At 40.6% G+C, this 72,089-nt stretch overlaps 2 protein-coding genes across 2 annotated transcripts in view; both read left to right on the top strand.

The window, feature by feature from the left end:
- Positions 1-6,299, top strand: part of LOC114665139 (procathepsin L-like) — a 7,663-nt gene extending 1,364 nt beyond the window's left edge. The window contains exons 4-7 of the mRNA XM_028819547.2: positions 1,422-1,646; positions 4,158-4,323; positions 4,983-5,088; positions 5,894-6,299. Coding sequence (XP_028675380.1) covers positions 1,422-1,646; positions 4,158-4,323; positions 4,983-5,088; positions 5,894-5,993 — 597 coding nt within the window. The 3' untranslated portion in view covers positions 5,994-6,299. The remainder of the gene's footprint in view (positions 1-1,421; positions 1,647-4,157; positions 4,324-4,982; positions 5,089-5,893) is intronic.
- Positions 6,300-26,909: 20,610 nt separating this feature from the next.
- LOC114664981 (gastrula zinc finger protein XlCGF57.1-like) lies at positions 26,910-54,448 on the top strand. The gene is made up of 3 exons (XM_028819327.2): positions 26,910-27,040; positions 35,073-35,524; positions 51,685-54,448. Exons 2-3 carry the CDS (start codon positions 35,101-35,103, stop codon positions 52,848-52,850), a joined length of 1,590 nt encoding a protein of 529 aa, XP_028675160.1. The 5' UTR covers positions 26,910-27,040; positions 35,073-35,100; the 3' UTR covers positions 52,851-54,448.
- The last annotated feature ends 17,641 nt before the right edge of the window (positions 54,449-72,089 follow it).

Below are 72,089 nucleotides of genomic sequence, written 5' to 3'. Positions count from 1 at the left end.
TTTTAAGAAATATTGCAGAATTATTTATTTGATAGTGTTATTAAAAATGATCTTGGTGCTACTGATTGAAATTTTGGAAATTGGGGGGAAAAAAATAAGTTAACCGGCGGCACGGTGACACAGTGGTAGCGCTGCTGCCTCGCAGTAAGGAGACCTGGGTTCGCTTTCCGGGTCCTCCCTGCATGGAGTTTGCATGTTCTCCCTGTGTCTGCGTGGGTTTCCTCCGGGAACTCCCGTTTCCTCCCAGAGTCCAAAAACATGCAGGTTAGGTGCATTGGCAATCCCTAGTGTGTGCTTGGTATGTGTGTGTGTCCTGCAGTGGGCTGGCGCCCTGCCCGGGGTTTGTTTCCTGCCTTGTGCCCTGTGTTAGCTGGGATTAACTCCAGAAGACCCCCGTGACCCTGTAGTTAGGATATAGCAGGTTGGATAATGGATGGATGGAAAATAAGTTAACAAAATCAGTGGTAAAATGTACATGCCTCACATCTCTGCCCTCTATCGGTGGGTCAGGAAAATTGGTTGATGGCTGGATGGATAAAAAGAGGATCTCAAGTCAAAATGACATGTAATGACTGGATTATCTGAGAGGAGTTAGAAGAGATGATCTTTTTGTTTCTTAATGTCGATCCAACACCAATTAATTCTTGATATCTAATGCCGAATTTTTAATGCAATGTCTTATTTTGATGAGAAAACAATGGTTAAGTGAAGAGCAGTAATGGTAGCAGTCATCAAATGGGACAGAGGAAAGGAGTAGTAAGAACAGAATGGTGCAAGAAACATGGACAGCTAACCGGTGATGCAACAAAAAGACAAACATCTTCATTCAGTCGATAGAAAGAAATAACAAGGGCAACATTAGCACACTTTCAGCTCCATTTAGTAGTAACTCTTGTTCTATTAGACATTTAAAAAAATAAATCCAAACAATAATAAACTGAAAATAACAATGAATATCAATCAATACCTACAACTTTATGTTTACAGGAACTCTGTAAATGTTTCAAACATCACCAGTTTCTATAAATGTCAATACTACTGTAGCAGAAGCATATTTCTTTTACTCTATTCAAATATTTTCTATGACGACATTTTTGACTTTGCCTGATGAATGAATATGAAAAATAATCCTTCAGTGCTTCCACAGTCAGTGAGCTTCAGTAAATGAATCTGCCGGCAAAGAGTTGGATTCAGGTGAATTTAAGCATCAGTAGGACATAGTAATATGACTTCTGACGTGTGACTGGCTATGCATTAGCTAGTGATGAAAGACATCATTAGAAAATGAATGCAGCCTGTCCTCCCACTATTAGAACGGTGATGAATTCATAGAAGTCAGATTAATTTAGGGGAATTTAATAAAAGGTTTAATTGTTTTTCCAAGATAGACCCAGCTGAGTGATCTTCTCTTGTTTCCGCAGGGATATTGTGGCTGCTGTTGGACATTCAGTGCTGCTGGAGCAATAGAGGGGCAAACCTTCAATAAAACAGGCAAGCTGATACCACTGAGCAAGCAGAATCTGCTCGACTGTGCAGAGTCTTTGGGGAACCAGGGCTGCTCAGGCGGGAGGCCCTCTCTGGCCTTCCAGTACGTGATCAACAGTGGAGGAATTCAGGCTGAGGCAACCTATCCTTACACAATGGCAGTAAGTACTGAAGTGGAAAGTCTGATTTCCTCTCACAGAGAACTGTAATTACCTTCTACAATTATGGAAGACTGTTAGAAGTGGCACCTAGAAAGCTATTTAATCTGATTTCAGTGATTCTTGGAAATGTTAGGGTCACAGAAAATGACAAGGATGAGTGGAAGGGTTCGTTCTCATCAAATCTGTTCCAATGTATTTTTGTAGTCAGAATTACATGTCAAACTGTGACCTTTACTGTAAATAACGGTTTCTGGTAGGTCAGATTTGTGAGGGTACCTGCATACACAATGACCTTACTGGCTTCAACATGAAAACTACTGTTGATGGAAAAATGTTCAGTGTGATCCACTTGTGTAACCCTATTAATGATGTTAGGAAAGGCTGGGCACATGGACTCTGTGAGATGGTTTGAGCATGAGAAAGCTTCTTGTTCTTGTTGTTCTTCTTGTTCTTGTTGTTGTTCTTGTTCTTCTTCTTCAATCTGAGGCCTTAAAAGGGTCAAATAAAACTCCGCAGATAGCTCTGGTCCACAATGAAGGTAATTTACAAAAGGGAAGTGCATTATACCAATAATGGCATTAAAGAAAATGACAACTGTGAATAGCATTTCCAGTTGGGTTCAGTTGTACAGTAATCCCTCGCTATATCGTGCTTCGCCTTTCGCGGCTTCACTCCATCGCGGATTTTATATGTAAGCATATTTAAATATATATCGCGGATTTTTTGCTGGTTCGTGGATTTCTGCGGACAATGGGTCTTTTAATTTCTGGTACATGCTTCCTCAGTTGGTTTGCCCAGTTGATTTCATACAAGGGACGCTATTGGCAGATGGCTGAGAAGCTACCCGGCTTACTTTTCTGTCTCTCTTGCGCTGACTTTCTCTGATCCTGACGTAGGGAGATTGAGCAGGGGGGCTGTTTGCACACCTAGATGATAAGGACGCTCGTCTAAAAATGCTGAAAGATTATCTTCACGTTGCTATCTTTTGTGCAGCTGCTTCCTGAAATGACATGCTGCACAGTGCTTCGCATACTTAAAAGCTCGAAGGGCACGTATTGATTTTTGATTGAAAAACAAACTCTGTCTCTGTCTCTGTCTCTGTCTCTCTCTCTCTCTGTCTCTCTCTCTGCTCCTGACAGAGGGGGTGTGAGCTGCCGCCTTCAACAGCTTTGTGCCGCGGTGCTTCGCATACTTAAAAGCAAACAGCCCTATTGATTTGTTTGCTTTCCTCTGTCTTTCTGACAGACTCTGCTCCTGACACGCACTCCTTTGAAGAGGAAAATATGTTTGCATTCTTTTAATTGTGAGACGGAACTGTCATCTCTGTCTTGTCATGGAGCACAGTTTAAACTTATGAAAAAGAGACAACGTTCCTGTCTCTGTACAACCTCCTGTGTTTCTGCGCAAATCTGTGACCCAAGCATGACAATATAAAAATAACCATATAAACATATGGTTTCTACTTCGCGGATTTTCTTATTTCGCGGGTGGCTCTGGAACGCAACCCGCGTGATGGAGGAGGAATTACTGTATATGTACAGCTGAGTTGGAAAGCTATCATATTTGGTGTGTTTTGCCTTCACAATCAATATTATTTTTATAGCAGCAGTTGAGAAAGCTTCAGAAATGAAAGGGCAAAGGAATCACTGAGGGTGCCATAGTAAGTGAAAGATGGAGAATGAAACAGAAATGTTTTTGGTTTCAAGTCCAATAGTTGGCTACTGCTGGGTCATCTGCCTGGCATCCTGGGGAGCATTGTATGCTTCCACTCCGACTAACAGAACACATATAAGATATCCAGCCCCATTACACCTGCGTACTTGTGTTCTTCCATCTACTGGACCTCTCTGGATGAGTTTTTCTGTGTGACTTAACCTCACCCTGTGACACCCAGTCATGCATTTGGTTCATTCACATTCTTCCCATCTAGTCACAACTTCACAAGATTGTTAATAAAGGTTAGACTCTGTTAAACCATTTACTGAATTAAATTGTTTCATCATTGAAGTTAAAGTTAAGTATGTGACAAGGAAAACTAGACTTCTTGAGTCATTTTTGAGAGGTCAATCTAGATGCTAGCCAAAATATACAAGGAATGTCTGAGGAGAAACCAGCACAGGAAGTGTTACAGTGTCATATGAAAGAACGGTGATTCACAATATGACGTGACCTGAAGTTCATTTTGTATGTTGTCATGCATTGTAGTTTTAAGCTTGGAGAGACAGAAGCTATTAACATCACTGTCATGGAAACATCTCTTAACATAACTGTAAATTCCTGTGAAACAAAAGAAAAATAAAGCAGAAGAACAAGATGCACTCTAATATGCTGTAGGTAATCTTGCATCAGAAAATGTGTCTTGTTTCACAACATTAACATTTCAATCAAATGTGTTCTTCAGCCTTAAAACGTCGCACTAGATGATTGCAGCTCTTTAGCTTACTGAGTGATGGTAAAATCCTAAGTTCCTCAATTCCTCCCACTCTTCTCAGCCCATTTTTATCTCTGCAGGTTGGGTCCTGTCGTTTCAACAGCAGCAAGGTTGTCGCCACTGTGTCAAATTACAAGTACCTCCCAATTGGCAATGAGCAGGCTTTGGCAGATGCCCTGGCAACCATTGGGCCAATCTCAGTGGTCATTGATGCCACTCAGATTAGCTTCCAGTTCTACCTGTCTGGTAAGTCACACTCTTCAGTTACAGCTTTCAAAAGGTAATAACTTGATGTCAGGACAGAGCTGGACACACTCCTTAGAGTTAAGGATGACCTTAAGTGTCCCAGTTATAAATGTGCAATGGACGTCTTGTGGCCGTATTGTGATCTTTGTGCTAATACTGGTGTGCCAAGCAGGGCAAACATCTGGTCAAAAAAGGAATGTGAGAAAGGAACCTGTGAAAGTTTTTTTGGAGCTGGTGAAGATGAGGTTCCAACAAGGGGTATTTACCAAGAGTTAGGCATCAGTAAATATACCATTTTGTGTAGAACTTGAGGATGAAGGAGCCCTTTCAAGAAGAATAATGTGCTTCCAGTGGGATATATCTAGGGGTGTGTACTTTGTGTACTTGTTACTGTGTAATGACTACAGGTTAAAGTAAAGTATGGACTTTCTATACACCCTTACATTATTCTTCTGACCTGGAATTAACTCCTTCCAGCTTACAAAAGGAAAGACTTGAGTTTCTCCCAAGGAAGGACAAAATTTAGAACAACCTAACCTCCACTTGAAATTCTCTGCTCATAATATTTGTGTTGAGAGTTCTGGAAAATAAGGTGCACAGGAGACATGACACGATTTCTATCCTTCATGTGTGATTTTCTCTGTCTCTATTTCACTCAGGAATCTACAATGATCCCAAATGCTCCATATACAACCTAAGTCATGCCGTACTGGCAGTTGGCTATGGATACCAAGGAAGCAACAATTACTGGATTATCAAAAACAGGTAAAGGCTCCTGGAAAATGGAATTATCGTATAGCTGGAGACACAAATCCGGCTCTTCACAAGAGTCCCATATAGATCTTTAGTGTGTAACACAAGTGTAGGCTATGCATTAGTTGTTGATAATTTGAATATCTGACATATTCAAGTCCACAGCTTCAGAGATGTAACCTCAAAAGACATAAAGCAGCTTTGTTGAGCACTGCCTTATAGCCTTGAGCCTTGTACAGCTGAAGCGGTTCTCCACAAGCTGAGCTTCATGAAGTTGTTAGATGTTTTTGATGTCTTCGTATATACAGCATATACTGTGTAAGGGGATATTGTATGTTGGATCTTCTGATCACTTAGTGCTTCTAGCTTGATAAGGTTATTGAGATTGACACTAAATTTACATATGTGGAATTGTCTATTAAACATATTCTTAGTTGATCTCTGCCTAATTCATTGTTAAGTGATTTATGAAATCAAAGAATTTAAAGAGAAGGAGAAATACGCTTGTCGTATTCTAATAAATTGAGGTATAGAAAGTTGCCCACACTAAAACATATCAGTCAACTAGTGATCAGAATTCCAATCCTAACCACTTTATAGCACCTTGTATCTCCTCCAGTTCCACAAAACATCAAGTGCAGCATACAAATTACAAATTAAGCCTGCAAAGTACTACTTAATGTTATTATTCATATTTCCCTAAAAAACTGATGAAAATATCTTCCTCTTCCTTATAATTCCAGTAATAAGTGCTAAACCAAACACTCAGCCTGCTCCAGACTTTCTGTCTAACTTTGTCTTTTATTTTTTCTTTCAGCTGGGGCACCATGTGGGGCATCAATGGCTACCTGATGCTGGCCAAGGACAAGAACAACGCTTGTGGAATCAGCCAGTATGGTGCTGTCCCTTTTGTCTGAGATATGTGACTGGCTCCCTTTGTGTTCCTCTGATTTGAGTGCAGTTGTAAGCCGGACTCTCATCATTGGAGTTGTGTAGAATTAAGAATCTGGGGTGTGGGACGTGGTGGAATGTGACCGGCACTAATGGGAGTAAAAAATGAAAACAAGCTGATAAACACACACACTGTCATGGAGGGTTAAAGAGAAAGTCAATCATAACGATGGCTAATTAGAGTTGAGACGAAATTTGTGTAGGGGGAACCAACTACTTTGTAATACTGTGTCAGATGTGGGAGCTGGAAAAGTTTACCAGCTTTTGTAGGAATTAATTGCTAAATAAGTCATAAATCTGAGCTGATATCATTTATAACTGTACTTATTCTTCATGACAAGCCAAATGAATGAAACTGTGAATTTAAATAAAGTTTTTTTCTGGAATATCTGTCTGTTCGTATCCTAAGAGTTTTTTTTTTTTAACAAGCTCAGTGCTGCAAGCTTGAATTTCAAACTCATGTCTTATTTTGAATATTTTATTAGTGCTTTAGCAGCTATGGCTTAAGTGGCAGTTTTCTGCTTCGTTTTAGGTGAATTTTTTGTTCAGAAGTCCCATTTCTTAATCTCTTCATTAAATCTCACAAGGCTGCAGTCACTTATTGTAATACAATACAATACAGTTTATTTTTGCATAGCCCAAAATCACACAAGAAGTGCCGCAACGGGCTTTAACAGGCCCTGCCTCTTGACAGCCCCCCAGCCTTGACTCTCTAAGAAGACAAGGAAAAACTCCCAAAAAAAAACCCTTGTAGGGAAAAAGAAATGGAAGAAACCTTGGGAAAGGCATTTCAAAAAGAGACCCCTTTCCAGGTAGGCTGGGCATGCAGTGGGCGTCAAAAAGAACAATACAATACACAGAACAGAAGTAATCCTCAATACAGTATAAAAATAAAAATTTTACAAGTATGGAGCAGAATTTAACAGTAGATGATATCACTTAATATGATTTGGATTTGTTAAGAGTCCTGGAGACCTCAGCCATCAAGCTGCCTCCTCTATTTGGCCATTCCACAGCTGAGACAGCGCTGGGCCTGCCAATCTGATGAAAGTCACCATCTATCCAATGATTCCTGCGATCCTCCATCAGGGATGACTTTACCTTAGTCAGGCAAAACAACTTGGCAGGTGGGCCGTAGCACCAAGTGCCACGTTTGAGTACAGAGAAGAGAAACAGAATAGGTGAGAGTTAGTAACAAATTATAACTTTCATGTTACTTATGTTTTAGTGCTAATGACTAACAACAGAGATGCAGTCTGTATAGTTAATCAGCAGCTCTAGTCAGGATATGCTTAACTGAAGTAGTGACTCTTCAGCCGGGATTTGAAAGCTGAGACAGAAGGGGCATCTTTTATAGAAGCAGGCAGACCAGTCCACAGTTTAGGGGCCCTGTAACTAAGAGCTCAACCTCCCACTGTTATTTTAATAATTCTTGGAATTCTAAGCAGACCGGCATCTTGAGATCTTAATGTGCGCTCTGTTTGTAAGTCATGATAAGTTCAGACAAGTAAGCTGGACCTTGGCCATTTAATGCTTTATATGTTAAAAGGAGGATTTTGAAATCTGCTCTAAACTTAACCGGGAGCCAGTGTAAGGATTTAAAAACTGGAGTTATTTGTTCAAATATTCTTGTTCTTGTAATAATTCTTGGAACAGCATTTTGGATTTGATCTAAATGAAAGGTATAACTGGGTGTCATCTGCATACGAGTGAAAATTAACATGATGTTTCCTAATGACAGATCCTAGTGGAAGCATGTAAAGTGAAAATAGTAAAGGTCCCAGTACTGAGCCCTACGGGACACCATATCTCACTTCTGTGTATAATGATGGAGTACTGTCAGCACATTTCTGTACATTCTGGAATCAATTTAATAAATAAGAACTAAACCAAGCGAGCACAGTGCCTGTAAGCCCAACATCATTTTCTAGCCTCTGCAGTAAAATAGAATGGTCAATGGTGTCAAATGCTGCGCTCAAGTCTAACAACACAATTACAGTGGAGTTTCCTTCATCAGAGGATATCAGAATGTCATTTACAACACGTGTTAGTGCCACTATGACCATTGCGAAAACCAGACTGGAATTTCTTACATAAATTGTAATGCGTGAGATGTGACTGAAGCTGAAAACTGGAGCGCAGATGGAGATCAACAAAGCTGCAGGTCTCTCAAACTGCATGGACAGAGAGTGTTATAAATATAAAAAAGCTCTCTTTAAAGCTCGCTCAGACTACTATTCTAAAATAACAGATAACAATAATAATAATCCTTGTACTATTTATAACAATGGCTAACTTAACAAATGGGAATTCAAATATACAGTGCAAAATACCAACAGACATTAGCAATACAGACTTTATGAACTTCTTTAATGAGAAAATTAAAAACATAAGATCCCAGATCTCAGCATCACAGTGCAAACCGCATACTAGCTTAGCAGACCCTGTCTCACCTTACATTCAACACTTCCATCCGTCCATTATCCAACCCACTATATCCTAACACAGGATCACGGGGGTCCTTAAATCCCGGGCAGGGCGCACCGCAGCATTCAACACTTTAGAAATGTTAATCCTATAACAGAGCATGAAGTCTTGACTTTAATTTCTAAAATGAAACCCACTACTTGTTCCCTAGATCCGGTGCCAACAAAACTAGTAGAAAGTGCAATGGATGTTCTGCAACGCCTATTTTTAACATTTTTTATAGTTCATTACTGCATGGCACAGTACTGCATGCACTAAAAGTGTCACTCATCAAACCAATACTTATAAATTCAGACCTAGACCCACACATACTTAATAATTAAAGACCCTAAATTTACCCTCTCTCTCTAAAATACTTTAAAAAGTACTTTCCAAACAGCTTCAGTCACACCTCATGCATTACAATTTATGTGAGAAATTCCAGTCTGGTTTCCGCACTGGTCATGGTGGCACTAACATGTGTTGTAAATAACATTCTGATATCCTTTGATGAAGGAAACTCCACTGCAATTATGTTGTTAGACTTAAGTGCAGTATTTGACACCATCGACCATTCTATTTTACTGCACAGGCTGGAAAATGACATCGGGCTCCCAGGCTCTGTCCTTGTTTAGTTCTTATTTATCAAATCAAAATAAGAAGAATTGTGCTGACAGTACTCCATCATTATACACAGAAGTGAGATATGGTGACCTTTACTGTTTTCACTTTACATGCTTCCACTGGAATCTCTCATTAGGAAACATAATGTTAATTTTCACTCGTATGCAGATGATGCCCAGTTATACCTCTCTTTTAGACCAAATGAAGTTTCTCCGATGTTGTCTTTAATTAGTTGTGTTATTGAATTAAAGGAGTGGATGGATGAGAACTACTTGTCTTTAAACACAGATAAAACAGAGATGTTAATTATCGTAGGTAATGACGCTGATCACAACAATATTTTGTCATCATTTAACTCAGTTGGAATCACCATTAACTTTACTGAATCAGCCAACAATCTAGGAGTTATCTTTGACTCCAGCATGTCATTTAAAACACAAGTTACAAAGTTGTCCAAAATGTGTTTCTACCATCTTAAACATGTTGAGAAATTAAGGCGCTTTCTAAATAACTGGGGTACTAAGAAATTAATTCATGCGTTTATCTCTAGTAGGACTGACTACTGCAATGCGGTGCTCACTGGATGTTCAAACTGTTCTTTATACAGCCGCCACTTAATCCAAAATGCTGCTGCAAGGAATTATTGCATGAACAAGAAAATACAAACACATAATTTCATTCATTAAATCCTTACACTGGCACCCAGTCAAGTTTAGGGCAGATTTCAGAATTCTCTTTTTAACATATAAATTATATCATTACTTTCAAACTATCCATCCATCCATTTTCCAACCCGCTGAATCTGAACACAGGGTCACGGGAGTCTGCTGGAGCCAATCCCAGCTAACACAGGGCACAATGCAGGAACCAAACCTGAGCAGGGTGCCAACCCACCGCAGGACACACACAAACACACCAAGCACACACTAGGGCCAATTTAGAATCGCCAATCCACCTAACCTGCATGTCTTTGGACTGTGGGGGGAAACCAGAGCACCTGGAGGAAACCCACGCAGACACGGGGAGAACATGCAAACTCCACGCAGGGAGGACCCGGGAAACGAACCCAGGTCCCCAGATCTCCCAACTGCGAGGCAGCAGCGCTACCCACTGCGCCACCGTGCCGCCCCACTTTCGAACTAGAGCGCACATTAACATCTCAAGATGCCAGTCTGCTTATGATTCCAAGGATTAATAAAATAACAGTGGGAGGTCAAGCTTTTAGTTACTGGGCCCCTAAATTGTGGAATTGTCTGCCTGCTACTATAAGAGATGCCCCCTCAGTCTCAGCTTTCAAATCCCAGCTGAAGACTCACTACATCAGTTTAGTATACCCTGACTAGAGCTGCTGATTTACTGCACAAACTGCATCTTTGTTGTTAGTCATTAGCATTAAAACATAAGTAATAAAGATAGATATAATTTGTTACTAACCCTCACCTATTCTGTTTCTCTTCTCAGTACTCAAATGTGGCATTTGGTGCCACTGCCCTACAGCCAAATTGTCTGACTGCCTTAGGAAAAGTCATCTCTGATGGAGGATCGCAGGAATCATTGGGTAGAAGTGTCCTTTAATCAAATTGGCTGGCCCAGCACTGACTCAGCTGTGGAATGGCCAGTAGGGGGGAGGCATCTTGATGGCAGAGGTCTCCAGAACTCTGAACAAATCGGAATCCTATTATGTGATATCATCTACTCGTATTTTGCTCTGTGCTAGTGATTTTACTATTATATTATTGTATTGAGGATTACTTGTACCCTGTTCTGTGTATTGTATTGTATTTACCCCTTTTTTGACACTAACTGCATTCCAAACCTACCTAGTGTTTCCTGAATAGAGGTATTAGTTCTCTGGAAATGTGTTCTTTTCAATTGCGGTGTTTTAATAACCTGAATTTAAATAAAAAGGTATTATCCCTCCTCTGCATGCAATATGACGGTTAAAAGATTACACGAGAACAAAAAGATAATTATAGCTCTTTACTGACGGGTTCACGTGGTATTACAGACGGGGAGCTTATGACAGACATATCAAGCCATGTGGGAGACTTGATCTGTGCAGTCCGTCATCTTTCGTCGCCACACTGAAAGGATTTTAGGCGGACAGAAAAACAGAATCTTCTGCCCGGCCTCGGACGGAAGACATACTCCTCCGCCCTGAAGCTTCAAAGTGTTGGCTGTAGGTGTCCATTCTTATATAAAAGGTTCTCCATGTGCAGGCTCTTGGCTCTGGTTCCAAACAAGGGCAGGAAATTACTCAAACTCCACCTTCAAACATTCAGGAATAGCACAATGCCCACATACAGTTCCCATTCTCCCAACAAGGAAATATGCTGACAGAAGACAGAAATATACTAGTCTGTCTTTAGGCTGACTATTCAATTCTCCAGTTGTCTGTGGCTCTCTAGTCCTATGCTTGGCTCGGCAATTCTAAATGCTGCTGCTGTGCCCCTGTGTACCATATTTGGTCTGCCTGTATGAATGAGTCCATAACAGTGGGCACAGAGAACAGTGACATTAAACTTAATAAAAAAACACATAGTATAACACCTAGAAAGGGGGTCTCTCTTCAAAATGCCTTTCCTGAGATTTCTTCCATTTTTTTTTTTTGGGAGTTTTTTCGTGTCTTCTTAGAGAGTCAAGGCTGGGGGGCTGTCAAAAGACAGGGCTTGTTATAGCCCGTTGCAGCACTCCTTGTGTGATTTTGAGCTATACAATAATAAATTGTATTATATTGAAAATTAGTAATCAGGCCCAGGCCATGATCCATTTGGATATTAATATTACTGTAAAATGTTGTTTAAAATGACTTTATCAAGAACACAGGGGCACAGCTGGAAACGTAAGGGTAAATTTCACACAAACATTAAGAAGTTTTTCTTCACACACACAACCATAGATCACATGGAGTAAGGTACCAAGTAGTGTGGTAGACAGTAGGATTTTAGGGAGTTTTAAAACTCAATTTGGTGTTATTTTAGAAGAATTAGTGGATAGGACTGGCAAGGTTTGTTGGGCTGAATGGCCTGCTTGTGTCTAGACTGTTCTAAAAAATGTTCTAATATCCTTGAAAAGTGAAAATTGATGATAAAAGAATGACCTGATGAAATGGAATGAAAACTCTGAAAAGTCATTAATTTATATAGATTTCTATTATTGGCAAGAATTGTTTCCTAATGAAGCAAGTGAATTTGAATAAGAAGCTGTATGCCCTGCTTTCAGAGGTTGTTGGCCTCTCTGCACAGTTTGATGGCTCCATTACTTCAGAAGTACCACCTTCTTTCAGTTCTGCTCTTTTTTCCTCCCAATGCTTAGCTTTTTGCTTCTCTTTCCTCTTGACTCCATACTGATTTTCAGTCTCTCCTTATTTCAGCTTGAAACTCCTTACTGGGGAAAGTAGAAAGCAAGTCTGCAGCAACACTTCTGGGTTAAGGGAATAGCCAGTTCTGGTTTACTTTGTTGTTTTCTGGAATGATTCAAGTATTAAATACACTGGACACCATCTAATCTGACTGCCATCAAAGGGCATGAAAGGTCCCACTCCTCCCACTCCAGAACAAAGTTCTGCCACGGGATGGTTGGAAGGTGAGTTCTTGTCTCCTGAATTTCTACCCCAACCTTAGTCATAGAAGGACAGCATGGCCCCCAGCTTTCCTAAGCTACCATGTGCTCTGCCTCCTATGGAATAGAAAGTTTTTTTGTTTTGCTGTCTCTTTGCTGTTCTAAAACAAATGAGCCAGCACTGAGAACAGAGCTGTTCTTGTCTCATCTGTTTGTTGATGTGCACCTCCATTAACAGTGTGGATTTACAGTACATCTCACTGTTTCAGCCATTCAGAGTCTTTGGCCCAACTTATGCCTACCACACACCCTGCAGATTGGACAATCCTCCACACTTTAAAAAGTAAAGACATTTATTCTGCAGTTTGTGATGGACGGTGTTTTGTCTTGGTAGAGTAATATATTGCTCTACTTTCCCCTTTTGTATTATTAATATGTAGCTTTTGTCAGAATTCCTCAAATCTCCCAGACTTACCTCTGTTTATCAGGTATTATAGTATATAACTTTTTCCCACCTTCCCTTCTACATCTATAACCTTAGGCAATTAGGTGTAGTAAAAGACAAGCACAAATTAAGTTACAATTTAAACATTGTATTATTGGTAATATTCATAAATAATAACAATATGCAAAGTACAAGTTAATATTGGCAACCATACAACCTGATAAATGGTGATGTGTAGTTTCAGGTGGCACACAGACTTGTTTGTTACTTAATGTCTCTAAGTTAAGGCTTCATTTGTGGTCAGCGTTCTTCAGAACAGGCCGCATGGCTTTCTCTATATGGCTGCTGAGCTGTGCTCTCCATTGTGTTGTCCTTTCAGTTCATCAGTTTGGTAAGAGAGAGAGATGCTCTTTCATCAGATGTTAGAAAGAGAGACAGAGTGTGAGGAAGTGAGCAAATTTATAGATGTTCTGTCCAACCCCTAGAGCCAATAGGACGTCATGGTACTTAAAGGCTTCTGATACAAGCCAGTTCCAAACAGCCATACTTCAGACCAATGGGGGGATTGAATATTTGCACACCTGCCACCCCCCCCAAGACCATATGTTAAGGTAAAGCTTGGCAGTTAGGCAGCCTGGCTTTCCTATTGGGGTTGAAAGACTTTAGCAGAGAAACACTTGCCAAACTGGTTTAAGGCACATCCCCCAAATCCTGTCGTAAAATTCAAACAGACCCATTCCTGGTGGTAGTGGTTGGGGTTGTAAACATGAATGCTTCTCAGTAATGTAACATTGCTTTTTCTTTCTTCTTTCTTTATTCCGCCTTATACAATTTCTTGTATTAGGAATTTGTTAGTTTTCGCATACCCCGTGGGGTCAGAGCACAGGGTCAGCCATTGTACAGCGCCCCTGGAGCAATTACAGGTTAAAGGTCTTGCTCAAGGGCCCAGCAGAGTAGGATCTCTTTTGGCAGTGATGGGGATTCGAACCGGCAACCTTCTGGATACCAGCACAGATCCTTAGCCTCAGAGCCACCACTCATGCTTTGCCTAAATTACAAATAAAGACATACAAAATATTTATCAACTTATATGCAAAGTCTCACATCACAACAGACAGCCAGAAGCTCAAACCGGCAGGGGTGCCCCGAAAAAAGAAAAGATGGGGGAAGGGACTTTTGAACACTGCCTCCCCCAAGATGCTAGATGGCAGCTCCCCTGGAGTATAGTGGTGCCCCCCAGGATTCCCACAGGGCATCCTGGGACTTGTAGTGTGGTTTCACAGCCCTGTTGAGTGCCGTGGGTGCTGCCAGGGGGTGCTGTCGAAGGACCGGGGGAGTCATACTTTCTCTATAGCCTGGATGTACTAATGGATCATGCAAACAAGAGCCCCAAAGTATGTCCGGGCTGACTAAAGAATTGGAGTTCTCCATCTGACCTGGAAGTGCAGGCAAGTCATGTGGAAGGATGAAGAGAAGCACTTCTGGGTTGGTACTAAATAAAGGACTGCTGAAAACCCAGCAGGCGAGCCGGAGTCGGGAGGTAGTAGGAGAGAGCTTGTTGGGAGGAGTGGAGGAGAGATTTGTGTGGATGTGTTGTTTATTTACTTGTTTATGGTGGCTGTAGTGCTTAAAAGGCACCTTGAAGAAGGAAAAACAATTAAAGGAGCTTCTTTGTGCTTTTATCCTGTGTCTGCTTATCTGTCTGTTGGGTTTAACGGGGCGACAGACATAGAAGTAAAGTTCTACAAGCTGGAACCATATTGAAAAATGGCACAAAGCATACTTTTTCAAATGTTGGGGTATTATCTGTGCAGCACAAATATGGGAGCCCTAAAGTGTGTTATAATCTCTTTTTAGAGCATTTTGATTATTAAGAGCAAAAGAAAAAAGGAAAGAAAGTTCGAGTTTTGAAATCCACTTTATCAATCATTAAAAAATAATTTTCAGCAATATAACAAAAGTAACAAAAGAACAATAAACCAAAGTGACTTATGAGTACTGTGCTTGACCCTGTCCTGGACGGGGTGCCAAAATGGAAGGACAGTATGGAAGGAGTCATAACCCAGCCAGGATGGAGCTGAAGCAACATCCCTTACAAAGGGATAACTTAATAGGTAACAATCCTGTTGAGGTCCTTAGCTGCCTCCAGAGGGCGCTGCAGTGAGTCTCCCTGCTTCTGTCAGGCTTTGCCCAAGTACTGGAAATACCCCCATTGTGACATAAATGCGAACCATTTAGTCTCCTCAGGTGAGGCAGAGTTGGGGGAAGAATACAGAACTCACCTGGAGGAGGAAAGGGAGGATTGTGGATTGGAAGATTGTGGACAGACCCGTGTTTGAGGTATTTTGTGAAAATAAAAACCTTTATTTTGCACCCGAGTAGTTTGGTGTGTCTGAGGTTTTGGTGCTCCATGGTGCCCCCTGTCTTTTACAAGGGCCAACTTTCCTAATCTCAAAATCCAACCAACCAGATATTCCAAAAAATTACCACACAATAACATGTCTTTACACCATCTACAAATGATTTACAGCAACAGACACCGAGAGAATTTTCACGCACCTGGATCAAAACAGCAAGCTTCTGCCCTTTGGAGTCTGTAGTTGCCATTGTTCAACATGAGGACAAGAGTTGCAACAATCAAAGTCAAAGAAGCCATTATGAGGATGAAAAACAAGAATAAAACCATTGGAGACATGAGTAAAATCTTAGGATGACCTAAATCAACAGTCTGGAATATCATGAAGAAGAAAGAACACATTAGTGATCTCAGTGTTCACTCAGGGACTGGTAGACCAAGGAAGACCTGCACTACTGACAACAGAAGAATCCTCACTATGGTCAGGAAAAAGACCCCAGCACCTGTCTGACAGATCATACACAGTCTTCAGGGGGCCGATGTGTGTATCAGAGACGACTATCAGCAGAAGACTTCATGAACAGAAACACAGAGGACACATGGCAAGATGATCACCACAAAAACAGGATGGCCAGATTACAATTTATGAAAAAGGAGTTAAAAGAACATGCAGAATTCTGGGAAAAGGTCTTGTGGACAAACAAGACAAAGATGAACCTCAACAGAGTGATGGCAGGAGCAAAGTGTGGAGACAACAAGGAACTGCCCAGGATCCAAAGCGGAGCACCTCATCTGTTAAACATGGTGGTGTTGGGGGTGTTATGGATTGGGCATGTATTGCTGCCACAGGTCCTGGCACACTTCTCTTCATGGATGATGGAACTGCTGATGGCAGTGGCAAAATGAATTCTGAGGTATGTAGAAACAGCTGACCTGCTCAAGTTCCAGTAAATGCCCCCAAACTCATTTCACAGTGCTTCATTCTACAAGATTTGCAGTTTCCTTAGATATCATGATGATGTTATGTAGGTTTCTGATACAAATGCTAAGGGTTTGCCATAATAATAATAATAATAATATTCAAAGTAGTAGAATATGAAAAAGAAGAATAAACTCTGGAGTCACGTTTTGAACTGGGCCAATTCACAACAATATCATAAACAGGATTGTACTGAGCCCTAAGGCCGAAAAAACCGAGACACAAACACTGAATGGGAGTTAAGAACATGCATATTTATTTAAAAATGAATCACAGTCACACATTCCGAAGAATCACCTTCTCGCTGTTTAGGCCACATTAAACGCCTTGTAAAATAGAAATTACCGAAATTATCCACAGCTATCCCTGCCCTGTTTCTGAAGTCACATTCACTCTTCCTGTGTGTCTGACAATCTTCCAGAGATTGTGTGCTGTGTGTCTCCCTCCGTGGCTGCCCCTTATCTTCTGTGAGGTTCTATTTATCCAGTACCACGGGAGTCTCCCCCTGCCTTCTTGAACCTTTCAAGGCTTGTTAGTGCACTGCAGGTATTTCAGGGGTTTGTAGAATACAGAGCTCAGTGGACATTTCACTGTCCGTCACCCATTCAACTCTACTTGTCTTCAGGGTAATATCCTGCCTACTAAAATGCCATTTGCATCCATGATCACCTGTGTGTTGATGCCATGATATCGCTGCTCATCCACGCTTGAGGCAGGCAATGGTTTTTATGTGTGTGCCATCAGTCACACCAACAACTCCGGTAACACCAGCGTTTTACATGAACTCAGCTTGCTTTAACATTACCTCATGTGTCCTGGTGGGGAAATGTATAAATCTGTGTATCACCCAAGAGCAGCATTTGGGAGTGGCAAGTGGGGTGACCGCCCCAGGTCCCGATTTTGAGGTTGGCGTGTCCCGTTCGAGTGGATTTGTCAAGTTATATTCTCCACTGTATATATATTTGAGATGCTTCTAAGAGGAACCCTTTAAAAAATCCCTCTTCAGGGTCAAATTTCGTACATGTCAGAGTACACTTGCAATTTGGGTCCTTTTCTAGAAGTGGCCCTGCTAATTTCCGCATGACACCGCATCACATTTCACCCTGTCGTGGTATTGTCATGAATGATGAATTGCATTTTTTTAATAAATTACTAGGGGGTTTCGCTTCGCTCACCAACCTCTTTCCCTCCCCACCAGCGCTACATGCTGTTGTGAAGTTTTGGGCTGAACGCACCTCAAGGAGACGTGGCCGCTCATCCGAAACCCCTCTTACATGGTGATACAATGTGAAATAAATACATTTTTCTTTAACTACTGTTTGCTCAAATAGCTGCTGGCTTGCTGCTGCTTTCTTGCCGTGTGATCTGCACTTCGCTCACCTACCCCATCCATCCCCCGCCAGTGCTTCACACCGTTGTTAAGGGGGGGGGGGGCTGAACGCACCCCAAGGAGATGCGGCCACTCCTCTGAAACCCCTCCTAAATGGTGATACATTTTCCTACTTCCATTATCTCTAACCTGCTCTGCATGTGCATCACGGGACTTGCTTCCAAAGGTTGAAAGGATGACGTGACTTGTCCTTCTTGCAGGAAGTGAAAGTGTCTCTCTTCAAAAGATCACGTCTCGTCGCTGGAAGTGTCTTGTCACAAGATTTTTTTATATAATAGTGAGATATCGCTATATTTTGATAAAGTCCGCATGTTAGCTTGCAAAAAATTAGCTGAATACTGTAATGAGAAAATCTGGTGTATGTTAACATTATTTTTATTAAATTGACTCCCACACCTCCCAGCCCTTGCAGTCTCCTGACTTAACCCTAAGCAGACCTTCATGTTGACAGGACAGGTGGTTTGTTTTTGTTGTGCAGTTGAAACACAAACTCAAAGCCCAGTAAAGCCCCTTCATCCACCAGCAGGGCTTACCTTAATAGCCCAAGTGCACGTCTCGCCCTGAGCTCCTTATTTAGTCTTCCTCTGATGTTATTTGCTCACGGTGGGCCCCCCGCCTTCTCATGAGTATAAAGAAGTCGCTGTGGAAATGTCGAGAACCGCAAGTCACAGTCAGGCCTCTTCTGCATCTGTGCCACCTCCACACTTCTCGTTGTCACCCAAGACAGAGTCACACTAACAGGTAATGCTTCTCATGTCATAGTTTATTTTACTTTTAATGATTCACAAGGTAAGAACCTAATTTAATACACAAAGATCCTTTTCTTTGTTTTCATTTTAGTAGACACTGTCTGCTTTATAAAAGTAATTTAAAAAAAATGAGACAGCACAATGCAATGATCACTTCACTTATTGAAATCTAAATTACTTCACTTATTGAAATCTAAATTAAAGAACTTACTTATCTGATAAACCATCTTATAGTTACTCTCCGATGTTTTAATGGATACTCTTAGTTAGTCTCTGATGTTTTAAAGGATAATTTTATCATTTATCTTAATATGTTTATTGTGTTCTTGTTTTACGTTATTACATGCAGAATTTTTCTATTTACGCTATCTCTGTGTTTTGATGCACTATTTTCATTTGAATTATTTGGTTTATTTTGTGTTTATGTCTTATTTGAGTAACGTGGCAAGTCCCTAAATACTTGAGTGATCCTCACTGCTGTCTCATATCATCAGACTGCTGGGTTCAGATCCTAACAGAATTAAAATAGCCCTTAACATGCATCTTTTTGTAGACATTATGTTCATTTATATGGTACTTTTCAAGTCTTTATTTACCAATGGACATTTTACTGCACTGCCCACTTCATGTCTGTGTTGAGTTTCTACATTTCCGACATGTCCACTCAGATATTCTCTGGTGCTCTGACTTCTTCTCCCTAATCAAAGCTTTACAATTCACTCGATCGGTTAACTCTCAAATAGCTCAGTGAAGGAGAAAATGTTTCATGTGACACACAGGCACCACATTCAAAGTTATACTGTGGTGTGTGCAGGGCCAGATTTTCCTATAGGCTAACTAGGCTTCAGCCTAGGGCCTCAAGATCAAGAGGGGCCTACATTCAAATTGTTAGCAAAATTAAAATTACACTATTCTAAAAACAGTGAACACTAAAACACTGAACCGAAAATAAGGAGAAATTCTACGCATATGACTAATAAAAATAAAAATGTATTGGTTAAGATCAACGCGTATTACGTATTTTATTATCTCTCATGTAATTTACAAACTTAAAAATGGAAGGTGAAAGGGCCTCATAAGTGGAATAGCCTAGGGCCTCTTTCATATAAATCCGGCCCTGGGTGTGTGTTCGCCTCCTATTCTGTATTTGAATTAAAGGGACTGAAAAATGGATAAATAAATGAATAACTGATTGATTATGTCAACGAGAAACTGAATGCTAAACAATGTGATTGATATAAGACCAGTCTACATAACCTGTTCATTTAATTTCTGATACTGACTTTCTACAGTTGACCATGAAGGCCATCTTTTTTATAGTGTATCAGGCTCTTTGCCTTTACCTCATAGTGTGTATTGACAGTCATCTGAACTTCAAGTTGCAGGTTTGGAAGAAGACCCACGGCAAACATTAGAAGAAGGTCAAGGAGAGGTGAGGGGCAGAACTAGAGGCGTCCAAATGACCCGAGATGCTCAGCTTGTCTTTTCTGAAGATATTTCTGTGTTTCAGGCAAGTGAACTGCAAAAAAGAACAATATGGGAAGAGAACTTGAGGAAAATTAATGCCTACAACCTGCGGTACAAGAAAGGAAAAACAACCTTTAAGTTGGGAATGAACCAGTTTGGAGATCTAGTAAGGAGATATGCTATTGCAAGTTAGTATTCAAAGCCAGACACCAGACTAATATCTTTAATCATATTTCAATTTCCTCTTTACATTTCTGACAGACATCTTCAGAGTTTGCCAGTATGCAAAGCAATGCTATTGTTCCAGTGTGGTTTCCCTTTCTTTTTTAGATCCTCATCCCTGACGCGGCTTTATCATATACAGTGAAACTAACCGCATATTGTTTATTAGTTTAAGGCATCCGATTGTAATTAACCTGTAACAATATAATGGTCCAGGGAATAGCCAAACTATTCCAAATACCACAGCTGCTTTAGTGTTGTTCCTCTCACTGCACCTTCTTCTTCTACTTTTAGCTGCTCCCGTTACGGGTTGCCACAGCGGATCAACTTTTTCCATTTTACTCTCATTGCACCACTCGGAGTATTTATATCACTGCATCCGAGTGTGGAATCACAGATCTACAACAGCTGATCAGAAAGAGAATTATCGGGATACAGCATGAAGCACACGCTGCCTCAGCCATTCTGTCTATTGAACTGCTCTCATATGACAAACGTTTCAGAGCCTTTCCTGTACTGACCTTGCAGTTCAGAAACAGTTTCATCCCAAGAACTCTAAACGCACTCAATCAGTCCATCAAGTGCTCCTTGTAGAACTGTTTGTACTTATTAGTACAATCACCTCACTGTAAACTTGCACTACAGTTATAATATTGCACATCCTGAGCCACTTTATAAAGTGTGCATTTACATATGATGACGATATAATTTTTAAGATGAAATGCAGCAAAATATATGTTTATTATACAGATAAAACTTTAACTTAATTTAAATAATCTATATTGTTTATAATTAAACATGTGAGGACACGGTGTTGCAGCTCTAGTGACGAGCTGGCGCCCCGATTATTCCTGCCTCGCGCTGTATTCTTGCTGGTGCTGGCGCGACACTGGAAGGATAGATGGATAAAATAATTAAACACGTACTACGAAGATATTTCAATGTTCCTTAAAAGTTTTGATGAATCAGCATTCTAAGCTTACTGATGGCTTAACGTCTATTACAGAGCTGATTGTGTGGTGATGGGTATTTGGAGAAAGTAAAATAAGGACAGGAATTGGAGGTTAGTACTTTTGAAAGAGACAGTACTGCTGCAATAAATTATTTCATCGAAGGTCGTGCACGGCGCAGCAAGCATCTTGCATAGGGCATGAACAATCACTGCGCCACCGTGTTCCCATGTTTAATAACATGCTTTAACTCCTATCATCATGAAAATTATATCACGTATACATCACAGTATTTTAATTATTCAGAGAGCTGTAATATCACAAATGTAATTTGTTCTGTGTCCTGTCGGAGGTAGAGAAAGCCTGTTTAAAAAGCACGTAGTGATTCATACACAGAGCACATACAAAACAAAGCATTTCACGTGCTACTTTAGTTACGATGGGATTTGAGAAACTAGTTAATTAAATGATTTTAAGATAAATTTTATAATGTTCTACTTTAATGACAAAATAAACTACGTGATTAAAGTGGAAATTTCGAGATTAAAGTTGACATTTCGTGCTTTTTCTCCCCAATGTGTGCCTATTTTTTTTTCTCTGTACCCTAATAAGCTTTCATATGACACTCAGACGGTGAGCTACGACTCGCCTTTTCACCGCGACTTTGATATTTGACAACTTTTTTTATTTTGGGCACTTTGCGACTTTGTGAACTTGAGCTTTCGAGTTTCTTCGACACTCTATGTCACTCGATCAACTTCCTTTTATTGTTTATACCACTGTTTAAACCAACAAATAGTACATTTTCCTTGCCCCCACTTGGTATTCGCTGAAAATTTCCCCCGTGCTTTTGCCATTGCCTTTTCACAAAACGCTGAGCTTAAGGGGTATTTATAATAATTTGCATATTCAAAGAGGCATAATTCTGGGAGGAGTCAGGGTGGGACGGCAGGTGCGTGCACGTACGTTACTTTTCACGCTGACCGGGATTTATGGAGCGGAAGAACGTGGAAGTTGGCGTTTGCACAAATTTATGCATCTGGATTTTTTTGTGTGCACTCACATTTCCGCTTTTGTCCGTACGCCATGTTATAGTGTGAATCCTATGCACACCGTTATGCATGAGGCCCCTGGTGACTGGCTTGGAACATTAAAATGCAATCCTAAACTTCTTACTAGATCTCCAAACTGGTTCATTCTCAACTTAAAGGTTGTTTTTCCTCTCTTGTATCTCAGGTTGTGGGCATTAATTTTCCTCAAGTTCTCTTCCATATTATTCCTCTTTGAATATCACTTTACCTGAAACACAGAAATCTCTTCTGAAAACGCAAGCTGAGTATCATAGAAATCAGAAGAAAACAAGCAGGCAGCCATCATCTCAGGGCATTCATCGCTTACCTTCTTGTGCTGTTTGCAGTGGGTCTTCTTCCAAACCTGCCACTTGAAGTCCAGATGACTGTCAATACACATGATGAGGTAAAGGCAAAGAGCTTGACACACCATAAAAAAGATGGCCTTCATGGTCAACTGTAGAAAGTTAGAATTGGAAGTGAAATTAACAGGTTACCTTGAGTGGTCTCACATCATTTAAGTTTGTTTAGCATTCAGTTTCTCATTATCACAATCAATCATTCATTCTTTGATTCCAATACAGAATAGCAGGAGAGTACACTCCACAATATAACCTTGAACATGGCGCCTGTGAGTCACATGAAACAGTCACTCCTACACTAAGCTGTCTGAGAATAAACCGATCAACTGAAGGTGCAAAGATAGACAAATCAAATTAAAAGAAAAAATCTGCACATGTAATATAGTACAATGCAAATCATTCAAGGATTTAATGATTTTATTTCAGTGACCCTTTACACAACTGTGTCTCAGTTACACAAAACAAACAAAGTAACTACAATGAAAAAAATATTCATAATATCAGAGAGATAGCCCAGAATAAATCATACATGTAATGTGATTAAGCAAGAGTACAATAAATAAGTCAGGAAGAAACTATAAAAGATGATTTATCAAATAATTAGGGCTTTCAATTAAATTTCATTAAGTCAAGTAATTGTTGCATTATTCTGGCCAATTTCCTTGAGAAATTTAAATTTGGTTATTAAGAAAGAAAGAAAGAAAGAAAGAAAGAAAGAAAGAAAGAAAGAAAGAAAGAAAGAAAGAAAGAAAGACTTTGAAATCAATATAACAAAGGTAACAGAGGAACAACACATCTCAACACACACAAAAAAAGAATAAACAAATCTTATATCAAAATTTCAAAAGTTCCTGGTTCTGAAATTTACAAATTGCTTTATTAACCCACAACCCTTTTATAAAAGCCTCTGAATAGTAAGTCATTTTATAGAACTTGTACTCCAAATACATCCTGGCCTGCACCAGACCTACAAACATCATGAGCAAATCATTCTCCTTGTCTGATTTGGTCTTCTCTTTCTGAGACTTATAAATGGCTGCCTTTGCAGGCCTATTCAGAAAATCCCCAATCTTATATTCAGTCTGATTCCCTTTACTCCCAGAAACACTCTAAATAAATAAATGATTGTTGAAATACAAGTTGGGGCGGCACGGTGGCGCAGTGGGTAGCACTGCTGCATCGCAGTTGGGAGATCTGGGGACCTGGGTTCGCTTCCCGGGTCCTCCCTGCGTGGGTTTTCTCCGAGTGCTCCGGTTTCCTCCCACAGTCCAAAGACATGCAGGGTAGGTGGATTGGCGATTCTAAAATTGGCCCTAGTGTGTGCTTGGTGTGTTTGTGTGTGTCCTGCGGTGGGTTGGCACCCTGCCCGGGACTGGTTCCTGCCTTGTGCCCTGTGTTGGCTGGGATTGGCTCCAGCAGACGCCCCGTGACCCTGTGTTCAGATTTAGCGGGTTGGAAAATGGATGGATGGATTAAATACAAGTTAAGAACAGTAGGAATGGAGGTAAGAACATGTAAAAGATGTTGAAGTCTAAAACACAACAGAGAACAGTGAAAGATGGCCTCTCTCTCTCTTTCTCTTTCCACATTAAGGTGGTTTGTCTGTGACTGAAAGATCAATCAGCTCAAAATTAATTAACAGCAATGGTGCCAAGCAGCACACACCATTAAAAATCATCAGTTCTCCTGTTCCATGGTGGTCTATACAAGTTCTGTCAATCCCATGCTGATGTTTCTGCTTCCCCCAGGTCTGCTCCTCCAGGGTGTCTCAGGTGTCTTCAACACTTGCTTTTGGTGATGTACCCACACACATATTCTGCTCAAGTTATACGCTGCCACAATCCTCAGAGTCTGACATATTCTAAGTAGAAAGGGGTCTGTCCACATCATTATTGCTCCTGTGAGAAATGGGCCTGTTTAAGTTTGATTGCTGGCACAGTGACATCAATCTTAAATGTCTGATCCTAGTTCCTATTAGAGGGGGTTCTCTAGATTACAGTGCACTCTAGTTTTATTTTGATACAGTCCTTAGCATATGAAATATTCAAAGAAGAAGAGTGCCTATGCAGGCCCTTATGCCTATGGTAAGGTTGGGCATTTTTGGGTTAGCGCTGCTAGTGTTGTCTTGCTCCAGTTCCTATTGCAGGAAAGTCTGTAGATTACATTTCACTCTGGTTCCATGTCAACACAATCCTTAGTTTTGAAGATATTAAAATGAGATCTGTGCAGGTCCTTACTCCTATGTGTAGAATTTCCCTATCTTGGTCAGTCTTGATGGTACAGGGTTAACAGCCTTAAAAGTATGAACCCTATAACTCATATTAGATGAGGGTCTGTAGATTAGAGTCCACCCAGGTTTCATGTTGACACATTTTGAGCTTTTAAGTTATTGAAATGATACGACGGCCTATGCAGGCCTTAATTAATGCTGTGAGGTTGGGCATGTTTGGGTTAGTGTTGCTGGCACAGACTGACAGTAGTTCTTTTTCTGTGGACTGAAAACATATTGAAATATTAAATAAATCAACATTAGGAACTGGCGGCAGCAGCACCTAGCAGAGGTAATTTTAAGTTCTGGTCGTTTTGTCTGCTAGTCTGGTGTAACAAAAAGGCACTATATCAACGCCTTACCCGACAGACAGACATGGGAGACACACTTCTAAAACAAATAAATGTTTTTGAATTTATTCTTTACCACATGGGAAACGCCTTTCCCATTTCCCACAGGCACAACACAGTCCCAATAAGTACTGAAACACACACACTTTTCTACTTTTCTTCTTTTCCTTCCTCCTCTACTCCCAACTATGGCTCAAGGAGTGGTATCTGCTGGTCTCTTACATAGTTCACCCGGCAGTGCTCCAGGTGTTTGATTACACATTTCTGGCAGCACTTCCGGGTGTGGTTGGCGAACTGCCCATAAGGGTTCGGCAACTCTTGCTGCAGCACCCCCTGGCGGCACCTGCGGATCCCAACAGGGCTGTACCAAACTCCAACTCCCATGAATCCCTGCGGGAGTCCGAGGCACTGCTACAACCCAGGGGGGGTTGCAATCTGGCGTCCTGAGGGAGGTAACGCTCAGTCCATGCTTGCTTCCTAGGTTCTCCCAGTGTGGAGGCGTCCTGGCCGGCAGGCTACACTCATCTGTTCTGGATCCGGTTCAGCTTCACTTGCTATGGGCCACCAGGTGGCACTGTCCTTAAAACTCACTATAGTTAAAAAAAAAAAAACACAAAGGTATCAAAATTTTGTGCTCCGTGTAGGCTGTAGTCTCTTTTTGACAAAGTGAGATATGTGGGCAAATATTTTTGAGACTGGACCAAAGGTGTGGAATTACACAAAGAACAAACTCCCACATCCTGAGCTTTATATATTAGATTTGACTTCTCTGTTTAATGTTTTGCACACAAATCCTTTCCACATCACACTGTACAGATACTGTAATCAAATACGTATTTATGTGCATCTGTGCACGTTTGTTTAGTACGTAATTATTGGTTACATTAGATATAACTGCATTTTTCTGATTTAAATCATTTTAATAAAATGTTAGTGTTTGAAAGTACAGTTTTAAAGGAAAATGTGCCAGAAACAAATAAATGCAAAGCAAACTGTTTTAAATAAACATTTTACTAGGACCAAATTAATTTTTTGCATTCTTATATGTTTATTTTATTAAATATACTAAAAGTTAAGCTTACTTACTTATTCAAATTAGTTAATACAGTAAAAACGCTCCGTGATGTAATATTTGATAACTATATATATATTTTTGAAAAATAAAAAAAACTATTCGTATTAAGTTAATTAATACTGTGATGGCATCTTTATTAAGCACACGTATTTTAAAAATATTTCCATCAGTGCCTAAATTAAAAGAGGAAAAGGATTACTCAGCCCTTTTAATTTTTTACAGCTTTATTTAAAGACATGTAATTAAAAAGCTCTTTTAAAAAATGCACCGTTTCCTGCCATGTGTCACTGAAACAAATACTGGAGTTTGTAAATGAATGAGGGCGTTTTAAAAATTCAATGGTTTACGCATAAATGTTTATTTTCGTATCCATAACTTACCTTAAATGCTAACGGGAATTGTCAATTACAACTCACTGTTTTCAAGAACCTGCCGTCTGCCTTCATGTTGAAGCGAACAGCAGAGCTGTCGGGGACTTTTATTCTGTTGAATTTTGTTGCCTGCGTCACTGTATTTGTCGCTGCCGCGTGACGCCATCAAAGGGCGACGGAGGCTGAAACAACACTCTGCCGTTTGGCACTTGAGTGGGTAGACAGAGCAAGAGATGAGAGGCTGGTATCAAGTGAGGCAGAAGTGCGAATGAGTTTAGAAATAATTACCAAGAGACAGACAGAGAGGGTAAGTGCTCTGCTCGCGGTTTGTGGACGTGTGAGTTTTCATTCGCTTACTGCCCGAAATTTGAATAACAGGCGAACGTGTCCGTCAGCCCACAACTGAACTTTGCTCGAATGAATACCTATGTGGTCCGCTTGGCTTTCCAACTCATCTGTGTGTATTTGCTTTACCTAATCGGGTTCACATCGCCCACACACCGCCCTTCATCTGTTCATTTCTTTTCGTATCTCCCTTCAGTCGTGCTCTTCTCAAATCGCCGAGTTCGTGGAGGCGGCCATTCCTTACAAGCTGCCCTTTGATTTCTGCTTTTCTTTCATCGTCCAGTCTTCGATGTTCAGTTTAAAGAGGTCAGTGGAGCTAATGACCGGGTGTACATTAAAAGAGCAACAACGACATATACGCGTCTGATAAGTAAAAGAGAAAAACGAACTGAACAAATAGGAATTCGTGACAGTGGAGAAGAATCCGAGTGGATACGAGCTGAGAACGAATACACATATATACTGTAAAGTAAGAAAAAAATTGATGTGCTGCCTCACTGTTTTATTACTCATTTAACTTTCCTGTAGAAATGAACACTGATAACTAGAATAGGTGTTGGACTTCATCATCCTCACTGTGTGTGTGTGTGTGTGTGTCTATATACAAACTGCTTAATTCAGTTTAAATAGCATACACTTACAGTCATGGCCGTAATTATCAGCGCCCCTGGAATTTTCCCAAACAATGCACCATTTCTCCCAGAAAATTGTTGCAATTACAAATGTTTTGGTATACATGTTTATTTCCTTTATGTGCATTGGAACAACACAAAAAAACGAGAGAAAAAAGCCAAATCTGACATCATGTCACACAGAACTCCAAAAATGGGCCAGACAAAATTATTGGCACCGTTTCAAAATTGTGGGTAAATCGTTTTATTTCAAGCACAAGATGCTCGTTTGAACTCACCTGTGGCAAGAAACAGGTGCTGACAATACAGCAATCACACCTGAAGCCAGTTAAAATGGAGAAAAGTTGACTCAACCTTTCTGTTGTGTGCCTGAGTGTGCCACACTAAGCATGGAGAACAGAAAGAAGAGCAGAGAATTGTCTGAGGACTTGAGAACAAAAATTGTGGAAAAATATCAACAATCTCAAGACTACAAGTCCATCTCCAGAGATCTTCATGTTCCTTTGTCCACTGTGCGCAACATAATCAAGAAGTTCACAACACATGGCACTGTAGCTAATCTCCCTGGACGTGGACAGAAGAGAAAAATTGATAAAAGACTGCAAAGAAGGATAGTCCGAATGGTGGATAAACAACCCCAATCAGCTTCAAAACATATTCAAGTTATTCTGCAGACTCAGGGTGCAACAGTGTCAGCTCGAACTATCCTTCGACATCTGAACGAAATGAAATGCTATGGCAGGAGAGCCAGGAGGACCCCACTGCTGACACAGAAACATAAAAAAGCCAGACTGGAGTTTGCCAAAATGTACTTGAGGAAGCTAAAATCCTTCTGGGCGAATGTCTTGTGGACAGATGAGACCAAGGTAGAGCTCATCATTCTACTGTTTACAGAAAACGGAATGAGGCCTACGAAGAAAAGAACACAGTACTTACAGTCAAACATGGTGGAGGTTCTAAGATGTTTTAGGGATGTTTTGCTGCCTCTGGCACTGGATGCCTTGACTGTGTGGAAGGCATCATGAAATCTGAAGACTACCAAAAGATATTGGGACACAATGTAGGGCCCAGTGTCAGAAAACTGGGTCTGCGTCAGAGGTCATGGGTGTTCCAGCAGGACAATGACCCCAAACATACCTCTAAAAGCACCCAGAAATGGTTGAAGACAAAGCGCTGGAGAGTTCTGAAGTGGCCAGCAATGAGTCCGGATCTAAATCCTATTGAACACTTATGGACAGATCTCAAAATTGCTATTGGGAGAAGGCGCCCTTCAAATCTGATAGACCTTGAGCAGTTTGCAAAAGAAGACTGGGCGGAAATTCCAGTTGAGAGGTGTAACAAGCTTGTTGATGGTTATAGGAAGCGCTTAATTTCAGTTATTTTTTCCAAAGGGCGTGCAACCAAATATTAAGTAGAGGGTGCCAATAATTTTGTCCAGCCCGGTTTTTGAGTTTTGTGTGAAATCATGTCAGATTTGGCTTTTTTCTCTGTTTTTTTGTGTACTGTAGTTCTAATGCACATAAAGGAAATAAACATGTATACCAAAACATTTGTAATTGCAACAATTTTCTGGGAGAAATGGTGAATTTTCTGAGAAAATTCCAGGGGTGCTGATAATTTCGGCCATGAATGTAAGTAAATTGATTGGGTGAAGAATTTTGTGGATTTTTAAAATTTTTTATATATAATGACAATTCGTGTTAATGCCTAAGCTAGTACATTTACATTTACTTATTTGGCTGACGCCTTTATCCAAGGTGACTTACAACATTTATGATACAGTTGGTTACATTTCTTTTTAGTTTTCCAGTGGGAGCGCAGGCAGGTCAGGTGAGTTGCTCAGGGTCACACAGAGTCAGTAGCGGGATTTGAACACATCTGAAGTCCAAAGCCTTAACCACTACACCATACTGCCTGCCACTAGTAATGCCTGTTTCTGCGTAGTACAGACATTATTAAAGATTTGAGGTCAGTGTGACTGCCTTGCAGCTCCAGCAGACTGAATTTGAACCTCAGCCTGTTTATTGTGTGTATGCAGTTTCCACGTGTGCCTTGTTGTTTTCTCCCACTTTCTAAAGGTGTGTGGGTATAATGGACTGTCAAATCTAACTTGGCCTGGTGTGGTTGTGGACAATAACATGAGTGTACCCTTTGATGAGCCATAGTTTATATCCTGCCCTGTGCTGGTACTCTGGTTTTCTTCCCATATCCCATTGACTGCCATTTGTATTTGTTTTGTACCTGATTATGTTGGTCAGGAGGAGGCTAAGTAGCATAAAGTGGCCCCTATATGTAGGTTTATCATGCTGAGTTCACTGAGGCAGTGTGGGTTACCCCTTGTGCTACCAGGCACTCTTAGGTGAACACTAATGCCAGGCCTCTTCTGGACAAGGTCCTCTTTGTTTTAATTAAAACTAGGGGGCTCCTCCCCCTGCTTGCTTCGCTCGCCCAACCCCGGGTTTGGTTAACCGGATATACAATTTAAAGAAATTATTTTCATGGGAATTGTTACATATGCATTATTTTTACTTTTACTTTAAAACTTTAGTAAAAACAATACATGTCCTTTATTTCTGGCCCCGGGCGTGGTTAAGTCTGTCTTGCAGGACGTATAACGATGCTCGTGTTGTGACTGGGTGTGGCTGAACGCACGCTAAGGAGAAGCCATCTGATCATCTGCTGTAGAGCTGTAATGAATGAGTTATTTCCCCTACAACCCCACCCCCAACCCCCCACCCTGGGGCGCACTACGCACCAGCCACTTCGTGTCACTGCCTCTCGTGTTGTGAAGAGGGGGTCTGAACGCACACTAACGGAATACGGTCGCTCCTCGGAAACCCCCTCTTAAACGGTGATAGAATGGGAAACAAATACATTTTTTTGACTTCCTCTATGTTCGATTAGCTGGCTTGCTGCTGCTGCTTGTGCTGTTCTGTTGCACATGTTGCGCTGTGCATCGGTCATTTAAAAGCCTGTACAGCAGCTGTCCTTTTGTCTCACTTCCTTGTCTCGCAGGATCTTAAAGTGTCTCCGAGAAAATCACGTCTCAATCCAAGATTTTTTTATCATAATAGAGAGATATTCTTAAATGTCAGTAATCTGTGGTTCTTTGTCTTGACTCTCCTTTTATGGTTACCCATGAGAAATTGGTCAATTAGGAGCAAACACCTCCAGACAGCTCAAAGGATGACTGAGGCACACAGGACATTCACCACACCACCGTCGCAATATCAGAAGGAACTGGTAATTTAATAAGGGGTTTATGACTGTATTAAAAATGAAATGGCTTCTGATTTTGTGTGTTTGTTTGCAACATTTACTTCTACAAAGATGGAATCCATGAACATGAAACCTTATTCTGAGTTGCTGAAAACAAAGCAGAAGTTCTGTTTTAGAGTTTTAAACAGATGCCTTCAGACATTCATAAGGACTTGTTCCATGTATCTGCTGTCCTCCATCACTAAGCATCTTTTTCTAGACAGCTTGATTTGTAAACCCTGTGCTGAAGCCTAATGCTTCTTGTGCCACTACAGGAGTCTCTAAACTGTGCAGTCAAAATTGCTCATATTTGGACAGAAGCACTTCATATGATAAACTGACTAGATTAATTCATTGAGGGCTGAATATTTTTTCCAAAAAACTCAGTTTTCTGAAAAGAACACAAAGCAATGATAAGTCAACATAAAATGTCTGTTGCTTTGTGCTGTGCCTGCTGTTGGCGCATGTTTGGCATCTCTGGTGGCAGTGGTTGCATGGGCCTCACTGGTCAGCAGGAATGCACGGTGGGCCAGCTGCCTGGCTGACTTCGCAAAGCAGATGGGTGGTGGTTGCGGTTGCAGTGTGACGCAATATGGTTTGTACCTCTTGTCATCATAAGTGGTGGTTCTCCCAGGCAAACGTTGCTGTAGGCGCATCAGCTACACGAAAGTGTTCAGTGCCACGATCAGCTGGGGACCGATCAGATGATGCTGGTACCTCACTTTTGTTTTTGACATCCATCTCCAGATCACTTGCATCAAACTCGGAGTCTGACAGGTCAGAGTCCAATTTGACGAAATTACGTAAAATGTCCATGGAGTATTTTGCTTTGCACATTCGCTTTGGTCTCTTGCCAGATGTCGGTGCCATTTTAGAAGTTGTTTGCTCTTCGCTACTCATGCACGTGTAGGGAATCGAGGTTAAATCAACACAGCTTTGTAACTTTCCTTCTAGCAAAGAGAGTTGAACTAAAATGTAACGGTGAGTTTTGTTGCAGTTTACAGCTGATTACTGTCCTCTACTCCTGAATTTTGACAGATGTCGACATCAGCCCTGAAACTGTTAAGCATGTTGGAGAACGTCACATATGGTATTTACGCGTGTACCACACGCACATTTATTCCCGAAAATTAGCATTAGAAAATCAGGTGCGTGTCATACACGAGGACATTTTTTTTTTTGTGATGTTTACTTCTTCTGCTTGGACTCGCTCGTGTGCGTTCTCTCTCTCTCTCTCTCTCTCTCTCTCTCTCGCTCGTTCGCTCGCGCGCGTTCTCTCTCTCTCACTCGTTCGCTCACGCGCGTTCTCTCTCTCTCTCTCGCTCGCGCGCGTTCTCTCTCTCTCTCGCTCGCGCGTTTTCTCTCTCTCTCTCTCTCATCATGCAACAAAACAGAAGTGCATTTCATGGACAACGTGCCCTAAACGCTTTCTATACAATCACAACGCGCGTCGTACACGGGGCAAATTTTTTTCACGATTATCTTTGTAAACATTAGGGTGCATGTCTAACATGAGGGCATGTGGTACACGAGTAAATACGGTATATTAATTAAAAATCCAAAGTAGTGCTGGTTTATTGGACATTTAACCACACATTCACTGAGACTGTATATTTTAGTTCTTTGTTTTAAGTAGAAAACATTTCAGAAATAGCTTATTGTTATTATTATTATTATTATGAAGTCCTTACACTGCGATCAGACTGGTGAGTGAGACAGGACTGCCACACACCCTTAACGCTTGTATTGAACTGATCCGTTAAATGCAGGATGCTGTCAGTTCATTGAGTTACATATCTGATTAATTATGGGATGCATCAGGTTCCATTACAGTGGTGAATCAAACTTTTAACATCAAAATTACACACATATAATACAAATGAGCTCAATATAACTTAACAAATGAAAAAGCAAGCAAAAATGCATAGGTTTTGCATTGTAGACCTCCACCCCCAAACCGACACTCATATGCCAAAGGTTAACAAGAACGTGATACGGATTGATTTCAAACTCCAAATGCCACCTTCAGCTGACCAGCAGAAGGGCTGGAAAATAATAAAGTCAAAAATAATTCAAACCCAAGGAAACACTGATCAACACAGAGCCACTGTTAAGAGTAAAATGAAAGCTTATCACGTTCTAATAGCCACTTTGTTGGATGGATTATCGAGCAGGGTTAAGATTTAGCTGTTGAGTTTTATGCCTAAAGATCAAGGCTCCGGCTTTTAATCTCAATCAGCAAGACCCATCTTCTAAATCAAAGTAAACCCAAGATCATAAAATCAATCTTAAAACCACAATCCGCTCAAATGTTTACCTTGCCTGCCCATCTCAGTCAATACACACAGCGTCTTTTACACAGCATAGTAATCACCTCCTAGAAATCCTCACTCTCTAAGTGCTGCCCTCTTAAACCCATCAGCACAAGTCACACGTCTGCCCAAAGATTTCACCTCTGTGCTACCTACAGTCTCACGGCCCAGTTAATGAGCAGACCAGTAGAGCCTCACTCAGTAACTGACTTGGGCTACATAATTGTTATATTAACCTCGCTCTTCTGAACTTGCGCTCGAAAAACAAATTCAAAGCATGTGCACCGATTCCAACAAACACAGAAAGCAAATCAGCGCTTGGCACTTTAAACTCCATTAGCATCTGTCCCTGTAATGGCGGCGCAATAAAAGATAGATAGATAGAATTCTTTATTGTCATTATGCATACACATAACGAAATTTTTTGTTGGTAGGACTCGGCTTCATGGCAGAATATTTAAAATACATAATACACTATAAATAATAAAATAAACATAATAAGTATAAAAGACAGCAGCAATAAAACTTTAATCCCAGACTAATGTACTAAAGTACACCTGCAGAGACCAGTGATCTGTGTGTGTGGGTCTGCAGGGGAGTATTACGAGTGTGTGTGTTTGATTATGAGGGAAAGTGTGTGTGCGCATGTCTACAGGGGGGCAGGTTAGGGGTAGATGTATGTGTGTGTATCAGCAGGGGCAGATGGACTTCACAGCTCTGGGGTAAAAGCTGTCTTTCAGTCTGCTGGTGCGTGTTTTTATGTTTCTGTACCGCTTTCCCGAAGGCAGTGGTACAAACAGTCCATTTATCGGATGGGTGAGATCCGCAGCTATACATTTGGCCCTCTTCTGCACCCTTCCAGCATATACAGAGTCCAGGACTAGGAGACATCACCACTGTAATGTGTGTGGACAATATCAAGTTCTTGTGTATCCACATCACATCGGATCTGACCTGGTCTTTGAACACATCTCACCTGGTAAAGAAGACCCAGCAAAGACTCTTCTTTCTCAGGAAGATGAGACATGCTGGATTCTCTTCTCGGCTGCTAACAAACTTCTACAGATCCACTATAGAAAGCTTTCTCTGTCACAGTATGACAGTGTGGTATGGATGTCGCAGGAGATCAAATCAGGTCAGTCAGCCATTTACTTCTACAGAAGGGAAGTTCACAGTTCAACAGAACAAAGCACTTTAAAACTTATAATGTGAACTGGGGTGGGGGGGGGGTTATAAAACCTGATACTATAATCAAATATTATGATCGAGTCCGAGTGTAATAGGGGGATTAGGGACTTTTTATGAATGATTACCAGGGAAAGGGTTGTCTAACCTGCTGACAAAAACAGAAGGTAAGCACATGTCAGCCAAGGCTAGCAAACCCATTATTTCATTTGTTCATGGTCTTCCATTGCAGCCTGAATGTTTTCAGCAAAGCTCCTCATTCTTCTTCCCCTTCTTGACGTGTCTGTTTCTTAACACAATCCCATGGACCCTACTTGTATAAACATTCCTCAACATAACGGATAACACAATTCTTGGACCCCAAAAATACTGTTATTTAATCCATGTAGGCTTAAACCACAACTGTATGTGATGTTTCTTTCTATTGAGTCTGCACTCCGCTCCAAAGTTTTTCATGATTTGATGTGAAGTGCGGTGCTATCAACAAGCTATGAACTGACTGACTTGATGTAAACTTAACTGAGATGGTGTCATAAAATGAAATTCAAATAACTTTACATCTTGAATGGTGCATTTGTAATGAGGGTCAATTCTGCTCTTTCCACAGAAAACCACCTATTTATGGTAATATTTAGATGGATGTTAAAGAGAAGACATGTGTCGGTGATGCAGTCATGGAGGGAAAGACCACAAATGTTAAGGAGGAAGACTGTGAATGGGAATCTGTCCACTGTAAACAGGAGAGTCTGGGCATTAAGGAGGAGGATCGTGAACTGGGGTCAGTGGACATTAAAGAAGAGGCCGAAGAGAAGTCTGTCAGTATTGAGACACACAACCATACAAGTTTGGAGGCAGCTGAGGAAGACACCCTTCATAATGGGTGTCAAGATGAATTGGTGACTGGGTTAGACTCTTCTCAAAGCAGACCCTGTTCATCTCCAGAACCTTCTGTCAATGTAAAATCTGAATCATTAGAGTCTGACGCAAAGAGGACTGAGAAAATTGCATCTGTTAGAACTTGCAAAGATCAGCCACCACCTACAAAAAAGTCTGGAGAAAGTAAGTATAGAATAATAATGTGCAAGTTTTAAGATTGGTGATTGTGGCCCTGAAAGAGGTGGGTTTTGTGTTTTTATGTTGTTTTTTATTTTGTTTTTCATGCAGTTTCAGAGTTCATCAATGTTAATGTTGTAAGACTTAGTAATTTGCTGTTCTTCTGTTATAGTTGTGTTTTTATGCAAAAGTTCCAAGCATGTCATAAAAAAGAGTGCTCAACAGAAGGACAGTTGTATGTAAACCCTTTGGAATTCCCAGGATATTTGCTTTTATTCCTCTTAATAATGCGGTCTGATCTTCAACTCAATAGTCCCAATAGCAGATAAACCCAGTCTCCATAAACTAATAACACAGAATTGGACACCTTCTTGTCAGTCCTGAACACATTTAAGCATTCATTAAGCATTCACTGGTCAGTCTTCTGTACTAACTAGTTGACCCATCTATAGCAGCAATGGCCTCCACCAAATATTTTGTGTAGCTGCTGGTCAGTCTTGAATTTCAGCCATTCCTCCTTTCCAAACTTTTCAGTTCGTTTAGGTCTGTGATCCCTTTCCTGATCAGTGCCCATATTTATCAAGCAGCTCAGAGTAGAACACTATCCTAATTGGCTCCAAAATATCAGAGTGATGCAAAGTTGGTCCTACTTTTAGGAGTTGGAACAAAGGCATTTTAATAATTCTCCTAATTCGGTAATCTGTTCCTGACTTCACCAGGATTTAGTCGAGCTTGTCCGCTGTCCTAGAAACTGCCTAAAGATGGCATTCAGGTAGAGGTTGGTATACACATCCCGGGAAGTGCAGAAAGTTTTGGAAGCACAGGACAGCAATGATCTTGATTTGACAGAGATGGAATGTTTGTAACATCTTGTTCTGTACACGATCATTCCGTATACAGGGAGAAGACATGCATGTTTTTTCAAAATGAAAGTGTTACTAATGTTATGTACAGAATGCACCTTTGCAATAGTGATGATTTGGGTAAGTCACAACCAACTATTTCTTGAATTTTGCACCAAACACTTAGATAGATAGATAGATAGATAGATAGATAGAGAGATACTGTATTACTCCCAAGGGGAAATTCTCATACTCCAGCAGCAGCATACTGATAAAGACAACATTAAATTAAAGAGTGATAACAATGCAGGTATAACAGACAGACAATAACTTTGTATAATGTTAACGTTTACCCCCCCGGGTGGAATTGAAGAGTCGCATAGTGTGGGGGAGGAATGATCTCCTCAGTCTGTCAGTGGAGCAGGACAGTGACAGCAGTCTGTCGCTGAAGCTGCTCCTCTGTCTGGAGATGATACTGTTCAGTGGATGCAGTGGATTCTCCATGATTGACAGGAGCCTGCTCAGCGCCCGTCGCTCTGCCATAGATGTCAAACTGTCCAGCTCCATGCCTACAATAGAGCCTGCCTTTCTCACCGGTTTGTCCAGGCGTGAGGTGTCCCTCTTCTTTATGCTGCCTCCCCAGCACACCACTGCGTAGAAGAGGGCACTCACCACAACTGTCTGATAGAACATCTGCAGCATCTTATTGCAGATGTTGAAGGACGCCAGCCTTCTAAGGAAGTATGGTCGGCTCTGTCCTTTTTTACACAGACAATCAGTATTGGCAGTGCAGTCCAATTTATCATCCAGCTGCACACCCAGGTATTTATAGGTCTGCACCCTCTGCACACAGTCACCTCTGATAATCACAGGGTCCGTGAGGGGCCTGGGCCTCCTAAAATCCACCACCAGCTCCTTGGTTTTGCTGGTGTTCAGGTGTAGGTGGTTTGAGTCGCACCATTTAACAAAGTCCTTGATTAGGTCCCTATACTCCTCCTCCTGCCCACTCCTGATGCAGCCTACGATAGCAGTGTCGTCAGCGAACTTTTGCACGTGGCAGGACTCCAAGTTGTATTGGAAGTCTGATGTATATAGGCTGAACAGGTCCGGAGAAAGTACAGTCCCCTGCGGCGCTCCTGTGTTGCTGACTACAATGTCAGACCTGCAGTCCCCGAGATGCACATACTGAGGTCTGTCTGTAAGATAGTCCACGATCCATGCCACTAGGTATGAATCTACTCCCATCTCTGTCAGCTTGTCCCTAAGGAGCAGAGGTTGGATGGTGTTGAAGGCACTAGAGAAGTCCAGAAACATAATTCTTACAGCACCACTGCCTCTGTCCAAGTGGGAGAGGGATCGGTGTAGCATGTAGGTGATGGCATCCTCCACTCCCACCTTCTCCTGGTATGCGAACTGCAGAGGTTCGAGGGCATGGAGGACCTGTGGCCTCAGGTGGTGAAGCAGCAGCCACTCCATGGTCTTCATCACATGTGACGTCACTTGAGGAAAAATGCAGATTTATATGTTTTCCACCACTCCACATGTGGTAATGTCAAAATCAAGCAATGGGCACAGAAATAAACGTGATTGCCCAAAGTGTGGACAGGCCGCATATGTAAGTTGTCAGGCGATATCACCGTATCAAGACACAGGTGTTCATGGATGCAGAATGTACTATAGTAGCCAGTATATTACTCTGAAGACAAGTGTGGCGGGGTGGGTGTTTGACAGCAAAACATCACACAGGTACACTGAACTTTGCATTCACTAAAGTCCTGGAATGTTTGTGTTACGGTACACAAACCTGGGAAGGTTCAAGCAGGCAGTTGCCTTACACAAGATTGTGTGTGGGGGTCATGGAGAGAGGCACTTCACTTCACAGTACACTGCAAGAGTGAACACAAATTATTGCTGAGGCTATTTTCAGTATAACTTAGTTTATTAAGGGTGTTCCATGGCAATAACTGCAGGAAGGTGATTCTTCTGACTGTGAACCGGTGGATCATTCATTGTTAAATAAACACACTTGCTATCAGGCTTAACTCTTTTAGTACGTGTGGCTCAGTTCTTCCATATCAGTGCTTGTTATTCATTATGTTGCTATGAAGTGGTAAAAATTACATGTAGCTTAGTGCAGTATCCTACCTTATTATGTTTTCCTTTTTCTTCTTCTACTTTGAATATTGTTATCATTTTTGTGGTGAAGCCACAGCGCTAGCATCAGAAAAATACAAATCATCAAAGATTTCCAGGAAAACTACAAATGTTATCTTAAGTTATCACTTTGTGGCTCGAGCTCCTGTAAAATCACGATGTTATTCCTTCTTACACATGAGCTCTTTTTCCTAGCTGGTAGTAACAGTAGAATGCTTCATAAATACTTCTCATGCTACTCTGAGATAGGACAAGGTTTAGTTCAATTCCTAGGATTAATAATGAGCCACTTGATAAATACAGGCTCAGATGTGTTCAGTTCACGCAACAGCATCTCTACTTTTGTGGAGATCTGGACTCTGATTCGCCATTTCATAACACCAGCCTTTCACTTCTTGTTTCATTACTGAACTTCTATTAAACTTCTACTCCCCTGACATTCTCCAGTTAGGTTTCTTGGTAACATTTCTTGTGTTCAGTTGTTTTCAATGGCCCTGAAGGATCAAGCTGTGATGATCCCTCCATTATGAGGTTTCGGTGTTGGCGTGCAGAGTTCTTATGCCTCCGGACATGGTGTTGTGCATTAGGACCAAAGAGTACTACTTTGGTCTCATTCGTCCACAGAACATTGTGTGGTGCGAACCATCCAGGTGGTCTTTTTTTAAGTTTGAGATGTGCAGTGATGCTTTTCTTAGACGGCAGTGATTTCCTTGACGGTGTTGCCCTTCCATAAACCTCATTCTTTCTAGCATAGCATAACACCCATTTTTTTAAAATAGTTACAATGGTACTATAATGAGTTAAACTGCTGTGTATTTAGGGACCTCTGTTCACTGGATATGCTAGCCCTTACATCTCTCTTTTTTTATAAGAACTGTTGCTTTTGTTCATCGGACATTAGTGCCTTCTCGTGGACACTGGACGAAATTAAACCCAGCAACAAAGTGACGGATGCCAGACATTGTATTGTTTTTTTTTTTATATACTAAGAGATGTTTTCTTTCCCATAGGCACATGGACTTGGACTTTCTCAAGTTAAAAAGATTTCTCTTCCCCCCCAGGATTTCTTTCCACCTCTGCTGTCTTGCTGTAATCTTTGCAGGATGCCTACTCCATTACTGAATTTGCCCCATTTTGTAAACCACTTGATTTCTGATTGTCGGACACCCAGCCATTTCAGAATTCTTTTGTCACCTTTTCCAATTTTTTGCATCTCTACAGTTCTTTTAATGCTGTTTTAACAACCTTTAAAAAGTATCTTTTTTTGGACACCTTAGCTATTTGCTAAACAAGCAAGCTTGATAAACTAAATGGTCTCCTCAGTTGTCAATGTTGTTACGTTCCTGTCCTTTATGTTCATGAACAGTTCTTATTGAGGAAAGCCGAACGTGCCATTATCCACACTTTTTGTACCTTTTCATAGGGCTGGGCACCTCCTAGCCACGCCTCCGGTCTCATCCCATTGGTTCAAGCACAACTCCAGTGAGTTTCTAAGGAGGTCATTAGCGTAGAGGGCCACAGATTGGACTATAAATGCTTTAATGATGTGACCAGAATTGACAGTCTGAGAGGTGGCATGATTGAAGTGTTTTATTTGGCTGTACTGTATTAATCCTGAGGGGAAATTGTCATTTTGTATGACCTTTGTATGAAAGGAATTAGTGCAGTGAATCAAAGCCACTACTTTAAAATAAATTCTCTAACAAGAACATGGGTACACAGTTGGAAACTTGTTAAGGGTAAATTTTTGCAGAAATGTGTAAGTTTTTCTTCAAATCAAAGGAATTCTGCTGGATTGGCTTTATTTATGAATTTGAGAATTTTTAAGGCCTAAAATTAGGTTGCCTTCTCTTCTTGAGCCTAAAGACATTTAATTTCCTTCAGTTTGTACCACTTCCCAGAAATTCAACTTTACCTCAGAGCATCAGCACAATTGGATACTGCTGTCTTTAATAATAATAAAATATTGCAGGATGTCCATGTCCCCCACATTAATACTATCGGACGACCACTTGGTGACTATTAGTATAGTGAACATTAGCAATTCCACAACCAAAAATAATAATTAGTTACAACACAAACCCCTCCAAACAACAGATATATTTCCAAAATAAAGTACAATGTTGGCAAAAATGTACCGACTCTGACTCCTAAAAAATTTAAATTGTAATGAAAAAAAATACAGCAAGTTCAAATGTCCCATTTCACAAACAACTGTCATAATTAAGTACTTATCTGATGTAAGAATAAAGCCCAGTGCATAGTTGTGTTACTACTAGTGTGAAGTTCAGTTGCGCTATTATACTACCTGACATTTACATATTGTAATCTGGATTATGGTACATTACAAAAAGTGTTTTCATTTTATTTCAGATATAATGTGTTTAACAAGTTAATTTGAGTGTAAACAAGTGTAATGATGTAGATGGAGGTGTGTGCTATGGCCTGATGTGTGTTTAGGGGTTCTTGTCTTTTGTTTAAACTGGCCAATACGGTAGAGAGTCAGCTTCGTAGCCAGTAGTTCTGTGCTAAAATGACGTGTATGTTGCATTCCTTCAATCAACATGGAAAATACATTAGCATATTAAATACAGAGGAGTCGGAGTCAGAAGTACTGGAAACTAACAAGTCGGAGTCTAAGGATTTATCTACCAATTCCACAGCCCTGAAGAAAACAAGCTAAAAAAGTCTTCTTTTTTCCCTTATTCAGTTCTTGTAAATGATTAACTTAAATGATTATTGTTTTTGTTATTTTAGCTATTTTTAATAACTATAACCAAATACATAATTAGTGGTGTGTAGTGGAGGGGTTTTCATGGTCTTATATGCTAGAAACTCATGAAGCCGTGTAGCTACGCAGTGCAGCCTGTCTACATGTTGTTGCAGAGCTGTCACAGGGTTATATTACATTTAACCCCTTGTATATGATTGGCGTGAAATTGCTTCAAACCGCTTCCAGCCTGAATGCAGCTGAGGTGGCATATGTATCCCGCCAATGCCAGTTGATGCATATTTGATACGTACCAAGGATCGTATTCGAAGCTCTGATCACGCCATCTAGCAGTCAAAGTGGAAACTGCATCCACCCGATGGAAGCAAAGGGTTGGTGTGGCTATTAATTTCAAGAAATTGTCCAAATTTGAGATAAGTTATGCTAAGATAAACATATGTACCAGCTTATTGTTTGCTTGCGTGCTACATTCAAATGAACAATCTCCACTTAATTTCAACAGTGTAATTGCAGACCACAGTACCTAAGAGGGCAGCTATGTAATGCCCCAACATCACGAAACGCCCTCAACATCAGTCACGTAACACCCATCGCATTAGACTATGGTTAACATTAGGGCCCCATTATGCTATGGTTAAGATTAGGGTTATCTCTGTCAAAAGGCATTTTGTGACTGTTGTTGTGGGCATTACCTGACCAATGTCATAGGTATTGCAGGCTGCAGCGAGACCCTTCTCCTTAATTTAGCATCTGCTTGACAACAAAAAGTGGCAACAAGGGGTTAAGAGGACTGAAAACAAACCTGCAAGGCCAGCCTTGTTGCCTATGCACTTAATGCTTCTAGGGTTGGCATGTGAGGCTTGTGTGCCTCAGTGGTCCTTAGATTGATGATGTTTGGAAATGTTTGCTCGTGACTGGGTTAGTCCATTGTTTATCTTGAGTGCAACTGGTACCAGAATACCAGTGATCCACTGTGGTGGTGTCTACCCTGGGGCTAATGGATCTGGATAGTTTGGTAAAGAGAAGTGCTGAGCTGTCAACTGATCATCGTTCGGTGTTGTGCTAACTCAGGAAGATGACCCACACAGGTAATGAAAGAGTGTGAGTAGGCCACATTGAGAGTTCAATAGTGGAGGCCATTAGAACCAGCTCTGGCCAGATGTCTGTTGGTTCATCTCATGAGAGCTGCCCTAGGAGTCTTTGGAAAACACTAGCAGTAAGACGGATTGTCCAGATGATGAAAGAGGTTTTCCATGTCACGTCAAGTGACTGAAATGAACCAAAAAGCTGGTAGCTTCCCATCTTTGATTAATAAAAACCTACAAAACGTGTTTTAGAAACACTTGTGTCAATGCCAGAATTAAGTATCCTTTGTTCATTTATCATTTTAGTTCAATTTAATTTATTTTTCTGTAGAACTCTTAATTGAGTACAGACTTGGAGATCTTCCGTCTATAATGCTATGACAGAAACAATTACACATAAAACCTATTAGCTGTCAGTCTCTGTTAACCATCAGGGCCAAAAAATACAAAAATAAAAAAAAGCACCTTCCCATACCTGTAATACTACTGCCGTGTTGTACGCTGTGAGCTGTGCACATTGGAACAACTCTCCCTTCTGCTAGCACGTAGTGTTCTTCCACAGCACCATGTGTCAGGCCATATTTTGAAATCATAGTGTCAGTTACGTACCTTCAGCTTTAGTAGCGTTTCGTAGCTTTGCTCTTTAATTTGCTATACATTGTTACGGCTCATAAATGTAAGTGTGTGGTGTTGAAATTGTCAGAAAACGGCAAAAGTGCTTCAAGTATTGCTTCAAATTGTGGAGTAGGAAGAACAACAGTGAACAATATAAAGCGTGATACCAACAAAATTGAAAAACTTGTTAAAAATGGAAAGCACCGATGGTAATATTCTGTTATATTTTGTTAATATGTTGTGACTTGCAGGCAGCTTGTGATGTGCTGTTGAGGAGTGTGTAATGAATGCTTTATGTAATGGAGCCAGGTGAAGGGCTTCTGTTCTGTAAGGGATGGGCACGTCTGTTAGGAGATGAGTGACAGGAGAAGTTAAGAGAAAAAGGAAGGTGCGGTGGAAGGAAGTTTTGAGTAGGGAGTCAGAGGACAATAAGTAGGAGTGTTTGAGGTATAGAGAGAAAAGGAATATGAGTGTCAGGAACTAAACTGATTGGTAGGGAAAGCTTTATTTTATTGTTTTGGTGGTGTGCTCCGTAACCCAGATAATGGAGTATAAGACAGGGCACCGTTTGTTACGGAACAAAGACTATAAGTAAAATGTAGAAAACTCCAGTACCTCCGAGTTGTGTTTCCTAATTACGCTGGTCATTACAATATTATGTTAACCCTTTAACCGCCAACTCCCTAAATATTCCCCACGCCAGGCGAAATCTGAACAATTTTCGTTTTTTTACTTTTTTACATTTTTTTTACATTTTTTACATTTATTCAAGCAGTATTGACCACTAAATGTTGTGTAAGTTCTAGAAATGGGCAAACACATAATAAAACACAAAATGTACCTTTTCTCAGGCTTCTGGATTTATTGTCAACTACAAAAATGGAACAGTCAAAAGTAATTCAAAAGTCAAAAGTAGTTCAGTCAATCATAGTTTCATTCCCAGTATTTGAGTTTGCTGTGCCACAGGCCAAAGCAGGGAACTGCACAAAGTCCTGGATTGCTGGGACACTTTGAGCAGAAGGTCTTGACGTCTCTACGCTGACCCTTCTTTGAACAGACATGACAGCGTTTTTCTGAAAGTCCAAAGTCCTTACATTCATCTGGCAACACTGCTGAAATACTACTCATAGGATCCTCTTTGCCAGTGTATACACGAAATCTATAAATGTAACCTGAATTCTCAGCTAAGCAAAACATCTTGATACCAAACCGTGCCCTTTTCAATGGTAGATACTGTCGAAACTGTAAGCGGCCCTTCCACGACAATAAACTTTCATCAACTGCAACTGACGGTCCTGGCATGTAGGGCAACTGAAATGCTTCAAATAAATGATCAATCAAAGGACGTAGCTTGAACAAGTGGTCGCGGTTTGGATCTTTCTTATCTGGCTTGTTTCTGTTGTCATTCAAATGAAAGAATTTCAGCAGCAAAGAGAATCGGTTACGTGTCATGACAGCTGCAAAAACAGGTGTTGCATACATAGGATCTGTAGACCAGTACATCTCAATATCTGGTTTTCTGATTATTCCCATCAACATCAAAATCCCAATGAATTTTTTCATTTCATTTTCATCAGTGTCAAACCAAGCACGAACACGGGAATGTGGAGGTAAATTGGGATTTTTTCTCAATAAACTGTGCTGCATACAGATTTGTCTGATGAACAAAATGTCTGATCAAATCAGGTGACACAAACAGCTCATAAAACTGCTCAGCAGTGTAATTGTTTACATCAACAATAAAGCCACACGTTCCCTCAAACGAATGCAGAAAAGGTAGTTCACCACGGGCAGCAGCCCAGCTGAGATGCTGGGGATACACCCACTCAGCGCCGTCATCCGATGCGTCTTCATTCACAGTATCATGCAGCGCACGTTGCTGCTCATCACTGTCGCTAAAATCTTCTTCAGAACTGCTACAATCATGATCAGAACTGTCCAAAATCGCCTGCAAAGCCTCACTTGAAGTCAGTTTACGTTTCGCCATATTCACAGCTGTTACATGCGAATCATGTCACATGACCGGCCAAAACAACCACAGACTTGTCGAAATACAACGTAGTAATAATACCCACGCCAAACCGTCAGTTATACTACTTGCCAGGCATTCATATAACCACAGGCAAATGTGCCGGATAATTCCGGCAGTATGGCGTTAGCAATAAAACAACGGTGCCGGATATATCCGGCAGAGGGCGGTTAAGGGGTTAATTAATTAATTTTGTTAATACTAAATTATATTTTGTTTTGTAAATAAACTAGCAAAATACCCGCGCTTCGCAGCGGTGAAGTACTGCTTTAAAATTTTAAATAATAAACTGAGGGAAAATGTACCAATAATTATTTGTTAAGGATCTCTTTGTATACCACGTTGTCAGTTCGCCCCTCCGGTTGTAATATGACCAAGCTGTGCGCTGAGCTTACTCTTGAGCATGCAACGTATAGTCGGCCATGTGAAAAGCAATCTTGCCTCAAATCAATGCCAACCTTTTGTAGGGTCTGTCCCTGAGACTTATTAATTGTCATTGTGAAGCAGAGCCTTACTGGAAATTGGAGGTGTTTGAATTGAAATGGGAGATCAGAGGGTATAACGGGGATGCGAGGAATAAAAACTCTCTCCCCTGAGCCACCGCCAGTAAAAATAGTTGCCTCAATTAGGTTCTTTTGCAGGCATGTGACCTGAAGTCTCGTGCCATTGCAAAGTTTCGGTGGCTGTAAGTTTCTCAGTAACATTATTGGTGCCCCAACCTTCAAAATTAGATTATGCTCAGGAGTGCCTGGAGGATTCAGAGTGTGGACCAAGCTGCAGGCTATGGATGTATATATGTACGTAAATAGGATTCAGTTAGCGTTGAGAACCCGCGTACCAAATTTCTTGAAGATGGGCCCATTAAGTAACAAAGACCGTTGGAAAGTTCAATATGGTGGCTGACAGTGGTGTCATACCACCGAAATAAGTATGTACATCGGTTTCGGTTAGCGCAGGGAAGCCGCCTACCAAATTTTGTGAAGATGGGGCCATAAATAAGAAAGTTTAACATGGCGGACGTTGTCGACCGTTATGACCGTTACGTATAGAATTTCGAAATGCAACCTGCTTAACTTTTGTGAGTAAGCTGTAAGGAATGAGCCTGCCAAATTTCAGCCTTCTACCTACACGGGAAGTTGGAGAGTTAGTGATGAGTGAGTCAGTGAGGGCTTTGCCTTTTATTAGTATAGATGTATATGTATATATATATATATAAAATATATACTCTGTGTGTGTGTATATATATATATATATATATATATATATATATATATATATATATATATATATATAGCTGTACCCGGCCACGCGTTGCTGTGGCTCAGTCTGGTTAAAATGAAAAGAAAGAAAAAAGAAAGCGCACGTTTCTAATATGCTTAATTTCACAATGCTTGTGGGTATACAATATTTTTTGTTGTTCCATTGTCTGTGCAGAATGTTAGACTGAATAATATTGTTAAGTTCGTAGACGCCTTTGTTTTTGGCTGCAAGAATAGCTCGTTCACTCAGCCAATCGTGATTCTTATAATTGGTTTGAATATTGGGAAATACTTTTTCAACCAATTCTTCTTTTGACGTCACTAAATTGCAGAAGTTATGAGGCAAATAAATTCGCCCTGAGGTCAGATCAACCGGCACCTTTCCGTTCCCAATTTCCAGATTTCTCCAACCCCGTTATTGACCATTTGCATTATTTGATCGTAAATGCCTTTTTGCTGAAGCGTTAGCTTAGGAATATTTGATTGCACGTACGACAAAAGATCACCCGTGTTGTAATTTTGTTCACGACGCAATTCTACATCGAACGAAGCAGCAGCAGATTGATTCGGTGATGGCATTCCCAATTGATTGAGAACTTTGTTCGCGATTTCTAAGCACAAATCTTCAATCATTATCAACGCTTAGTTGTAGATTTCTGCTGTGAAATCCATATTTATATTTGAATTTTACTTGCACATTCAATGGAAAATATCTTCAGCCATGTGCGATTTATATTTCTCCCATAACTGTGTTGGAGATGAAGGAGAGCAGGCAGTCAATATGATTGCAAACAATGCACGAATTTGATTTGGATGTGACATGTTGCATGCGTCATTAATGTATATATCCCAGTGTCGGTCGTTCTCCAATAAATTCAGAGCTTGACATGCACTTCGGAAAGTGGCATGTGTAACGCCGTTGACAATTCTCAATTGCTGGAAAGACGTCGGACCGGGCACATTTACCAACAGCATGTGAACAAAGAAGCATTCATCTTGATTGGGATGCACGGTGTACAGTCTGCCTATTGTAGTTTCTTTGAATATGCTAGGTTGTCCGTTGACTCGCTCTCCTCGTTTGCGTTGTTCAAATGATTTTCTACTCGCACTCCATGTGTAATACGTAGGCACTTCTGAATACAGCAGTGTTTTCGCAAACACGTCATTTTGACATAACGTAAAGAAAGCAGTTAACGTTGTAGCCGGTGGATTCAGGGCTATTTGTTGCACATTTGCAGCTGTGAAATAAACGCGTTGTCCATTTTCTAGATGTACTACTAAGGGAACAACATCTGGACCTCGTTTATGTATGGAAAATGAAAGAATTCGCCATACAGCTTCATTGCTGCTTTATGTATCTTCCAGCCTAATACTGTGCGATTTCATCGATATGTATGACCGCATTCCTATCACTTCTTTCTGGTTGCACGCCAAAAACTGCCATGTCGCTGCCTTTATTCACGTACTTACAAATGTATTTGATCAAAACATTGAAATAGAATCGTAAAATATTTAGTATAGTGTGTGTTGCTTTTACGTCAGATGGCGCTGTGTTTTCAAAAAAAGCATGTTTTTACTTGTCACAGGTGTGACATCTATTTAATATGTATATAAAAACATGCGCGTATTCGAATGCAATGTTGTGTCAAAATTTCAAAGCAATCGGTGAAGAACTTTCAGAGAGTTAAGGTTTTGAACAAATGAACATTTACATTTTTATTTATATAGATGTATATAAATATAATATGTATATATATGGTTTTGGCTGCCAAGCGCTTTTTTTCCAACCTAGAAGACGTCTCTTGAGATCCGTTTAATCGCCTCGTTGATTGCATGTCTTCCAAGGTAGTTTCAATATCCATTTCCTGCAGCGAGTCATCTCCCCTTTTATGAGTGACTGTGTTAGTGGCCGTACTTCGTACAGGTCTTTGAACGCACTGAATACTTGTAACTGGTGTCGCCCGTCGGCTACTTTCGACAGGGAATGGAAGCAATTATTGAGTAACAAAAATTATTTGTAAGTGATTTCGCATTGAAGAAATAGTAAAAACTTGATCACTTGGGTCAATACCTAAAGAAATACACACAGCAAATGCAATTGAGAATACACCAGAATCTGTATGATTTAATTGTTGCTGTGTGTCTTCATAAACTATGGGAGGTTTGTAAGGAAACAAAGCATGAAGGAAACGAAGCTACTCTTCGGTGAGGTTGAATTTTTTATCAGCGTTTAAACTGTCATAGACATGAATTACAGCACCATCATAATAGGTACACATCCAGTGAGTCACTCGTTCAGTAGCTGCAGAAGGTAATATTTGAATATGTTTTGCATTTTGTGGAATGGGCATTATAGGTATGTCAGGAGTCCACATTAGCAAAACCTTTTGAGGTTGGAAAAGTGTATGCGCAGCTAAAATTTCGTTGAATTTGCTCATGTGATCTGTTGATAAATAATCATTATTTACCAACTCATTCATTGCAAAATCTGACAGTGGTAAGATCACTCTTTCCATAACGCTAAACACAAACACTAAGTAGACACTAACACTAAAAAATGGCAACACCGCCGGGAAGAACACTAAATGAGATAAAGTAAAAGTCTACTAAACTTTTTTATTATAACTGCTTTATTGTAGCAGGTGAGGGGACGCTCGCGCACGCTTGTTGTTGCCGCTCCTCCCTGTTAACAACACTTTTCGCAAAATTTGCCTTAATTCTGCACTTTCTTACGCTTGTTTTATTTAATTTATTGTACGTATAGTTCGTAGATACAGCTGACTCGAATTGCATGGATTTGGCTTAATATTTACAGATTTTATGGACTCCACTTTACTGGGAACAGCTGAGTCTGTAGATCACGGGACGAGACCTACGAATATTTCTTTGTACCTGACGATCTAGCACCTCGGGGTGATCTGTCTCCGTGATTATATTCGCTATGCTGATCTGCTCCCGTTTCATCTTACAGTACTCTACGACCGGGAACTGATCTGATGTTCATACTAACCTGGTTTATGGCTTATGGCTCCGGGGCGATCACGCCTGAAATTACCAAGCGTTACTGTTTATGGCTGTGTATTGGAACATCCAAATCCTGCTTCCCCCTCCTGCTGTGCTTTCTGCTGCTTGCTATCGCCGCTCACCTACGCTACCACACCCGCCTGTCCTACCGGCTCCGTTGTGCTGTGCTGCTTCTACACTGCTATCAGCTAAGTATCACTCACTATTTTAGCGCTTTGAGTACTGAGAAAAGCGCTATATAAATGTAATGAATTATTATTATTTATTATTAAACACTAAAGTACAAAAACGAAGTAGAAAGTAATACTAAACCGCAACACCGCCGGGAACACCAGCACACCGCGTCTACTTAACACTAAGAAACACTAAGTAGAAACACTAAAGGAAAAAATACTATTCAGTAAGTGCCGCGTCTACTAAACAGTAATTCAGTAAAGGAGAAAGGACGGCAAGACCGCGTCAGCTGCGGAGCTCAGCTCGGAGCGAAATGAAGTGAATGAAATGAGGTGAATGGGAGGGGAGATGATCATGTGACTCCCCCACCTGCCTTAACTCTCCGTCCCTCCACAAACATAGTCTCTCGGATCCCAACTCGCCTTTCGCACACCACATCTACTAAACACTAAGTAGAAACACTAAAGGAAAAAGTACTATTCAGTAAGCACCGCATCTACTAAACAGTAAAGGAGAAAGGACTAAACACTATGGAAAAAGAACGGCAAGACGGCGTCAGCTGCGGAGCTCAGCTCGGAGCGAAATGAAGTGAATGAAATGAGGTGAATGGGAGGGGAGATGATCACGTGACTCCAACACCCGCCTTAATTCTCCGTCCCTCCACAAACACACAAACACAGCCACACGGATCCTAACTCTCCTTTATATATATAGATATGACCATTCTCTAATGTGCAGTATATCATTTTTAAAGTAACTGTTCTGTTATCCGTTGTAAGAGACGGCCGGCAGCTCAATCCGACCGGGATGCCCCTGAGATGGAAGGATGGGGGAAGGCAGCTTTTCGAGGTTACTGCCTCCCCCAAGATGCTAGATGGCAGCTTCCCTGGACTGCAGCGGTGCCCTGGATTCCTGCAGGGTATTATGGGACATGGAGTTCGGTAACACAGCCCTGCTGGGTACCATGGGTGCTGCCAGGGGACGCTGTGAGAAGATGGTGGGAGAATAAATTCTCACCTAGCATGGAAGTACTAATGGATCACAAGGACGGAAGCCCCGAAGTACTACCGGGCTGATTAAAGAACTTGAGTTCTCCCTCTGACCCGGAAGTGCTACCAAGTCACGTGAGAGGAAGAACAGAGGCACTTCTGTAGTCGTTTAAATAGTCATTGACCCGGAAGAACCAGCAGGCAAGCCTGATTCGGGTGGATGGTGGATGAAGCTTGCTGGGAGGTGTGGAGGAGAAGAGAATTGTGTTTATTATTATGAATTGTGAATCACATGCTTATTTAGTGTGGCTGAGGTGCTTGGAGGCACTGTTTATAGAAGAAAAAAGAATTAAAGATCCTCTTTGTACTTTTACCCTGTGTCCTGAGCGTTTGTCTGTTGGGTTTAAAGGGGCAACAGTGCCACCTAGTGTTCACACCGTCTTTTCTTCTACAGTCTGTCACAGCCTTAGTCCCAACCCCTGAAAGATAATCAAGGTTTTATTGTACACCAGACAATATTTACACACATGAACATACAAATTAAATTGAAAACACAGTGTAAAAGAGCACATTGCAGTGCAAGCCATATAAATTATTCCTGCCATTAAGAATTTAAAGGAGACAGTCAATGTTACTGGTGTTTCATCACGCTGACCAGTCCTGGTTTCAGAGCAAACACAAATAACTGGACTCATCCTGGGTTTTCTAATTTTTTCTTCCCAGATCACTGTTTCTCCTGTATACCAGTACATTCATATGTTACTTTGTTCATTTCTTTGTTTTGCTTTGGTGATTTAAGGAAGCCATTTTGATATATGTTTTGGTGTAAGTGTTTTTTGTCTAAGTGTGGAGGAAATGTTGGGGTGGTTACTTAATTTTAAAGATGTTTTCACCTGTTTTGCATGCACTCTCTTTTATAAATGAAAAACTTTAATACCTTGATAACTGAAGATCATCACTTTTTACCTCTTTTATTCAAATAAAAAGAGCATATTTTGAATGACATTTTCAGACTGTTGACAACATTTTAAAGTAGTTCTGTAATCTTGTCAGTTGTGCCTGTCACACATGCTGTGTCTAACTTACAGTGATTGTGCTTAGGTTGAGTGTCTTTCCACATGCAGCTTAAGTTTTACAATTCCTTGTATTTATCAATGGCTGTTCCAGATTTCAACCAGCATTTATTTAATGTGGTTAACTATTGTCAGTAATAGTGCATTGGTTTGAAAATAAGCTTTTGTTTTTCCTTTTAAATTTCATACAGGAGACAACCCTCACTGCTGTTCTGCATGTGGAAAACAATTCAGTAACAGTAGTAATCTTCAGAAACACACCAGAATTCACACTGGGGAGAAGCCATTTTGCTGTATTGAATGTGGCAAACAATTCTTTGAGAAAAGCAATCTTCAAAGCCACAAAAGAATTCACACAGGAGAGAAGCCATATTGGTGTAATGAATGTGGCAAACAGTTTTCGCAAAGAAGCCATCTTCAGAGTCACAAACAAATTCACACGGGAGAAAAGCCACATTGCTGTTCTGTATGTGGCAAGCGATTTTCTCGCAGGAGTAGTCTTTGGAGGCACACAAGAACTCGAACTGGAGGAAAGCCGTACTGTTGTCCTGAATGTAATAAACAATTCTGTAACAGTAGTAAACTTCAGAGCCATAAACTAATTCATATAGGAGAAAAGCCATATTGCTGTTCTGAATGTGGCAAACGATTTTGTCACAGGAGTACTCTTCAAAGACACACAAAAATTCACACAGGAGAGAAGCCATGTTGCTGTGATGAATGTGGCAAACAATTTTCACAAAAAAGCTATCTTCAGAGCCACAAACGAATTCACACAGGGGAGAAGCCGTATTGCTGTAATGAATGTGGCAGTCAGTTTTCACAAAAAATCTATCTTCAGAGCCACAAAAGAATTCACACCGGAGAGAAGTCATATTGCTGTAATGAATGTGGCAAACAGTTTTCTAGTAGGAGTAGTCTTTGGAGGCACACAAGAATTCGAACTGGAGAAAAGTCGTATTTCTGTGCTGAATGTGGCAAACAATTCTGTAATAGCAGTAAACTTAAGAGACACAAAACAATTCACACTGGAGCGAAGCCATATTGCTGTTCTGAATGTGGCAAACGATTCTGTCGCCGAAGTACTCTTCAAAGACACACTAGGATTCACACTGGGGAGAAGCCGTATTGTTGTAAGGACTGTGGCAGACAATTGTCTGACAGGAGTTCTCTTTGGAGGCACACAAGAATTCACACTGGAGGGAAGCCATATTTCTCTGACAGGATCAATCTTCAGAACCACACAAAAATTCACACTGAAGAGAAACCATATTGCTGTTTGGAATGTGGCAAACTATTTTCACGAAAGGGCAATCTTCAGAGACACACACGAACTCACACAAGTTCACAGATATAATGGAAAACATGCTGTTCCTGCAACAGTCCCCTGTGGATTAAGGACTTACCCATGGATGGCTCATAAGTGGCAAACTATGACCAAAAATGAATGCTTAAACATGATTGCACTAGGCAGCAGCCTGTGCAGGTGACAACAGTAGAAATAGATTGTACAACTGATATAATCTGCCAAAACAGAGCTAGGAACTCCCTCATCTGGTTGCTGGGTGTGTAGTTTGGACTGTCACGACTAAACAGTGAGGTTCACTCCTGTCTCGATAATAAGCACACCAACAAACTTTAACAAAATATTACACCAAAAGAAGGCTTATGTTCTGAACTGTTATTAGGTAAAAATGAAATGTGCCATTTCTTTATCTGCCCAAAAATATTGTACTAGGGTGTTTAACAAGGTATTATAAATGGTTTTTGTAAGTGTGTGTGTCTTTAGTTTTTCTCAACTACATCTACATTTTTTGGAATTATTTTTAATGTGTGAAAAATAGAGAGGTTTAATATGTCAAAAGTATGTAAATTTAAGGCTTTTTATTTATAAAAAATATACAACTCAGTTTGAATTTCATGCATAATAGATGGGATTCTTCCAGGGTAACTACAACTACATTTTACTTGGCTTTGGGTGTTTCGTCGTAGGTTTATAAAGAACAATGTGATCATCATGTGATACCTTGTTTTTCTTAACGTGTGTACCTGCTCAATTTATATACTTACAGTTTTCTGACATTTTAACTGAAAAAATGCATCATGCAACTTCAAACAAATACTAATAAGTTGCCATGTAAATTAGTGGATATAAAAATAATTCATAATAAATTCTTTAAAGGTACCCTTTTCAAATCAGATTGGTCAAAAAAGAAAACACTTTGTGGAGATCACATGGATGCGATCGAGTTAAATTGTTTGTGGGATGCCTGCTGTAGCTGCGTTTTTCCAAAATTAACAAAGTTCAGCAGCTGTAGCATAAAAAATGGGATTCAACAAAAGCCTGACACGCTGAAATGATTCCACAGACAAAATATCTTCGTTTTTAAAAGTTTTAGTTAAAATTCAAAGTAAAACAGTCCACACAAAAAAGAGAAAATTAAAATAGCAAAAAGAAGAGAAAAATTCTGTTCAAAGCTTAAATCTTGTTACATTTATAATCGTTACAAATTGTTTCTGAACCATTTCAAAACAGTCAGAAAACTGTATGCCTGTCCCATTTCTAAGCTAAAAATGGGTCTTTTAAGTCGCAATGTACTGGGACCACCTATTCTAAACAACAACCAACTCAATAAACACACTGTTTCTTAATTATAGCAAGAAAGTTCTATCTCTTACTAACTTACAGGGAGTGAAACTATACCATTGTCTATGACTATGACAGAAATTTATATTCTATTCAAATTAAGCAAACATTAATACAGTAGAACCTCTGGTCACAAACATTTCTGAACACGTACAAATTGGATTACGATCAAAAACTTTGCATCTGTTCACGACAACACACTCTGGTGGCAAACAAAAACACTAGTGGCCAGTTTCCCTACGCGTGTTCATACGCGCCGATGATTTCCGCACGTGTTCAGTCTCTCCCTGTACATCGTTTCCATCAGACATGCGTGCATTCACTGTGAACTCTTTGGCTCTATTTTGTGTGCTTTTGCATTAATTTTGCAATTAACCATGGCCTCTAAGCTAGTGAAGAGTGGTAGTGTTGGTAAAAAGAAAGGTTCAAAGAAAATTGAAATCCAATTAAAGAAAGAAATCATTGAAAAGGATGAGCGTGGTGTTCATGTTGCTGATCTTGCCACCAAGTACAAGAATTCGAAATCTATTAGAAATCTATGGATTTCTAATGAAATCTTCCTTCGCGGAGCCAGACTCTCCCTCAAAATTGTAACCTCCTCTCCACCCATCTTTCTCCTCACTTTCTTCACGCCAGAACTCGACTCGTGCAAGGTTAGTTTTCTTGGTTGTTTATGGCTAGTTTTTGTATAAATTAAGGATTTTTCAAACTTTTATTTTTTTTCCCTGTGCTTAAAACAGTGAGCGGTTCATAAGGGTGTAGCGTGATCTCTTGTAGTGTTAGTTTTCTCTGTTGTTCAAGGTTTTCTCAGTGTTATTCAATGTTTTTACATTTAGTTTACTATTACACTGTGCATTCTATGGTTTAATTAACTATTTTTGTGCTTAAAAACCTTAAAAAAAATATTTACATACAGTTCGTATGGGCTGGAACAGATTCATTGTATTTACATACAATCTTATGGGGAAATTACGTTTAGGTTGCGTCCAGAGTTTTGGAACGAATTACGGTTGTGACCCTCAGAGGTACCACTGTATGAGTTTACCTCAAAGCTTTAACTTCCTAAGATTGGCTCTTATGTGCTGATGATCACCTATTATTTTTAGGCAATCCATCTTCTCATCTTTCCCACTTGATTAGGGTGTTTAAGTCATTTAAAGTCTGTCAAGATATACAATTTGTGGGACACTTCTCCCATTTAACACTTCTTGTAGTAAATGCTGTTTCCCTGCATCAACTCAAGCAACTGGCTCTATTAGATATTGAGGTATTGACAGTTTTCCAATACTGCAAAATTATCATTGTATCTTCAACATTATTAAAGATTCACTTGCTTACATGGTCATGTTTTCTGCAGTTGTTTTGTTGACATAAGCTGTCCATAATTTCTCATAGACAAATCATCCAAAAATTTGATGTTGAGATTTTCATGAATCTCGAAGTTTTAGGCGTCCCTGACTTTCTCATACACAAAGTATAGGGAAAGTATTGGAATCGTCCAAAAATTCCATTTCGAGATTTTGATAAATCTCGATGTTTTAGAACTCCCTGAGTCTGAAAATACCATTTTTGGAATTAATATCTGTGTGTGTATGTAAACACGATAATGTGAGTGCACTTTCACTTAGGTCCACCAAATTTTGCATACAAGTATTAGGTACAAAATGTAGATTTCTATCAACTTTTGGGCTATTTCTGCTAACCGGATGTGGTACTTTACCTTTTATTCATGCAGCTGCAGAGTCCGATTTATTCAGATTTACTTTTATAATAATTGCTCAATATATACTGCTCAAAAAAATTAAAGGAACACTATTTAATGAGAGTATAGTATCAAGTCAATGAAACCTGTGGGCTATTGATCTGGTCAGTTAAGTAGCAGAGGGGCTTGTTAATTAGTTTCAGCTGCTTTGGTGCACGGAGGGGGCAACAATGAGACGACCCCCAAAACAGGAATGAATGGTTTAACAGGTGGAGGCCACTGGCATTTTTCCCCCCCTCATCTGTTTTTTCACTCGTTTTCCATTTGGCTACGGTCAGTGTCACTACTGGTAGCATGAGGTGGCGATACCTGGACCCTACAGAACTGGCAGAGGTCATCCAACTTCTCTAGGATGGCTGGCACATCAATACGTGCCATTGCCAGAGGGTCTGCTGTGTCTCCCAGCACAGTCTCAAGGGCATGGAGGAGATTCCAGGAGACAGGCAGTTACTGTAGGAGAGCTGGACAGGGCCCCTCGTAGAAGGTCCTTAACCTATCAGCAGGACTGACCGGTATCTGTTGCTTTGGGCAAGGAGGAACAGGATGAGCACTGCCAGAGCCTGCCTGACCTCCAGCAGATAGACCACTGGTGTGAATGTCTCTGACCAAACAATCAGAAGCAGACTTCATGAGGGTGGCCAGAGGGCCCAACATCCTCTAGTGGGCCCTGTGCTCACTGCTCGATTGGCATTTGCCATCAAACACCAGAATTGACAGGTCCACCACTGGCGGATGCCCTGTGCTTTTCACAGATGAGAGCAGGTTCACCCTGAGCACATGTGACAGACGTGAAAGGGTCTGGAGAAGCCGTGGAGAATGTTATACTGCCTGTAACATCTTTACCAGATATACCAGTGATGGTATATCTGGGGAGGCATACCCATGGAGGGACGCACAGACCTCTACAGCCTAGACAACTAAATAATTAAGTTATCTTAATTTTATAATAATACTAGACAAAGAGCCCGTTTCGACAACGTAAGATGAAACGTGCACGAGTTTGTGTCAGCAGTGTATGAAGAACAAATGATAAGTAACGAAGAAGTTGTTTTGTAATGATTGTAGTCCTCTTTACTCATTACTGTACAGGCTTGTACTGTTAGCTGATGAATTTTCCAGGCCTATAGTATAATATTGAATGATGAATGTTCCAGTACAATATGGAATAGTAATAAGTATAAGCACCACAAACCTGATATAGGTGTATTGAATGAATGCGTAATTGAATCAGAATGCGTAATTAGGCCTCGAGCTGTAGTCGAAATGGCCTTTCAGGCCTCTAGAGCTTTAATCGTAGTCGCCTTTCTCTTTGAATTTTTGCGGCCGTAAATCCGCCGCCTGCTGCGATGTTGGGGTTGGATGTCGGTCGAAGTCGCCTTTCTCTTTGAATTTTCGTGGCCGTAAATCCGCCGCCTGCTGCGATGTTGGTCTCATAAGGTTTTTCGGGCAGCTGCGCAGAAGGCGACTGTGCATTCGGCTTCGGACAGACATGAGTGAGTGAGTCAGGAGGCTGGCGAATTATGTATTAAGATAATCTTCTATCACAGCTCCAGCTGATTGAAAACTCAACTGCAAGAGTCCTGACACAGACTGGCAACAGCGAGCACATCACAGCCATCCTGCTCCACCTTCACTGCTCCCTGTGTCTTACAGGATTGAATATCAAATTCTGTTATTGACCTGCTCACTAAGGTCCTCTGATTGTGTGCCCCCCACTTACCTGCACTCTGTGGGTAACAGCAGGGCCTTCAGCTGTATATAGCGCTCTGACTGTGGAACGACCTCCCAAAATTAATGACATCAGCTGACTCCATTCATTTGTTTTAACTCATTTGTTTAGGAGGACGTTAAACAGACCTGACATTCTGCCCCTTCTTTCAGTTTACCCCCTCTATCTGTCCAGGTACTCAGGGTTTGAATTTTTATCACAATTTATGTTATTTGCTCAAGATTTTTTTATAGTATTATATGTTGTATTTTAGTCTTCATTATTGTCTTTTATTCTATTTGAATGTTTTGTATATCCTGTATTTATCTTTATTTAGCGAAGATATTATTTGTAGCCAATGTTATATCGGTCCTGTTGTTCTTTTTGAATTTTGGGCAGGGTGCTATATAAATAAATTGTGTTCTTATTAGTATTTTTATTTTTTTCTTTTGATGGCCCATTGTTTATAATAATAAGTGACATAAACTAGAGCAGTTCTATATAAGGCAATTAATGTATTGCATAATTCAGTATAGAATATGTATTGCCATTTTCTTCACATACATGTTTAAAAATATTAGATTGGCTTAAAAGTTTATTCTAAATTGGTTTAGAACAATATTGCACAAATGCATAGTACATTTTAAAAAACATAATCACTTTTGTTATTAACATTTTACTAAACTCTTAACGTGGTGTAAACATTATAATTATATTGTATAGTTCGTTTCATGAATGTAAACGAAAAACTATTTTCAATTAACACAGATTATGTTTAGTTTGATGTATGACACGATGTGATGGCAGAAACCCTCTGAACTTCACAATGATGCGTATTATTTGGTTTCTAAACGGGTCTTTCACCCGACGTTACTTTCCGGGCTTTGCCGAGACCTACCGAAACCTTCCAAAAGTAATTTTACGAAGTCGGTCCTGAAACGACGGAGGCGTCACTTCCGGGTTCTGTAACTGCGGGTCTACAACTGCGGGTCTCAAACTGCAGTGACGTATGGTGCTGTGGCTCTGCAAGTGGATAGTATTGGCACATTAGGCACGGGCACGGCGATGTCAGCTAGGGGAACATGCATGATATGAAAACGTGAAACGTAGCGCACACGTGAGCGAAGAGATCAAAAACAATCACTGCTTTATGCGCGTGCGTTAGTCCTGAATCAAAGAGTCTTCAGTTTTGAAACTCCACGTGTATGAGCCAGAGCTCCCGGTCAGACAATTTCTACAAAAAAAGCTATAAGTACGTACCCCTCTTGTTTGTCACATCTTGCCCTCCAGTCGACTGATTAGTGCTAGAACAGCATTCCTGATTATGTTTTCTCTTCCAGTGATCGCCGGTGGTCACGTACCCAAGCTAATAGATTTACACAGCGAAGCGGCTGCAGTCATCAGTGCTGCACTGGAAGTGCTTCATGCACTCTGACTCACGCGCGCCTTCTGCAACTGCACAGTTTCTCGGTAGCCCCGCCCCTTCATTCTAGAGTCCCGCTTTCAATCTCCGCCCCTTCTCAATAGAGCTCAATTCAATCAGCTGTTTTGGCACAATTATTAACACGTTTTGGAAAGTAGAAATAATTTTAGTGCTAAAAAGAATGAAAGTGTAAAGATAAGGAAATAAAATGATATCGAGACACGTAAATGATAAAAATAATACAAAAATGAAATGGAAAAAAGTGGTATTTCCATGCTGAAAAGGACTATTTGCAGATGAAACACTGTGTCTTCAACCTTCCTTCCTTTTCAGCTTTAAAATGACCTTTAAATCTAAAAGTAATTTAAAATAAATAAATAAAACCATGGACACATTCTGAGATGGACTATCCATGCTGGTTTAGCGTAGTTTTATATTCTGGGGTTGTTGTAATTGTTATTTCTTCTGTATCATCCATATTACTAACCGAAGGTTACCGCACCGGAAGTCACGGACGCAGGACACGGCCATGGACATAGGATGTCCATACTGCGCAGGCGCCTACAATGCCACACAGCAACAGAAAAAACGAACACAAGAGGATTCAGCACCCCACCCCACAGTCGAACCGGAGAGAGTACGGATAAACACAATGAATGCAGGCGCCTACAATGCGCTTCTGCAGGCGCCTACAACACGCTTCACAAAAACCACAGGCAAAGACAGGATGCAGGATACATAGTGCGCAGGCACCTACAACGCCACACAGCCACAGAAACAACAAACACAAGAGGATTCGGTGCCCCGCCCCAGAGTCAAACCGGAGAGAGTACTTCTGCAGGCGCCTACAACGCGCTTCAGAAAAACCACAGTCAAAGGACTCACGGCTCAAAAACAAAAACCAACGAGCGCATAACTAGCGACACAGCCACAGAAAGAACAAACACAAGAGAACTCAACGTCCTGCCCCAGAGTCAAACCGGAGAGAGTACGGAATCCCCAAAGGTCCATAATACACGGCATAGTCAAACGCGCGATATGTACATCAACGTCGCCGCCATATTGTGAGTGGCACTGCTGCGGACTGATGTAATGAATAATGTGCTGCTTGGGATTGTACAAACCGCTGTACGCTCCAAACCACATCCCGGGGGATTACATTTCATAAGTAAGGCTGAACGATTGTTTTGGGTATATATGGCCGTTAGGACATCCCATTATTTAATCGTTACGTTAACTACGCAAGGCTAAGCTAGCAAAGCTATGCATTTAGGTGCTCAAATGAGCCTCCAAACAACGTGTTGGCTAAACATATTTAGTTAGAGTGTGGATTGTTGTTGGCTATTAACATGTCTCAAATCTGATGATGTTCTTTCTCAAGGAGCACATGTAGGAAACACAGTTTAAAAGTAACAACCATCATTTTATGTTCATGTCTTTAGTTCTGTCTATCTTCCACAAACTAAGGCTGTACCATAGTGCCAGACTGAATACTCTCATATTACAAGATCTGAGTGAGCGAGAGAGGTATGAGGGCAGTCCCCAGAATGTTACGTATATGAGAGTAATGGTTAATAATAATAATAATAATAATAATTATTATTATTTAATACTTGCCAGTATTGATGTATACATGAATATTAATCATTGAATGTAAATGATTCGCCGTAATCTGTTGTTTGTGAATGATACTGTTTTATACGTTATTGATATTTCATCAGAATACACGGTTTACACGTCTAACTGTATTAGTTTAGATAGCACTATTACCACTCGCAATAAGGCTCACGTATCGTGTCTACTGGGAAACACAGTGAATACGGCGTCTATCCATATATGTGTATGTATGTATTCAGAACGAGTCATACTTCCAAACGGACCCAGCTTTACTACAAATGTATTTCTTTCATTAAATGAGAACTGTCCCAGGACGCTCACACCCTCCATGATAGAAGGAACAGAAAGTAATCGCCATTCTTAGATTTGCGATTCTTTAGAGAATCGGGGCTTACTGGTTTGTCCTAGACAGTCAAGCAGGATAAAGTCATAAACGGTACAATTCAAATTTCAGAGCTATTCTGCAATTGAGACGTAAATGGTCTCAGGATAAGATGAATAAATAACGAACACTCCAAGGACAGGTAAGCTAATAAAGGAATGTTTTTGTCCCATTTCTGTACTATTTAGGTATATAATCGCAGCTAAAATCCTAGATACTCAAGATCACCTTTTGGTGATGTAACAAGAAAACTCAGTGTGATCTCCCCTGATTAGAGGCTCCCTCTTGCCACATAGTTTGTCTGTGATTCAGCTTGTTTGTTTGATAAAATTTTAAATGTACTTTTCAGTCTTTTTATTCTGCAACCTGAATATTCTAGCTAGACTCATAAACAAAGGTGCCGGGGAGATTCTTCAGAGCAATGCCATAGGGGAACCATTTCTGGATCCCAAAAGACCTGTCCACATGAGGGTTTCAGAAAGAACCTTCATTTATTTATTTGTAATAGGCTTTATACAGTAAACAACCACAAATACATGGTAACAGATTTGTGATATACCGATGGGTCATAATTTCAAAGGACTCTCGCTGCATACACAGGCTAAGTCCAGGTGTTCTTTATTCATTAGTATCCTGCTAGGTTTCCTATCATACATTAAAATATATATATATATATATATATATATATATATATATATATATATAGAGTTAAGGACACATGATGCTTCAGCAGGGCTTGAATCACAGTGTTCGCGTGACTTTTATTTTGATAAGTTATTGGGTGTCTTTAGTTTACATAATTACTTGTGCAGTTTTTTGCTGGGAAAAGAAAAGGAAAATGGCGATATATGGGGTTAACAAACAAGCACCTCGCTGAAAACTGAACAAGGTATTAATTTCTCTGTGTTATATGTAAAACAAAAGTTACAAATGTTTGTTATTTACATGCTTTTTATTTTGTACTTTGCCTTTATATCTCTTACTGCATGTTTATGAAACAAGATCACGAACATTCATAAACCATTAGTCAGAGAGTTGACCATCATTCATCCAGGATCACTTCATATATACTGTATATATCCATCCATCCATTATCCAACCCGCTACATCCTAACTACAGGGTCACGGAGGTCTGCTGGAGTCAATCCCAGCCAACACAAGGCGCAAGGCAGGAAACAAACCCTGGGCAGGGTGTATACTGTATATGTATGTATGTATGTATATATATATATATATATATATATATACAGTGGGTACAGAAAGTATTCAGACCCCCTTCAATTTTTCACTCTTTGTCATATTGCAGCCATTTGCTAAAATCATTTAAATTAATTTTTTCCCTCATTAATGTACACACAGCACCCCATATTGACAGACAAAAAAAAGAATTTTTGAAATTGTTGCAGATTTATTAAAAAAGAAAAACTGAAATATCACATGGTCCTAAGTATTCAGACCCTTTGCTCAGTATTTAGTAGAAGCACCCTTTTGAGCTAATACAGCCAGGAGTCTTCTTGGGAAAGATGCAACAAGTTTTTCACACCTGGATTTGGGCATCCTCTGCCATTCCTCCTTGCAGATCCTCTCCAGTTCTGTCAGGTTGGATGGTAAACGTTGGTGGACAGCCATTTTTAGGTCTCTCCAGAGATGCTCAATTGGGTTTAAGTCAGGGCTCTGGCTGGGCCATTCAAGAACAGTCAGAGTTGTTGTGAAGCCACTCCTTCATTATTTTAGCTGTGTGCTTAGGGTCATTGTCTTGTTGGAAGGTAAACCTTCAGCCCAGTCTGAGGTCCTTAGCACTCTGGAGAAGGTTTTTGTCCAGGATATCCCTGTACTTGGCCGCATTCATCTTTCCCTCGATTGCAACCACATCGTCCTGTCCCTGCAGCTGAAAAACACCCCCACAGCATGATGCTGCCACCGCCATGCTTCACTGTGGGGACTGTATTGGACAAGTGATGAGCAGTGCCTGGTTGTCTCCACACATACCGCTTAGAATTAAGGCCAAAAAGTTCTATCTTGGTCTCATCAGACCAGAGAATCTTATTTCTCACCATCTCAGAGTCCTTCAGGTGTCTTTTAGCAAACTCAGTGCGGGCTGTCATGTGTCTTGCACTGAGGTATGTGTGGAGACAACCAGGCACTGCTCATCACTTGTCCAATACAGTCCCCACAGTGAAGCATGGCGGTAGCAGCATCATGTTGTGGGGGTGTTTTTCAGCTGCAGGGACAGGACGATGTGGTTGCAATCGAGGGAAAGATGAATGCGGCCAAGTACAGGGATATCCTGGACAAAAACCTTCTCCAGAGTGCTAAGGACCTCAGACTGGGCCGAAGGTTTACCTTCCAACAAGACAATGACCCTAAGCACACAGCTAAAATAACGAAGGAGTGGCTTCACAACAACTCTGTGACTGTTCTTGAATGGCCCAGCCAGAGCCCTGACTTAAACCCAATTGAGCATCTCTGGAGAGACCTAAAAATGGCTGTCCACCAACGTTTACCATCCAACCTGACAGAACTGGAGAGGATCTGCAAGGAGGAATGGCAGAGGATCCCCAAATCCAGGTGTGAAAAACTTGTTGCATCTTTCCCAAGAAGACTCATGGCTGTATTAGCTCAAAAGGGTGCTTCTACTAAATACTGAGCAAAGGGTCTGAATACTTAGGACCATGTGATATTTCAGTTTTTCTTTTTTAATAAATCTGCAACAATTTCAAAAATTCTTTTTTTTGTCTGTCAATATGGGGTGCTGTGTGTACATTAATGAGGGAAAAAATTAATTTAAATGATTTTAGCAAATGGCTGCAATATGACAAAGAGTGAAAAATTGAAGGGGGTCTGAATACTTTCCGTACCCACTGTATATATATATATATATATATATATATATATATATATATATATATATATATATACGGTGCATCCGGAAAGTATTCACAGCGCATCACTTTTTCCACATGTTGTTATGTTACAGCCTTATTCCAAAATGGATTAAATTCATTTTTTTCCTCAGAATTCTACACACAACACCCCATAATGACAACGTGAAAAAATTATACTTGAGGTTTTTGCAAATTTATTAAAAATAAAAAAACTGAGAAATCACATGTACATAAGTATTCACAGCCTTTGCTCAATACTTTGTCGATGCACCTTTGGCAGCAATTACAGCCTCAAGTCTTGTTGAATGTGATGCCACAAGCTTGGCACACCTATCCTTGGCCAGTTTCGCCCATTCCTCTTTGCAGCACCTCTCAAGCTCCATCAGGTTGGATGGGAAGCGTCGGTGCACAGCCATTTTAAGATCTCTCCAGAGATGTTCAATCGGATTCAAGTCTGGGCTCTGGCTGGGCCACTCAAGGACATTCACAGAGTTGTCCTGAAGCCACTCCTTTGATATCTTGGCTGTGTGCGTTGTCCTGCTGAAAGATGAACCGTCGCCCCAGTCTGAGGTCAAGAGTGCTCTGGAGCAGGTTTTCATCCAGGATGTCTCTGTACATAGTTGCAGTCATCTTTCCCTTTATCCTGACTAGTCTCCCAGTCCCTGCCGCTGAAAAACATCCCCACAGCTGATGCTGCCACCACCATGCTTCACTGTAGAAACGGTATTGGCCTGGTGATGAGTGGTGCCTGGTTTCCTCCAAACTTGATATCTGGCATTCACACCAAGAGTTCAATCTTTGTCTCATCAGACCAGAGAATTTTCTTTCTCATGGTCTAAGAGTCCTTCAGGTGCCTTTTGGCAAACTCCAGGCGGGCTGCCATGTGCCTTTTACTAAGGAGTGGCTTCTGTCTGGCCACTCTACCATACAGGCCTGATTGGTGGATTGCTGGACAGATGGTTGTCCTTCTGGAAGGTTCTCCTCTTTCCACAGAGGACCTCTGGAGCTCTGACAGAGTGACCATCGGGTTCTTGGTCACCTCCCTGACTAAGGCCCTTCTCCCCCAATTACTCAGTTTAGATGGCCGGCCAGCTCTAGGAAGAGTCCTGGTGGTTTCGAACTTCTTCCACTTATGGATGATGGAGGCCACTGTGCTCAATGGGACCTTCAAAGCAGCAGACATTTTTCTGTAACCTTCCCCAGATTTGTGCCTCAAGACAATCCTGTCTCAGAGGTCTACAGACAATTCCTTTGACTTCATGCTTGGTTTGTGCTCTGACATGAACTGTCAACTGTGGGACCTTATATAGACAGGTGTGTGCCTTTCCAAATCATGTCCAGTCAACTGAATTTACCACAGGTGGACTCCAATTAAGCTGCAGAAACATCTCAAGGATGATCAGGGGAAACAGGATGCACCTGAGCTCAATTTTGAACTTAATGGCAAAGGCTGTGAATACTTATGTACATGTGCTTTCTCAATGTTTTTATTTTTAATAAATTTGCAAAAACCTCAAGTAAACTTTTTTCACGTTGTCATTATGGGGTGTTGTGTGTAGAGTTCTGAGGAAAAAAATGAATTTAATCCATTTTGGAATAAGGCTGTAACATAACAAAATGTGGAAAAAGTGATGCGCTGTGAATACTTTCCGGATTCACTGTTTATATACATACACACACAAGCACAAAGAACCCTTCCCAAAATAAAATAATACTTTGTCCAACAATGGTTCTATGAAGAACCACACAACCCAATAAATAACCATTAAATGTCATTAAAGAATCCATATTTGTAAGAGTGTATGCTGATTTTTGAATACTCTTCACTATTTTGCACCCATTTCATTTTGCTCTCTCACTCTTTGTTTCTGTCTGCTCTGTCTCGTGACTCAGAGTCCTCTACCCACAGAATGGCCAGTTTGCTTTTTTTATTCAGTGGTTAGAACTCTAGGATCATTTCTGATGGTGTAGTGAAGCTAGGGTCCCTCACTGCCCCTTTATTTGGTGCTGCTGTTCATCCTCCACCACTCCTAAATCATGCTGCTCACACCGCCTCTCTGCATATCTGGGTCTCTATATTTGATGGCAATGGCCAGTTTCCATGGCTAGATTGTGCCAGCTAAGTCTGTATTGGCTCAATACAGTGGATTCAGAAAATACTGAGTATTTCCTGAACACTTTATTGTGTTTTAAATTAAAATGTATCTAGTCTAAAGACCCTTAGTGTATGAGAGCTGAACCTATGATTTCTTTAACATCTCTCAGACCCTCCAAGAGAGCTCATTCAATGCCATGACCCCCTAACTCTGGAATTCGTGACCTCTCAGCAGTAACAGGGACCACTAAGCAGGTAGTGAGTGATTTGGAATCTGTAGACGGAGAAGTGTTGCTGAGATTACACAGGCTGAAATCAAACAAATCACCAGCAGCAGATAAGTGCTTAAGAAAGTCAGCTAGTACTAAATAATATAAACCCTTGACACATATATTTTTAAAATCTCTGCACACTGGAGTAATTCCTAAGGGCTGTAAAAAAGCAAATATTATTCTATTATATAAAAAAGATGATTGGGCAGAATTATTATAGGCCAGTAAGCTTAATGTGCATCACAGGTATGTTTGTGTAAGGAATTTTTAAGGAGTAGATTGAGCAAGACATGTATGGCAAGAGCAGACATTTTACTGAACAGTCTGCACAGGCTCAGGAAAGGGAGGTCATGTTTAACCAACATGTTGGAATTCTGTGAGGAAACAACAAAAGCATATGATCAAAATATTGCATATGAGATTATCTTCATTTTCAGATGGTGGCTGATAAAGGCACACATAAGAGAAAGGACATAAAACTTAAAGAATAGGAAATCAGGATGTGGTATGTAGATGGATGAAAATCTGGGTAAAACATGGGAAAAACAGTGTATGGGAGAATAGCCTTCTCAGAACTTGGTGATGTTCAGAGTAGGGTCCAGCAGGTTTGGAATGTGCATGAAAACTATGATAACAGGAGCGAGATGAACGTGCAGCAAGTAATAAAAATGGCAGGGTCACTGGCTCATCACAACATTTCATCATTGATAAGGCTAACTTAATTTCTAACCCCTTTGAAACCCACCATGGATGTCCTTCTTAGCGATCTGCACTGCCTGAAAAAACTCTTAACAGCTCTCATTGATTGTGTATTAAATTCTTGGGCATACACTTGACAGGAGGTGGTGATGGAAGTATGACACCTGGCTTGACTAACCTTACGCCTGACATCCCACACCACCAACTTTGACGGCTCGGCTGTGCCAGCAGTTCTACAGTTTGGGTTTAACTTCTATCGGCGCACAGTGCACACACACTGCTGACTGAGCTGCTTCATGATATCTCATTCCTATCGTGGCTCCCATTAGGCTGTAAAATGGAAAATGGACCTCAAGGAAGGCATGTTGGAGCTTTTTTTTTTTTTCCCCTGACATACTCTGTAAATATATCTTCAATTCTCTGTCTTTCACTTCTTTCTTTGGCATGTCTTTGTCTCCGCTAAATAACAATCCCTTAATAACCAGTTTCTAATAATACTCTCTCAACGTACTGATTCTCATTCACAACTGTGTGTGAAACTCTTTTACCAGTGAAAGCCTCGCCAGTTCTTCATGACACTGAGATGACACTGTCCTTTGAGCAACCCTCAGTCACGAGTCTGTGTTCTTTCTAAAATCGGCATCCGTGACCATCTATGTGGCTGAACGGAAAATGTGTAAAATAAATAAAGTATGCAAAATGTCTGACAATTTCTCAAGGTAAATAGCCCAATCTCTTTTTTTGGTTCTATTTCTAGATAGATAGATAGATAGAACTTTATTTGTCCCCATGGGGATATTTGGATTTTGGTCTTTAAGTAAATAAATAAACACACCACAATGACTATAAACCAAGAAATTTAAAAAGAAAGAAAACTTCTGACTTGGCAGTCTCAGTCCGAGGTGTTATGAAGACATATTGCTGTTGGTTTAAAGGAGCCCCCACAGTGTTTCTTGACACACTTCTACTGAATGATTCATTGACTGATAGTCCTCAGTGTTGTTGTGTCAGAAAGAGGATGTGCAGCATTGTTCATAATGGCATTCGGTTTTGTTTTTATTCTCTCATTTGCTTCAACATCTGGGGGTCCAGAGTGTGTCCTATAACTAGGCTTGTCCTTTTAATTATCTTGTTGATTCGGTGGTCCTCTCTTGAGGAGATGTTACCAGCCCAGCACACCACACTGCTCATCACAGAGTTGTAGAACATGTGAAGGATGTCACTGCCTACATTAAAGGAGTGCAGTCTCCTAAGGAAGAAGAGCCTGCTCTCCCCTTTCTTATACCGTTCCTCTGTGTTCTGAGACCACCTGTCATTAATGGAGGTCACTAGATAAGTGTTCGATAAACTAGCAGCTCAGTATACTGTAGCACTTGTGCTGAGTGCCAAGTAAATTCTGTGCATGGCTCTTGACGATGGCTTTCTTGCTTTACAAGAACAACTCGTCTCTGCCAGACTAGTTCGAATTCTTACACAACTTTGCAGGTTTGCTGGTTTTCTTGGCTCACCTGCAGCTGGAGCTGAAGCTGTTCATTTGTGTGATAAAATGCCAGCTTATGCTATCACTCTTAAAAATTATGCATCTTTAATGACACTTCATGGTTCTTTACTGGGTTGTTTGATTCCTCATAGACCCGTTGCTTAACAAAGCATCATTGCATTCTGGGAAGGGTTCTTTGTGCTTCCGAATATGTATAAAAAAGCAGAAATCTTTAATGTATGGCAGGCTGCCTAGCAGAAGACAAACCGATTAAGAAAACCTGAACACTTAGACTGTGTTATTGTATGCAGTGAGAGTTTGTTTAAAATGGTGACCCTTTGGTATTTTACAAATCTGTTAACATCTATTCACAGTTATTTCCTGCATGGAGTTTGATACAAATCTAAATAAATAAAGGTTCTTTCTGGAACTTTTATGTGGATGGCTCTTTTGGGAAGCAAAAATGTCATCACTCTGAAGAACCAGTCTGGCAACTTTATTTTTAAGAGTGTACGTGACTAACCCACAGAGTAGAGAAACTTGTCAGCTCCATTACAATGTGTTCCCTGATAAGAGTCACATAAACCCCCACAGTAAGGACAGTTAAGGTTTAGTGTTGCTTATATATGACATAAATCTCAATTCTTTATCCTTGGTTCATATTAGAGATGGGCCAAAAAGATATGAATCAAACCCAGTTGAATGCTGCCACTCTCCTTCCCTTTCAAGAAATTAGAATTGTCTACTGTATGTCAGCTCTAATGAACATATAGAAAATGAATTGATTGATGCAGCGGTGTAAATCTTTACTGAGCAAAACCCTCTGACCCTAAAAGATCAAGTGAAAAGATAATTTCCCCTCAGGGAGGAATACAGTGTGCCAAAAACACCCCTTCTAATAGGAGAAGTGACTGTAGATGACATTCCATCTTGGGAAGATGTTCCCACAATCCTTAGCTTTTGCGATATTTTAAGTAGAAAAGGGCCTATCCGGGCCCCTAAGCCCATGCAAGGAATATGTTTGGGTTAGTGTTATAATAATAACAACAACAACAATATTAATAATGATTTATATTGTACCTTTCCCATGCTCAAGGCTCATAAATCATAAATGACCAACCCCAGTACATGTTAGAGGAGTGCCTGGTAAGATTAGAACCGTCCGTGGATGGCTTTATGCTGCCACCATCCTTAGGTTTTGAGATATGGACAGTGCTATTCTCGTTCACTTATGGCCATATCAATGTAATTGGTAAGGTTAGGTTTTTCTCAAAAATCTCAAAAAGCAACAAAATCATATTCAGTTGAGTTTTTGAAATATATTTGTTACATTCTATTCAGACTATTGGAACAATTTCTTCATTTTTCAGATACTAAACTTTGAATGAGATTAATTAATAATTATAGCAAGGGTGTCCAACCCGCGGCCCGTGGGCTGCATGTGGCCCAACAAGCAATTGTAAACTAACACAAACAAATAATTTACTGTTTCTGATATTTGAAGTGACTTTTGCCACCAAGAAGCGAAAGAAATAGCCCGTCCCGATGATTCATTTTACTGTTGCATCGTGCTCATGCAATTAGATGACTATGCATATAGCACCGTCACGCGTCGCTCAATGCGTCGTATATTTCGTTATTTGTGCACAGTTTGACTGCAGTTATACGGTGTGATAGTTGCCCGGACACCACCAGTCGGAAACCACATCTTTATAAAAGTCACACGTTTATTTAACATTAATAAAGACATTCCCAACACTACACACAATGCACAAAGCAATAATCACCACTGAGTCCAGACTTCACAATGTCCTTGGCCGCCTCTACTCTCCTCCTGGGAGCTTCGTCCTACTCCCTCTCCCGACTCTGGCTCCCAGACTGTAAGGAGGCGGCCCCTTTTATTCCTGCCCGGATGTGCTCCAGGTGGCTGATGACGTCCATCCGGCAGCACTTCCTGGTGTGGTGGAAGTGCTGCCCTTTGCCCCGGAAGCACTCCGGGCGTCCCTGGCAGCTTCCTCCGCCATCTTGCCAAGTGTGGCGGAAGTAACTATATCCGGGTCCCACGAGGCTTAAGGCGCCCCCTGGCAGTGGCCACGGGTCCCAACAGGCCAGAAGCTGTGTGTTCGTCTCCCGTGGTCCTCTCCTGCTCCAGGGCGGTTGCCCCCTTGTGGCCTGGAAGCTATTCCTGCCACCTTTCAGGCATCCCGGCCAGGTAATAACCCCGACAATCTGCCACAACGGTAAGACAGTTGAATTGAGCGTGTTTCTGTAAGTTGAGTGTACAAAACAGAGTGGTTATCTTCTGTTGTAACAAAGTTGTTTTATTAAAAGACAAGTAAGTATATTCTTACTTCGTTATTGAACCTTGCTTTCTATATTCTTGCCGTTCTTTAATAAAAATTAATATTATCGTTTATTTCTATTTTTATCCTAATCTTTGCCCTTACCAATTAAATAGTTTGAATTTTTTTCTAATTTCAGCATGGCCTCTACGCCTCAATAAAAGACCGTATCTACAAAATGAAAATATATTGATGAAAGAATGTTATTCAATGAAAAATGGACAGAGGACTACTTTTTGGTTGAGATGAGCAGTAAGGCAGTCCACTTAATTTGTCGTGATTCCATACCTGTCTTCAGAGTATAATTTGAAAAGGCATTATGTGCAAAAACATGCGTATCATAAAGACAAAGTAGCGGAACTGAAAAAAGGCCTCTCATCTCAACAATTTTTTTTTAAAAGTTACAACTCAGACAGAATCGATTCTAAAAGCTAGTTATGTAGTCGCAAAAAAATCAAAACCATTTTCTGATGGCGAGTTTATTAAGGAATGCATAGAAAGCGTGCTATAATTTGCCCTGGTAAGAAAGGCGATATTTCTAAAATCAGATTGTCTCATCAAACTATTGCCAGGAGAATTGACGAACTTGGGAAATCTATCGAAAACAATTTGAAAAATTAACGTTTGAAGTTTTAAATTGTATGCTTTGGCGACGGATGAAAGTACTGATGCTACTGACATGGCTCAATTTGCCATTTTTATTAAAGGTATTATATGACGAATATAATGTCACTGAAGAAATGGCTTCTTTAGTACTATTAAAAGACACGACAACATCAATAGATTTATATGAAGCAGTGAAAAAACGTTAATGCGATTTTCTTTGTCTCTTGCCAACATATCTGGTATGGTTACGGATGGTGCTCCAGCTATGATAGGTAAAAGGGAGGGGCTTGTAAAATTAGATAGATAGATAGATAGATAGATAGATAGATAGATAGATAGATAGATAGATAGATAGATAGATATTTATTGTCATTGTCACTTTTACAATGGAACAACAAAATTGAACAGTTAATAGAAGACGATGCCATTGCTGTCAAAAAGTCTCGTTTCATGAAGTATCATTGCATAATACACATAGAAAATTTATGCGGAAAAGCTTTAAAAATGGATCATGTTATTCATACCGTCGTCAAGACTGTGAATTTTATAAGGGCCAGGAGATTGAATCATCGTCAATTCTAGGAATTTCTCATATGTTTGGATGCTGACTAGCCACTATGGCGATATCGTTCACTTTTCAGAAGTAAGGTGGCTCAGTCGAGGCCAAATGTTAAAAAG

Source organism: Erpetoichthys calabaricus, chromosome 1, assembly GCF_900747795.2.
Source record: "Erpetoichthys calabaricus chromosome 1, fErpCal1.3, whole genome shotgun sequence".
Classification (NCBI taxonomy): Eukaryota; Metazoa; Chordata; class Cladistia; order Polypteriformes; family Polypteridae; genus Erpetoichthys; species Erpetoichthys calabaricus.
This window is presented reverse-complemented; position numbering and strand designations above follow the sequence as displayed.

Bases quoted from the DNA above. Each gene is read 5' to 3' on its own strand.
- LOC114664981 (XM_028819327.2), top strand. From the start codon at position 35,101: ATGGATGTTAAAGAGAAGACATGTGTCGGTGATGCAGTCATGGAGGGA. The intron at 35,525-51,684 runs GTAAGTATAGAA...AATTTCATACAG, and splicing joins TACAAAAAAGTCTGGAGAAA to GAGACAACCCTCACTGCTGT.